Below are 68,022 nucleotides of genomic sequence, written 5' to 3' on the forward strand. Positions count from 1 at the left end.
GATTCCAGCTTCTTAAATGTGAATATTTTCTGGTTTCTTTACTCCTCTATGACAGTAAACTGAATATCTTTGGGTTGTGTACAAAACAAGACATTTGAGGATGTCATCTTGGGCTTTGGGAAACACTGATCCACATTTTTCACCATTTTCTGACATTTTATAGACCTGAGTCACAAATGTTGTACTAAACTAGATTTTTTGTTATTGTAGATGTATATGTTCACATATGTGCACGTCATACTTATATGGTGCAGTTCAGGTCAATAATTGATCCTCTATCCTCAAGTCAATCAAGTACCACCACTGATGTTGATCAAGTTGCATGAGGATAGGGTCTTTTAAGGGGAAAACCATAAGTTAAAATTAATTGATTTTTGTGTATAATGTTGGATTGGAGATCATAGTTTGCTCACCTTTTTACTTCCCACTACATCACTGGGTACTTCTGAAGTGAGTGACTGGCGTGCCAGTAAACAGGGGTATTATTCACTGACACATGATTCACAAAACTTCAAAGATGTTGTGGGCTGCGAAGCAACCGGACAGTCTTTCGTCATGCCATCTCAAATACTATCAAAATCTTTCTCCGCCTCTCGTAGTGACGAGAGGAAATGACTATGTGATTGCTGCCTTCAGGTACTGTCGTAAATTTTCAAATTACGAGTAGAGTGCACTCAAATGACCTCAGAAGTAAATATGACTCGGAAAGCTGTAATTTTCTATGATGCCCAGTCACCCAGCTGTGACATTTAGGAGGCGTGGAGACGGTGTGTGATGTGTACAACAGCTGTTGATTAGTAAGTTAATTTAAACATCATTAGGTGCCTGATGGTTATTTTCTCCTCTTCATTCAGCAGCTGAAGCACAAAATCACTAAGCGCCACTTGATTTATAAAATAAAACAGACACCAAAATTGCCAATCTATGATGTGTGGAATACGCGATTTTTTAAAGTTAATTAAAAGTAGATCAATTTAATATCAATTAACAGTGTTTCCAGTTGTGATTTGTCTCATACAGAATGTTTGAACCATTTTCTTCCTTTAAGAAGATGGATTACAGTATCACAAAAGTGACTGATTCACTGTGAAATTCAATCAATTACTTCCAGCACATTGTTGTTGTTTTTTTTGGACGACAAATGTTGCCCAAGCGAATACACCACGAGACGCACGTACGACGTACGACGGAGCTCGGAATTACAAGGAACACTTGAAGGCAGCATTAGCTCTAGTAGTCTCTTGAGCGGCGCGCACGAGCTCTTAGGACACAGACGGGATCAGACGCAACAGCTCTTCACTCACAGACCGTAAGGTAGGAAACATTATTATGGATAAAGAGTGTTTACAGTGTTATTGTCGTCCGATCATGACTGGCACCTTTAAGGACTGACGGCTGTTCGTGGTTTTATTACATTTAAAGCAAAACGTTTCGGCGAACTTTCTGATATAGACGGTTGTAAGGTTGTCTTTGAAGATATATATTTTTTTGACTTCGGATGTATGAAGCAGCTTTGTTAAATTTACGATTCCGTGGCTTATCTTGATGACCTAGCATCGTTACTGACGATAAAGCACATGCCGGTGTTGTGTTGCTGGACGCCCGCATGTCTCCTTTGTTGACGGGCATGTCGCGGAATTAAATTTAGCGCCAACTTCACGCATGGTCTGTCCGGGCTGTGGAGCATGTAGCCCGGGGATTAACGTTACACCCTTGGGGCATGCTGAGAAAATGGCAAAAAGTAGGCTGAAATGTCGCAAAAATGAGATGAGATCGATTCATTTTAGCTGGGGAACCTCCTCATCTCTTCAGTTTCTTTAGATCCCTTGATTGATTTCCACGTTTTCTGCCAAAACTACATCAAACCTTAGTCTTTAACTATGAATTAACACATAGGGTGCCCACATGTCCTGGGAAATGACTTAAATTATATTTTGCCCGTTAAAAGGTCTCAAATGCGGTTAAATGTAGCATTTTAAGTCTTTAATTCAGTTTCAGAAGCCTCAATAGTTGTGGTTTTCTGGGGTTTTTTTTCAATTGGAAATCAGCCCAGTCACACAGACTTTCGTCCATATATTTCATACCAACTGGCATTAACAGGGTCTTAAACTGAACTTGATAAAACCTGCAGACACCCTGATTACAGCCGTATCCCATGTGGCAGCTGATAAATGATGGGTCGCATGACTTGTCTGAGAGCGCGTGTGAGTGTCCGTGTTAACTGACTCGCTAGTTAATTAAATTTTGACCGGTAGCATGTGGGCGGACATCATGAGATAGATGCAAGCCTTTGAATAATAAGGTTGGCCTGATAACCGAGAATCCATTGAATGCAAGCATGCCAGCGATGATTCAAAAAGGACGCGCAGTTTTATCACGGACTCGCATTCCTGCTGTCTTGTGTTTTTTGGACAACAATTTGGATTAGAATCAGGAATCACAGTAGGGTAACAAGTTAAACCTGAGTTTATTTATGTAGGCCAAACCATAAATGGAAAGTCACTGCAATATTCATATACATTTAAAAAGATGAGATTTTTAACACGCCTTTGTGGCTTCTTTTGAACAACACATTTGTGTTATTTACCAACACAATAATGGCTATATATTTTAACACAAAATGTTATTAAAATGGCTTGTGTTGAAAAGTTACACAAATGTATGTTGTCCCAAGGAAGCCACACAGATGTGTTAAAAATGGCACATCCTTTTTGTGTAGCCGTGTAGGAACTTGTGCCTGTGGTACTCAGTAGTGAGTTTATTGTACTGAATAGTATTTTTTTTCTTTTATGGCACTATTTAAGGATTTTCTGTAGTATATATTTTTTTGCCCATAGTAGCAGATTCATATTTTGAGGTTTTAATGGGATATTTCTATGAGCATCCTAATAAAATATCTTATAGGATTATAGTTCTTCATCATGAGTGATCTTTCTAACTCTCGGGTGGGTGGTGTGTTTCCTGGCTTGCTCCATCATTTCACACGTGTCTGTCTGAGCTATTTGTGTCTCTGTTGACCCTCCACCAAGGAGAGGAGCGCACCAGAATGGCGGCTTTGTTTTCCGCTGAACAGCTGATGGACTGCAGCGACCGGTGGGTGCAAATGAGCATCTGCTTTATACAAGAGAGCGAAGGACTTAAGTTTCCCACCTGTTGCTTGGGTCGAGCGCATGAAGCTAACGTCAGCCAAATGATTACAGTCAGAGTTTAACCAGAGAAATCGGTTTATTAGCATCCTTTTTCTTGTTTGTTTTTAAAGTCTTTTAATTTGAACCCATCAGTGCTGTGAGTAAGTGGAGTAGTCATGGTGATAAGCAGGGTCGCAACTGCCAGTTCATCAGTCAGCAATTTATCCAAACCACTTGAACCAACTACAGGCAGGCAGCTGGAGATGGGCTTTGTTCCTGCTCTCTGAGTGGCGGGAAATGGTTTAGCGTGTACAGGGGAGCGTCAGGCTGAAGACAATGGATTTGGCAACCTTGTGTGCCCCCACCTTCTTTCAGCAAGAATGTGATATATTTATTTATTTTAAATCGTTTTCTTTGTTGCACCCCAGGTTTTCCTCAAGGATTTAGGTTATACAGCTCTCATTTGTTTGTAGTAGACTCCTATTTTCCTGTTTCTTTATTTTGTATTGCCCTCATCACATCCCAGTTTTGCGAAGCACGGCCACACACTGTTCCTGTCTGCTCATCGTTGTCTCCTGGGCTCTTCCCTGCACAGACCTGCAGCTGCCTGAAGTTAATTAAGTGATATAGGGACGAGCAACATATGGGGGCTGAGTAACAAGGGGAAGCAAGTAGGGACAGATTTCACCAGGTATAGTCAGATGTGTAAAAGTTCAGTTATCAAGGGAGCAGAGGAGGGAAGATGGCACAGTTTGGGAATGAAACTGCCCCCTGCTTCCATTCAGTCCTCCAGGCTGCCTGTGACTAAAGGATGAGACATGTGCAATGGGGTTAGCACCACACTGCTCCCTATTCACAGTGTGCAATATAAGAAGATAGCAGTTCTTTTTGGTGGGCAAATCTAGCTCTTAAAAAGAATCCTAAGGTTTTACTTTATTCCCTCTAGGTAACAACAGCACAGCTGGATCTGCTTTGGTTGGGGTTGTGGGGTTGGGGAGCAATTAGAGGCTGAGTGAATCAATGCGCTACACGCAGTTCTACGATTAAACAGTGAAAAAATTTTTTGTGGTGGTCAGTGCTGATATTGAGGCGGCCTGCCACAAAGTAAAGTATGTGTGTGGGAAACACTGGTCGCTGTTTCACTGCAGCCAGGAAACGAACTGTCTTCCAAAGTGCTGCGCAAATATTATCATTATCTAGAAAAGAACAATTATGTTGGCGAGAAGTTGCTTCCTTTGTGTGATAACGTGACTGTCATGGCAGTGAAGATATCATTCAAGGGGCAGCAGGGTGGTGTAGTGAGGAGCGAGACCGGCATTCAAACGGATTACCTGGGTTCAAGCCCTCATGTTGGCAAGCATCCGCCCTGCTGAAGTGCCCCTGAGCAAGACACTGAATCTCTACCTTCTCCAGTGCTGTTCTGTACCTCACCCTGTGTTTTGGCTTCATGGTGGAGTGGGACAAGCGAGAAGGGAATTTGTCCCACATTCATATTAGTATTATTAATGGGATGTAATTTCTTAGTAGTGAATTCTCTTGGGTGTGTTTGTTTGATTGGATTTCTACCCCCAGCTTTCCAGAGTGTAAAGTTCCAGTGCTGTAAAAGGTTTGTTTGGGTTAATCTCTCCTGTCTCCACGTTTCTTTGTCCATCGGATCATTAGGTTCCCTACAGTGTTACCTAGGCCTGCTGGGTCTGCTTGGATTGCTACTGAATGCTCAAATGCCTCTCTATCCATGTGGAAGTGATAAGGTGAATATGTATTTGGCCGTCTATCAACAACGCCACACTGCAGCCTATGTTCCGTGACTTGAGCCTTGGTTTGTATTGTCAAGTTTTTTTTAAACCTATTGGCTTGATTTACTTTTTTTTAGGATTTTAATATGGCCATAAGTGAAAGGCCTGTGGACAAATTGTATGAAGCGACGGTTACTGGCTGAGAGATTGGCTACCACGAAAACCAAGACTGTGGATGTGATGGGGAGTTATGAAACTTCAAGGCAACGTTTCATTAGCTGCCAGGGTGACTGGCTGTGATTACCGTCGGCTTCTATTAAAGGCGTACTCGTACTCACAAAAGGCGACCACAGGCGTGCAGTGCTGAAATGGGGATGACTCATCTAGATCAGTGGTTCTCAACTTTTTTGGCTCGTAACTCCTTAGAACAAAGCCAGGACTCTGTTGTTGCAGGCGTAGATGCATGATTGCTGCTGTTAATCTAAACAACAATGAAAATGCGGACATGGGGTGGATTGTATGTTAAGCTAACGTAGGAGTTTTGTAGGAGCTTCCCTTTTGTGCAGTTCAAGGCTAGTTGCATCTCCATTTGTCTCTGTCAACAGACTAATGGGATGAAGCCACATAAGGAGCTGGTATTGGTCCATTTGCCACGTGTGTGTGTGTGTGTGTTTGAGACCCCCTGCTGATAGCAGCTTTGTCACCCTACCAATGAACTGTCCTCTGATTGCAGGTCTGGCCGCTTTTGGAGCTTTTACAACTTGGCTAGCTATGACAGTTCAGCAGCTCCATGGCCACATTCCTTCACTGCTTTATATATTTTAGTGCTCATGAAACTGACAATAGCAGTTGAGTAATCCTGTTGCCCAGCATTTTCTCCTTTTTTATCATTCAAAACCAGAGACCATACATGATTGATTTTTATTGGGGAACCTTGGGAACCTAGGACTATATAGTTTTTTTTATCGTTTTCATGCTCTTGATTTCTCTAAATTTTCTAGCTTTGCTGGTTGATATAATGACATTTTTATAGAAGGTTATATCTGTGCTTTTTAAGATTAGGCTGTTCACACCCACGGGTTCCCCCATTGCTTGTGCCAGTCTATTCCTGGAGACTGGGGCGTTTTTTAAATTCTGATCTATTCTCCCCCTAGGTAGACTCAGGACCCGGTTAGTGACCTTATTGCTTGGAAGATGAGAAGGAGGAAGTGCAGTGTGAAATGGGAATCGGGATCGTAAAAGTCAATGTACCGCAATGCAACAGTAATGTATTCGTGGGACATTTTCACCAAGGACTGATAAGCAGGCTGCATTTTGTGTGTGTCTGTTATTCTCGGAAGGAGATGAAATGGGAAACCCGGTTGCCAGACACAGATGTGAAGGCCATATGAATGATTACTATGCAGTATATGCTTGTAAAGCGATATGTAGGCTATGTGCTTTAAGGAATGACGGCCATGTTGTGCTTCTGAAGATCGCATGTGTGATGGCAATCAGAGGGTCTAATTCTGAACCTACCCTGCTCTGTTGGCACTTGAACGCACTATGGTAAGACCTGTGTATCCAAGATCCAATCATCTGTGGATAAACAAAGCCTGACTGTCTGATGTCAATCTAAAGCATGGGGTCGTTAAACACTCTAGTATGTAATTCAATGATAAACTAGTTGGATTTGTGTAAGTAGAGGAAGGGTAGACAAAAATTAGTCGTTAGAGTGATCAAATTTAATTACATGTGGTGTACATCCTCGTGAATGATTTACGTATGTACTTGTTAAGTCTGTGTGTGTGTAAGTACGTTTGTATGTAATGCATCCTGCTGGCCCTAGCGTTATGTGTGTGTGTGTGTGTGTGTGTGGGCCCAGAGTGGAACATGACCTCACCTCAGTAAATCAGAGCTTTGACTTTCACGATGTGGAAAAAAACATTCTCTTGACTGTTGTTGTTTACACTGTGGTTTACACTGTTAAGTATAGGACTCCTATCCGGAAGAAACATGTGGTGTCCTCACATTGAAGGTGTGTTTGTTTGACCACTATTTGAGTGAATGAGGGTGTGTGCAATACTCTATTATCCAGTTTTTGCTGTATCATGTAACAGACAAAATGTCCTGAGTGGATGATAAAGTATTCCTCTTACCTAGACCTTATAACAAGCTTCATTTCAGATTTGATTCCATCCTTTATTTAACCAGCTAACATTTAGATGCAGTATCTTTTTCAAACACTCAAGTGTTATAAGTACAGTATTTACTTTTAGAACCGCTCAATACCCTTTTTTTGACAACCAAGTGCAAACACCATATTTGCAGAGTACTGATGTGAACTCTTTAATTGACTTTGGCAATGCTACATTCAATAGCATGTTAATTTTGAAGCAGTTTTGTCAACTACTACATTTCTAAACCTACCCATCTTCCCATTTTTAAATTGCATCTTCCTGTATTTGTGGAGGAATTAACCACTACAAATAATTTATAATCTCATCAAATAGCATTGTGCTGGAACTGGTTTTGCTACCTGTAGGCTTCACTGATACAGGTATTGGTTCATAGGGCTGTCAAAATTGGCCAAAAATGACGTTTGATTATTCCTTCTAAAAAAACACATAGGTTCGAACCATTCAAATATCTATTTTTGCGCATTAGGCCTATGTCCATAAGAGACCAATACAAACCAATACAACGAGAGACATAACTACTTGTATAGGTATATTTATTTCAACATAAACATGTCATTTAAAAGATCTACATACCTACACATTACAAAATAAACAAATAAAATAATATCCCATACCGTAAAACTTAATTTAAAGACCGTAGACCTCTCTCTCTCTCTCTCTCTCTCTCTCTCTCTCTCTCTCTCTCTCTCTCTCTCTCTCTCTCTCTCTCTCTCTCTCTCTCTTTCTCTCTCTCTGTGCTGTGGTTGGTGCTTTAGATTTGTTGAAATGGGATGCCGCCACTTTCAGCCTGCCCAGCCAGCCTTTCAATGGCTCTGACCCCGAGCCCTTTACGCACAGCCAAGTTGATGGTGTGTGCCACACATGGTATATTCACTGTTTCAAGTTGTCTCTCCACTGCATTGACGTAATTGGTAGCATTGTCCATTGTAATGGCAGTCACAGATTCCCTTTTTATGCCGTAGACGTCCAAGATGTCTTGAATGCATTTGCCTACATTCTCTGCATTGTGGCTTTCCCTAAGCTCTTTTGAGTACATAGTCGTGCATTTCCCAATCGTATGAAATCCAGTGGGCCGTTGCTGTGACATAGGATGCTGTTGCTAGGGAGGTCCACCCATCCGTGGTAAGAGCCACATCTTTGTCTTTGAGTAATTCCTTTATTTTGTCTGAGGTGCTGTTGTAGATTTCTACGATTCTATTGGTGATTGTTCCACGGCTAGGGACACGGTACCCTGGTTCCAATTCCTGACAGAACTCTCTGAAGCCCGTCCCATCAACTATACTGATCGGCCTCATGTCCTTGCATATGAACGAAGTAAAAGTTTTCTTCCTGCAAGCCTCTTGTCGTGCTGCAGATAGCGAGCTTGTGGCGGGCGGTGTAAAATATGAGTCGACGTGGCTGTTTGGGTGGAGTTCCGGACATCAGGCCATGCTCATTTGGGTGCATATTTTCGAGATGTGCCCTCAGGTTGCTAGTGGTGGAATGGTAGGCTAACTGTAGCTTACATAGCTTGCATACAACTTTATCTCGAGGTTCGACAATTTTGCCGTCTACTGACCAAAATCCGAAGTATTTTCAAACGGGGCTTTTTAGATTGCTCGGCATGCAAATCCCTCTCTCTGCGGCCGAGTTGGGTTGTGAACTCTCTGCCATCATTACCACACGGTTGTTGTTGAATTATTCGCTCGTTTTAGCTTGACCTACATTTCATTTTCAATGAAAGTGACGTTGTGTGACTCCTGTCCGTCATGCAGTGCATTCAGTGCAGCGGCCCAGGCCCAGGTAGTGCTGCTTTTTTTTTCACAATCAAATATTAATTTTCACAATCGAATGTCTGTTTTTTTTTTTTTACAATTCGATTATATAATCGAATGTAGAATATTCGTTGACAGCCCTATTGGTGCACCACTTTTTGATGCCTTTGAAACAGTGTTTCACCTGTGATGGTGGAAAAATTCTCTTATTTACTACATATTAAGGATGGGACAATAACCAGTATTACTAGCTATATATTGCGGTAAAAAAAAACAGTAATGCGATAACCACGGCTCTTGTTTGTCATCACTGATGTTTTGTTTTCTTCATCTTCCTGACTGAGTTAAAGTGGAGGCAGGCCAGTAGCACTTTGAGACACATTTGACTTTATTTATTTGAGATGCTATTTATTTTAGATGCTGTTATTTGGATTTGTATTTAGTTTGTTTAGAACTGTCCTATAAACTAAGCCAACATTTTGTAATGTTTTTTTTTTTTTTAAGAAAAAAGTCAAATGTCTTGTGATTGATATGATTAGTTTTTAAGTAGGCTAACTGAAGCATACTACAGTTTTTAAAGTTTTCATCTTTTTAATAATTATCGAGGTAATATCAATCAATCAGTCAATCAAACTTTATTTATATAGCGCCTTTCATACAGGTTAGTGCAGTTCAAAGTGCTTCACAGATGACTGACAAGTGGACAATTAGACAGAACACGTGTGGACCGTAAAAACAATTTGAGACAATGCAAAAATAAGAAAGAAAAATGATGACAATACAATAAAAATAGATTTAAAAGCAAAAATATATAATAATAATATTAATAAAATAACAGATTAAATAAAATTTGACAACATAAAAACAATAAAATAAGTGAATAAAATAAAGTTTATAAACCATTCTTAATCAAAAGCCAGGCTGAAGAGGTGGGTTTTAATTTTACGTTTAAAGATTTCAACACTTCTAGCTGCTCTCAGATTCACAGGCAGACTGTTCCAGCGGCTCGGAGCATAAAAGCTAAAAGCTGCCTCACCAAAAGTTTTAGTCCTGTACTTTGGAACAACTAACAGACTTGTGCCAGAGGACCTGAGGGGCCGAACTGGTTCATATACTGTAAGCATGTGAGACACACATGCCGGTGCAAGACCATGAAGTGCTTTAAAAACAAGTAAAAGAATTTTAAAATCAATACGGAAACTGACAGGCAACCAATGTAAGGACTTTAAAACAGGTGTAATGTGTTCTCTCCTTCTGGTCCTGGTCAGCAGGACCAGAAGGGCCGCAGAGTTCTGAATCAGCTGTAGCTGATTTATAACGTTTTTGACTAGACCAGATAGGAGAGCATTACAGTAGTCCAGCCTGCTCGATATAAAAGCGTGCATTAGTCTCTCTGTGTCACTCAGAGAGAGAAATGGTCATACTTAAGCAATATTTTTGAGATGATAAAAAGCAGATTTGGTGACAGACTCCACATGAGCCTTAAAGTTCAGCTCTGAGTCAAAGACCACACCAAGGTTTCTTGCTTGTTGGCTTGGGGTAAGTCCAAGGGAATTTAACTTTGTGACTCTCTCTCTGAGCTTTAGAACCTATGACTTCAGTTTTATCCTGGTTGAGCTGTAAAAAGTTTTGTGACATCCAGACATTGATATCTCAAATACATCTAAAAAGGGAATCAATTGGTCCCGTGTCATCAGGAGACACGGCCACATAAATTTGTGTGTCATCGGCATAACTATGGAAAGAGATGCCGTGTCTCCAGGGCCCAGTATTTCAAAACTTGTAATCTGGATCAGAATAATCCGGATAATGAAATCCTCCTTTTCTCAGTCATGGATCACGGTGATCCTGCTGACTTTATCTGAGTATTTCAAAACACAGGCAGGGTGGATCACTGTGATCCCTACCTGGCCGGATACGGATTTCCCAATCTCAAGTCTCCGCCTCCGGGATCTGAAACATGGCGGACTACTTCATGAAAGGAGTAGCACAGAGCCGACTTTCACGTCAAAAGTGTAAGTTAACCGTCGTCTATTGTGTAGCGGTTTTAATACCATACGAACGGCAACCAACACATCATGCAAGCCAACTATTTGAATTGTCACCTTATTAAAAGCAGGCCGTGGCGATCTCTAATTGAGACGCGGCCGTGCTAACGGGAGCTAACGCGGCTCCATTGACTTGTGTGTTAAGCAGCTAGCGGGCTATCATTAGCGGCTATCATTAGCGTCACGTCATTTGCAACACGGCAGATTTACAGTATAAGCAGGCTGCATTGTGTACAGACCTGCTCAGTGCTTAGAAAACACAACGCAACACAGTTTGAGTATTAACTACAAGGTTTGTTCAGAAGGTTCAGAATGCTACAGTAGCCTAATGCTGGTGATGAGGAAGCCTATGAGAGGCTCCTCAAAATGGAGACAGAAAGGGCAATCAAACAGACTGAACTGGCCAAAGAGCAAATTAAGCTGACGCTGCTTCAGCAAAAAGAGACAGAATTGAAAATCAAGCTGTTAGAGAAACAGCTTGACATTTGAAATAGCATGGTCCTGTTTTAGTTAGTGGTCACATTATTTGACATGTCTTTGTTGGAATAAAACTTTGTTTGGACCCTGCATCCCTTTGTCTTTCTCTGTTTTGGTACATGCAAGTTACAATGTTTGGTGAACTAGAATTTGAGAAATAATTGTAATTTTATTTACAGCAGTTTTACAGTGTGGTCAAAATTTTTACTATGCTTTAAATTTTTTGATATTACTTAAATTACTTGTTAGAAGTACAACACTAACACTTAAGTGTAACGAACATCTTGAGTAACAATATCTAGGAGAAGTATGAGCTGAGAGTTTGTCAGTCCAAGTCAAATCCACCTCTGAGGTGGGATTCAAATGATCCTGAAATTTTGGTATCAAGTTGATCCAGATATCTGACTTAACTTTTGAAATACCCAAATCAGCCTTTTATCTGGATTCAAGGGAGGATTGGATTACCAGAGCTGAAACCCTGATCTTCAGGATCAGGATTCTCCTGATCTGTGTTGAAATACCCAGTTTTCAGATCAGATCTAGATTTAATCCAATCCGACCAGGATAATCCTGTCAGATCACGTTTGAAATACTGGGCCCTGATGACATCACCGAGGGGTAACATGTATAGATTAAAAAGAAGTGGCCCTAAAATCGATCCTTTGGGAACCCCACTGGTTATTTTGGAGGTTTTAGAGAAGTTGTCATCAATTGCAACAAAGAACTCTCTGCCAGAAAGATAAGAGGAAAGCCAATTATAAACAGTTCCCAACAGTCCAGTGTGATCCCTAAGTCTATTTAAAAGAATTTTGTGATCAACTGTATCAAAAGCAGCGCTTGGATTGAGTAGTACCAACACTGAAGGTTTATTTGCATCTAGATGTATCCTGATGTCATTGACTACTTTTACTAGGGCTATCTCAGTGCTATGATTAGACTGAAAACCAGATTGAAACAATTCCAACTTATTGTTTGAGTTAGTAAAATTGTTTAATTGAATGTTCACCAGCTTTTCTAAAATTTGACTTAAAAACAGAAGATTGGAGGTGGTCTGTAGTTGCTGGGTATCGAGGGATCAAGGCTACTTTTTTTTAAAAGAGGCTTCACAAGTGCAGTCTTGAATGCTGTGGGGAATACGCCTCGTTGCATCGAGTCATTAAAAATTGCAAGGACCTCCTCAGATACTGAATTAAAAACATTTTTAAAAAAGGAGGTTGGGATTGGTTCAAGGGTGCATGTGGAGGACTTCAGTGTTGTTACCACTTCCCTAAGCATTTCAGCGTCAACCAGGCTAAAACTGTCCATCAGGGCTTCACACTGAATGCTGGATGATTCTTCAGCTGTTATGGCATTGTGTAGTTGACTGATACTAGACCTGATGTTGGCTGTCTTCTCTTTTAAGTAGTCCGGAAATTCATCATTTCATCATTCATACATTTAGAAGTGATAAGATGGTTGCTATGGTCTGTAACAGGGTTAATGAGGTGATTGATGGTGTTAAAAAGCACTCTGGGGTTGCTTATGTTAGAATTTATCAGGTTAGAAAAATAAAATTGCCTAGCAGTCCGAATTGCTTTATTATACATTTTTAATTTTTCTGATAAAATCTCTTTATGCACATGTAACTTAGTTTTGCGCCATCTGCGCTCTGCGATCCGACAGTCCCTCTTTAAATTAGTGGTTTCATAATTCTTCCATGTCATGCCCCTCTTTTTAATGGTTTTTCTGATTTTAAGTGGTGCAACAGCATCAAGGGCTGTAGCCAACTTATTGTTAAATGCATTAAGGCGACTGTCAATTGAAGAGGGAGTAGATATAATCTGGCAATATGTGCTGAGAAGTTTGAGGTCACTTAAGGAGTAAGACAATGTGTTTTTACCACTTGCTCCATAGAAGTTGGCAGTGTACAATAAGGGCATTTTCACACCTGCGCTTTTAGTCCGGTTAAATTGGACTCTGGTTAGTTTTCCCCCTTGGTGCGATTCGTTTGGGCAGGTGTGAACACAGTAATCACTCAGGTGCGGACCAAAACAACCACACCGAGACCCTTTAGAGGAGGTGGTCTCGGTCTGGTCCCAAACGAACTCTTGAGCGGTTCGTTTGTGGTGGGAACGTGATCCGACCTCGATCCGACCCAACTACCAGGTGTACTCAATTTACTCCGCAAGTTTGACCTAAATGGCTCCTGTAGCCAGGTATAGCAGGTATAGTCAGTATAGCATTTTCAAGACGTTTCCTCAAAGTGCATTCGGCATTCTGCTGGTACAGTTTTGCCTGGTATGTTGCCCAGATAATTACAACAGTTATGAGCAAATGCCAACTCTGCTGTTGCTCCATGTTGCATAGCAATATGCACTAGAACACAGGACCTTCTTCCTGTATTTACTTTCTTGTTCCCGCCCCAGACACATCTGACCAATAAGCAGAGTGAATGTTCTCATGTGGTTTGTAGTGATGCATTTTGGTTTGCTTGGATTTTTCTCTGTGTGAAAAGAAACCGAACCAAGGGGAAAACGCTACAAGTTTACAAACTCATCAACTGATTCGGACCAGAGCAAACAAACTATAGGTGTGAAAACGCCCTAAAAGACATTAAAAAATACACAGTGGCGGTCTGAGAGAGCCATGTCAACAACAGAAGAAACATTTATGTTCAGCCCATATGAAATTACCAGGTCCAAAGTGTGACCTAGGGTATGAGTTGGCTCATTAACATGTTTAAAATCCATACACTCTAGTAAATTTAAGAAGTCCTTCACTTTGTTATCTGTCTTGTTATCAACATGTATATTAAAATCACCAATTAAAATTGAACTATCATATTTAGCGTGAATGCATGTGAGAAACTAAGAAAACTCAACCAAAAAAGTAGAGAGACAGAGTTTTGGCGGTCTGTAGATTGTTACTGTCAACAATGGCGGCTGACAGATTAAGGTTAGCCTACTGCATTATACTCAAAAGAAGAAAACGCTCCAAGGTCAACGTTTCTACCCTTTAGAGTCTCAGTGAGTATTGCAGCTGTTCCCCCCACCTTTCCTACCTTCTCTACAGGATTGGGAGAACACATAATTTGCGGGACAGGCTTCTTTAAGTGTTGCTGGTGCATCCATGCCCAACCAGGTTTCAGTGAGAAATAGTCTAGTTCACTGTCAGCAATTTCAGGAGGTTGTGTTTTGATGTGTACAAGATTGTTCATGACAGTGCCGTTGGGTCTGTTTTTCAGACAAGGCAGGCGTGAATTTGGCCTAGTGGCAATTACATTTATACTAGAGTATACTTCACCGGGCTTAAAATGATAAAATTCATTAAAGTAATAAAAATTATTGAGGCAACACTGTGTCTCTCCGTTAAGGCAGCTGAGAGACAGCATCCATACTTGTAGGGGGTGTCGGAGCTTGAGAAGGCTGTGGGCAGAGGGGAAGTGACCACATCCGTGTCCACAGTGGCACAGGTGTTTTCAGTGATCAGTCATTTGCGTGGAGAAGCTGAGACACTGTGGAGAATATTTGCAGTTAACATCCGTGACTCCAGGCGGCTTGGGTGTAGTCCATCTTTTCTAAAATACGAGGAACGTTCCCAAAAGAGATTCAAATTGTCTCTGTAAAAGAGTCCATGTGTGGAGCAGCGTGAGTGGAGCCATGTGTGCAAGCTGAGAAGTCTAGAGCAGTGGTTCTCAACGGGGGGTCCGGGGACCACCAGGGGTCCTTGAGGGCGTTCCAGGGGGTCCCCAGAAAATTGATGAATTGTTAAACTTCATTATTTTGTCATTTTAGAATGACTATTTTGATCATAGTTTCACTGTTATCTCTCTACCTACAGTACAGGTAGTCATGGAATTCTGGACAAAATCATATTTAACAATAAAAATATTCTCAGATTTGGGTCCGAGAGACAAAATCTCATCAAATGGGGGTCCGTGGCCCTAATGTGGACTAAATTAGGGGTCCTTGATATGAAAAAGGTTGAGAACCACTGGTCTAGAGAACTGGCCAATCCCATGACCCAATTTAGGAATTGGACCGGAGATAAAGAAACTTTTCCCATGGTGGCCTTTCAGCATGTTAAAAAGAAGGCTAAAATCATGTTTCAGCAGTGGTATATCGAGATAATTTTGGTCAAGAAAATCGTGCTATGAAACTTTTATGTCAGCTCTGGTAATTTCCTGTGATGGCATTCCTGCCTAATGAAGGGCAGAGGAAATGTCTTGGTAAGAGCCCTGCTGCTACCAGGCCCCGGGAAGTGACCTGGAGTGCCTCGTCATATGACCGGCATCATACTACTGTGTGTGTCAGCCTGGGAATGAAGGCTGCGCTGTTGCAGAGGTATGCTGCTGAGACAAGAAAAATGTCCTCTTCCATTAGGATTAGCCCCGTGATCAAGATGGTATAGGCCAGTTTTTACGTAAAAGGTTGACTTCAGCAATGACTCTTTACCCCGAGACACCCTCACACACGCACACACACACAGTAAAGGCTAGGTCACACTAGACGATTTAACACAGGTTCTAGGTCTGACTGGACCATCCTGGTTGAGTTGATCTAGGAGAGCGCACTCCAGCCTAACAGTCACGCAGATTGTTCTGTAGTGTGAACGGTGTCAAGACTGGAAACTGTTCACACTACTGTATTTGTTTGGCCCGACAAGATTTTTTCAAACATGACTGATTTCGTCCCATGGGTCTGGTTGGGCTCGTAGTACAGAGTGACGCATCACTAAGACTGAAATCTGAGAGTGACATTGGCAACAGCTAATGGGAGTTTAGCTCAAGCGGGCAGAAAGAAATGCTTTTGGAAAACACTGTTTTTTGTGAGAGGAAGGGGTTTTCATTTTAGCCAATTAAAAAAACAATATTGCGATGAATAAAATGAGGTTTGCGTTCGATTGGCTACACCGGAACAGATAACAGGAGAGGAGTTGCCATGCTCGTTCTAAAGAAGTTATTCAAATAAAGTTGCACCAAATGGTCATTTGTAGGAGCAATAGTGCAGCCAAATTTAATTTCCAGGTCACATAATTTCAATTTTGGGCATATTAGCAGCCAAACTGGTTGCACTTTAGAGGCCTAACGTATGCAATTACAAACAGTCAAATCAGTGTTAACCTTGTAATGACCTATTTTGTAATTGTATTTACTGTGAGTTGTTCTGAACAACTGAGAAAATGTTTTTGCATGACAAAATCGGGTAGTGTGAGATTCCTCGTCTTCATGTGTGTGACACCCATCTTTTTTCCATAAGATGGTTTGAGCAGCCCTGTAATAAAGGACGACTAATGGAAGACAGTGGAGACGGATGGAGCACCGCTTCCCTCCGCATGTTTCCTTATTTACGCCCCCACTGGATAAAGTGAGCCAGAGAGAGAAATAGAGCCTCGGAGGAGATTTTCAACTAAATCTTTTTGAAATTTGCAGAGTAATATTACACCAAAATCAGCGTCTTTGTTGTCAGTAGTTGAAAGACGAAAGTGTTTCAGAAGCCGCATTCAGAAAAAAGGGGTTATACATGCATGTCTAACTTCCTGGGAGCTCTGGGTAGGAGATTGCCTCATCATGCAACACTGGAACAGTCTTGTAGTTTGGCCCTGGCTTTATTGGATGTGTTTCTACTGAGTGGTAGAACTTGTCGTGTGGAATAAAATTGAGAGGAAACGATCAATTACTGTCACCCTTTTGATTCTAAACCTTTTTCCTCTGCAGCGCTGATTCTTGGCGCTTGGTGCTGTTGAGAGGCAAACCAATTGAAGTGTCATTGACTGAGGACAAACTGGAGTTTTACAGCACACTACAGACTACAAAGTGTCCTGTGTGTGTGTGTGTGTATGGTGGGCACCACTTCAAAACCAGGCACCTCCTGCCAGCTGGCGCAGTCTGATGACACGTTTAGCAGAGTACTTAACAGGAATTTGGAACCTGGCTGAACCAATCAGCTTCTATCAGCCTCGTGACATGTGGCAGCATCTGTAATTCCATTGGCCATGATTTAAAATTTGGCTTTATTGGATTGTGCTGCTGGGATTGAGTGTGTCATGAGGGCCAGAGGGGGGAGAGGGAGAAGGCACACAAGTGTAAAATCCTATCTTGGATGTGTGTGTCGGTGTGCCTCAAAGGCCATTCCAGGTCTAGCCAAGCCATGGTCAAAGTAGCAAGTCTGTAGGAGGTCCAAGTCTATAGGAGGTCCAAGTCTATAGGAGGCCCAAGTCTATAGGAGGCGCTCTAAGCCCAGTCAGATACTGAGAGCTGGTGGAAAGTTGTTGCTTTTAATTGACCTTTGTTCTAATAAGTAGCCTACACAACCTCTCACAACTCTGCAACTGGTTTCCTTGAACTCTTGGGGTTTGGGCTCATTTTAAGTTCCTCTGCGTCAAACCCATGATGAGGGCACAACCAGTGGCTATTGTGTGACACACGTACAATCTCTTCTCTTCTCTTGTGAGACTATCAGATTTTTTGTCCCTCGTCACTCACACGCAATGCAGACCTTGTTTCTCAGTGGTCAAGTCAAGTTTATTTATATAGCCCTTTGTCACAAGCATGTCTCAGAGGACTTTACAGAGAATGTGTCTAGCTAGGTCTAACTAAACACAATCAATGGTTTATTATGTAGGTTGTTATGTAGGACAAACATCGCAAAAAACACAGGTAGGCAAGAGCAGATTTAGCAAGACAAACAATCTACCTATTCTACATAGCCTAACCGACAGAAACTGGACAGTGGTTTCTCACAGTCGGGCTACACCTCCTCAGTCGGGCCCCTGTTCAGTCCAGTGTAGTTTGTGTCCACGTTACCTTACAGATTAGTCTTATTTTCGAACCTAAAGCACAGAGCAGCGCAGATGAAATAAATTAGATGCTGCCAGGCTCATTTTACGGAACTGGAAGACTCCACACCGTCCACAGTGGACGGGGCGGTTGAGGCTTATGACTGAAACTGCCTCTTTTGAGGATACGATTGCCAGAGTGAATGATCTCCGAGGGAAATCTGGAAATGTGGCCTGGAATCACTTCCTCATATATGTTAAGGATGTAACATCTAAGAGTGTGGAGTTTTTCGTGGCTTGGGCTACATGCTCTATCATGCTCTTTTAAAGGAATGCACCAAGTTTTTGCAAGTTGAGGTAGACTTATAGCTGCTGTCTTGACTGGATGCTTTGTTTGACTACCACTTTTTGTATTATTGTTATTTTCATTTTATGTCTGTTTTTGTTTGTGCTAATGTTTCCATAGTTATCTTTGTCTGTTTTCTTGTTATTTCTTTGTGAAAAATGTATAAAAACTTAAAGAAAATTAGATGCTGCACTTTGGAAGGGCTGCCAACACTTTATTAAACTGCAGTGTCCATCTTATCTTTCGCTTACTGCTAGGGATGCACTGGCAGGTTTTCTGGGGCCAATTCCAATTGTCGATTAGCGTTTTATTATTTTAAGTGTGTGCTGATTGAAATGATGCATTTTATGGCGTACGTTTGACCGCTTTGCTGATCCGGCAATTGAAACTTGTTTATTTTAGGGATGGGACGATGTGCTTATCTCACGATACGATTCAATACACTATATGGGGTCACGATTCCATACAACCATGATACGATGTAATAAATAAAAGTTCAATGACAACAAAGTCTGACATCTTTCTAGTGATCGCAATGACTTTCTAGAATGTACACAACAATTTGAAAATGTCATTACAAAGTGCAAATAATATAATTATGATGAAGAGCTTGTGAAATTGTGATGGGCAAGCCGTCTTGTTTGTGATAATACAGCAGAATAAAATGTAGCTAATATTCCGATTTAATTTTTATGCCCAATATAGATATTGGTTTGTCACAGTTTTGTGTTGCTATATGTTGAATTTCAATATATAGTCCCGTTCATAGGTTATTTATGTACTTTTGATCGGGCAGTTGAAATCAGTGGCTGATCGGTTGGTGCATCCCTACTTATTGCTATTGGAAATTCACTGAATTGCTTACTGTCCATGTCCTGAGACAAACTAAACTTTGCCTTGTGTTGTTTGGCCTGACTGGATGCCAAATTGCTTAGTGTATATCTGTGTGTGTGTGTGTGTGTGGACAGCAAATGCCTTTATTTGTTTTTGAAGTAGGCAGTGTCTTGTGGAAAAGCTTCTCTGTTTGGAGAAGGTGTCACACAGATATCTGAGCGCATGTCTTCCATCAGAATGAAGGGAGGAGATGTTAAGAAAAGAGGAGAGAAAGAATGTCAAGGGTGTTCGATGAGTTGAGAGTGAAATATGAAATGGGAAAAGCAGGGATGGGAGAGGTGGAGGTTTGATACGGGAGAAAGTAGGACTAGAAAAGATGAGGAATGGAAATTGGAGGGAGAAAAAGAATAATGGAAAGAGTGAAGAGAAAGAGAGAGAGAATTTAACTAATTAACTATTTTATTAATAATAATCACAGAAAGTGCAAACCTCATACAAATCTCCATAATTACCTGAACAATTCTCTTGACAAATTTCAATACAATATAATGCACCATTGGTGAGATACAGTACGGGTCCAAATAGCATGGAAATTAATTTAATCAGTTAATTAATAATAGTTACAATAATCATAAACACATCAAAATCAATAGAGTTCTTCTGTCCATACCAAATTTGAAAAGATTCTTATAAAAACTATTCAAGTTATAGTGTTCATATGGAGGATCTGCGGTGGTGGTGGCAGTCTGGTTGAATCCATAAGTGATTTTGGGGATATTATTAGCATGGAGAGGAAAAGATAGGGGGGAAATGGGAAAGTTGGGTAGAGTGTGAAATAGGAACATAGAGAAGGACGCAAAGGCAAATGAGGAGAAAAAAGGATGTGAGAGTGATCTTGGAATAGGATGGTAAAAAAAAAAAAACCTTCTTCTCTCTTTGGCTCTACTTCTTTCCCTCTGTCTCACCAATCGTCACAGAAATGTTGTCGGGACACTGTGGCTCTGACCCTTGCTTGAAATGATAGCTATCTATGAATTGGAGCGTATTCAACTATTGCACTCATACTATAAGTAAGTAAGTGTAAGTAGAGAAGAGTAAGAGCGTCACATAAATGCCTGGAATGCAAACGTAATGTAAAAATGTGGAGCGAGGTTCGGATGGAGAAGAAAGAAGGGTGGAGAGGCAGGCAGAAAGGGAGGGATAGAGATGCAAAGAGGGGCGGTCCAGTGGACAGTGGACAGTTGGGTGGCAACCCACTAAACCTCTGTAAGGTATAAAATGAACCATTTGAGCTCCTGTTAGTATTCCACCTCACCAGAGGAAATAGGAATCTGTTGGCCCTAGCTGAACTCTGCTCTGAGTAAGTTTGCAAAAAATGGAAGTCTGCTTTTGTGCTTTTGTTTAGAAGTCATGATGATAGAGAAGGATTTAAATTTGTGTGTGTTTGATGCATTTAGGTTTTCAGTAGGCCTGTATTTAAGGGGACTGGTATGGTGTGAGGCAATGTGTTTTGCATGCTAGGGTTTTTGAAGGTTGCCTTGTGACTTTTTATAACTGTAGTGCAACTTTACCATTAAAATGGCAAGTTTTTTTTTTTTTTGAGGTTTGTGTGCTGCAATTTTTAACCACTCAGTTTTGATGACTCAGTAAGATGGAATATATTTACCACACAGATATTAGGAAGTTGAGTTGAGATTGCTGAGGCTTAAGATTTTATATTGGTGATGCTGGTAAGCCGCCTCTGAATTTGGAACTTAGTTTAAAACTGAATTGATTAGTTGTCTTGCTTTTTTATTTAAATTTATGTTACGCAACCTGTAACTTGTTTACAGTGTGAGTACAGTTTGACCTAAGACAATATCTAGAAAGAAGGAGATGGCCGATGTTAACATTCCTGTTAGTAAATGTTGTAAACACTGGACACATGTATTCCTTGTTTCTGATTTCAGACCTGGTGCCACCCTAATTAAACCCTGACTGAACACGTGCTTCTGACAGCAGGAACCATGACGGCCGTCAACGCACCTCGGGACAAGTAAGAAAAACTCTTTTAAAATCAAGGCGAATGTGATTCATGTCACTCACAACTGTAATTCTGTGATGAACTTGTTTTACCTGACCTACATGCCTGCTAGTGAGAGAGACATGACTTCAGTGTTTATGCTCTTTTCATTACTGGGACACAGTGAACTTGTGGTTCTCTTGAACTTTTGTCATCATTCAGCACTCACACAGTGATATGATTCTATTATTGGCTTTTTGCAGTCTTCAAGTCTAGTTCGGAGGTTTTAGTGTCTATTTGTTATTGTTTTTAGTCTCTGTTGAATGAGATTGGGATGAGACACAGTAAGTAGGGTCCTAGTTTTGTTTGTTGACATTAAGTTGAATGACTTCACTGATGTATTTTCATGTGAACTTCCTTGTGTCTCTTTTCTCAGATACTATGCAGTGTGGATAATTTTCTTCATCCTGGGCTTGGGAACCCTCTTGCCATGGAATTTCTTCATGACGGCAACGATTGTAAGTTCAAGTCACATTGTAAGCTGTTTGTAATCATTTCACAGTGATCATGTCTGTAGACAAATGCTGTTAGTCCCTGAAGCAGCAGAAAAATGTAACTGAAACTGAGGCCTTGTGGTTAGTGACTCTGTAACGTTTAAAGGTTAGACTCTGCTTGGAGGAGGTCACTTCATTTAGAGAGAGGGAGGATTGTTTGTTTACATTTCCTCCAAAAGCCACCTGGTTTTACTCAGGATGGCCGACCTGGCTCCAGCCAGGTGGATTTCCTTGGCAGCGGCAAAGCCTCTCTAATCCCTTGTCGTTCCTTTGGGCACTGAGGGGTTAACTTCTTAAAATGTGGAATTTCAGGGGCGCCCTGGTGGCTCACGGAGTAGGGTGCGTACCATAAGGCTCAGTCCTTCCCGCAGCGACCCGAGTTCGAATCCGGCCCGTGGTCCTTTGCTGCATGTCCTCCCCTCGCTTTCTCTCCCATACCTTCCTGTCTCTCTCTCACTATATCTCTCAAATAAAGCATAAAATGCCAAAAATAAATCTTTAAAAAAAAAAAAAAAAAAATGTGGAATTTCAGTTTCATTATCCAAGGTGAATCAACATAGAATGGCCCGTAGGGGGCATTAGGAGAACTTTTATTGTTGAAGCTCAGGTAGCTTTCTGTCTTTATTGTGCTTTTTTTCCCCATCATTTCCTCAAAACTGGTCAGCTAGATGCTCCAGAAAAGTATTTTTTTCAGGTTGCAAAACAGTATCTGGTTCTTATGCCTCTGCAAAATAGTTTAGCACCACATATGGATGTGTGATTCAAATTCATCATTACGTGATGTTTCACCGCAACAGTTACACAAAAAAAAAATACAAAAGCTGATAACAGTCATGATAAATATGCCTCCAACCTCTCTCCCCAGTACTTCACCAGTAGGCTGAAGGACACGGCCACTGAGGTCTCCTTCAATCAGACGGCTAACGGGACCTTGGCGGGCGGGGATACTCGGAACGTTCTGGAGTCAAAGTTCAACAACGTGATGACACTTTGCGCCATGGTGCCTCTGCTCATTTTCACCTGCCTCAACTCCTTCATACACCAGAGGTACATAGTCTCCACACAAACATGCATACATCCTCAGAAAGTGTTGGGGATAGCTTAGTCATGTAACAGAGTTAGGTAATAATATTACTTTAATGACTTAAAAATAACTAATCAGTGTTGCCGCTGCCACTATTGGGTCATGTTCGTAATTGTTGGAAGGCTGGTGTGCAGCTGATAATAGCCAATTTATGACCAAGGCACTGATGTGTTGATCATTTTAATGCAGAGTTTTTGTACCGTGCCTGTCCTCTAGTGGACTATTTTAAGATTGCAAGTTTAGTTTAAGATGGCAAGGTTTGTGACAAGTTGATTACTTTAACTCTCATGAAGTAAATATAAATAAATAAATAAACAAGAGAATACGAAGATGTGGGGAACTGATGGTATGATTTCTGAATATTGAAGTAAAAATTTTTCAGACAGTTACTTCATGCTGCAATTTGGTAATTTTCGCTAATGGGCTAAGTTGCCTAGTGTAGCTTCAGTATGCAGAAAGCGAAAAAAATAATCAATTAAATAATAACAATAAAGCCTGTTTCTGATTATGCCCCTGAGTACATGACCAAAATGTCTACTTTGCAATAGTCTTTGGAGTAGATTTGTAGACAGTGGCTCAAAATGTATACTATTCATAAATAGCTTTTGTAATAGAACCTATTGCTTTGCTTAGGGGTAATTCTTCAGCCCTTACCCCCCCCTCCCCCCCACCTCCTGCTCGCCCACTCTGCCCCCCTCCCTCCACCAGAACCCCTCAGTTGCCCCATATCACTCGTGTTATGTGTATGTATATCTGTATGCCTCCGGTATGTTTGCTTTAATTAGAGTTGGATAGAGAGAGATCTGGGGTGGACTCGGCTGCGGCTGACCCTTCTCCTGCACAAACACACCCAGGAATGCTATTCATCTTCTCTGCTTCTTCTCTGCTAGTTATTTCTTCAACTAGCACTTCTCTATCAGATGTGGCAGGGATGGTCACGAGTAGTTGAATACTTGATCGCCCAAAATGGATGTTGAAATTGACTTTTGACATCTGGATTTAATTTTTTTTTAAAGAATCCATCATGCACAAGAATTACTTAAGTTACTTATTAACTTCAGTTAATGGGTCCTGCCTAAAATACACTGGTCAGAGGTCTCTTTAATATAATTGTTTTGATCGGTGTGATGATTATATGATTTGATGGTGTGGGTGGAGCAGTTGGTTGGGTAGAAACTGATCGAGTTGTATCACAGATTCATTGAAACGCAGTAAATACCACAGTCTTTCTTATTGTTTCTGTTGATAGGGGATTGTATAGATTATATTTTCATACCTTGATCTGTTAATAAAGTGAATATTTAAATTCAAATTCTCTCCGTCTTGTTTTCTTTCTGTCTGTGTCTCTCAGGATTCCTCAGAAGCTGCGGATCTCAGGCAGCCTGACCGCCATCCTGGTGGTTTTCCTGCTGACGGCGGTGCTGGTGAAGGTGGACATGGACCCGCTGCCCTTCTTCACTCTCACTATGATCAAAATCATCTGCATCAACTGTGAGTTGAGATGCCTGTGTTTCTAATACATGAATAATAACAAAGTGATCCATTATTAATCCCTGTAGTGGAAAGTCTCTCTGAAGTCCGCTTTCCAGGGTCAGCGGCAGAGTCTCTGTGCGCTTTTCCTCCCTCTGTTCCTCTCTTCCTCTCCTCTTCAATCTACTCCTCTCTCTCCCTCACTTTTCACTGTTGCTTTTTTTTCCTCCTCTTTCTCCATCCTCATTCTAAAAGAGCAGATCCACTGGAGCTGGTAGGGACTCGGTGTCTTGCTCAAGGACACTTCAGTAAGGCAGATTCTTGCTGACATGTGGCTTGAACCAGAGTCGTCTCATTGGAAAAACTAACAAATAGGCCCCACTGCTACCAAATGCAGGCACATACGCACAGATGCTGATTTCTATCTTTGTTTTCCCTCACGATCTTCAATTTGTACTCGGTTCCATCAATTATTGAAGGAAGGGAACCTCTGCCTAATGAACACGTGTGTGTATGTACTCATGCACGTGCTTATCTACACGTCTTGTCCCTTTTTGATCAAAATTGTCTGTCCACTATGATGGGAAATTCCCTTGCATATGGATACACACACATAAAACACACACAAACACACACACACATGATTCCCTTGTACCATACTGAGCTTTAGAACACAGACTGCAATCTAACTGCGTTTGTTTGTTTATAGTGACTTGCAAAGCAGCAGGGATAAGCTCACCCCCCTCCTTACCCCTGTTGGGCCAGTCCTGACCCCCAGATCCTGATGAGGAACAGCCCATTTTGTTTGTTTTAGAGGGGAGGACGTCGTGACCCTGAAGCTTTGATATTGATATCGGCACATTCTTCCGTAGGGAGTTTGAGTGGATATGTATCACAAGATTTGTCAAGCTAAATTTTAAATTCCAAAGTTGCTACCCTTAACCCTAGTTTATATGGAAACGCCTAATTGGCGCTAAAATTAGTCAGCATCGTGTAGTTGGCATCACTCTTGAAGGAAAATGTTTGTTGAAGAAAGTAATGGTTAAATAATGGTTATATAAAACACTGCTTGCTCCCAGATGTTTGGGGAAAGACTTGCTGTCGTCCCTCCTTGTTTGTGACAGTTAAGTTTTTATTTGCCTCTGACTAGACCTCTGACTAGACCGCTGTTTTTCTGTTGTTGTGGGACAATGTGTTTCTAATTTGACATGGGATGTATCTATTTCTGTATTACAATGTACAGTGTCTTTAATTTAATTAGAAATGTACTAACGCCTACGTATCCTTGTCTTTTTTAAGCATTCGGTGCGGTTCTTCAAGGCAGTCTGTTTGGGCTGGCAGGGATGCTGCCCGCCTCCTACACCACTCCCATCATGAGCGGACAGGGGCTGGCTGGCACCTTCGCCGCTTTCTCCATGATCTGCACTCTGGCCAGTACGTCTCCACGCACAAAGCACACACACACACACACACACACACACACCTCTTCCATCGTAAACATGGCTGGATATACAGTATATATTCTTATTTTCTCCTCTCTGTCTGCAGCTGGATCGGCCCTGCAGGACAGTGCCTTTGGTTACTTCATCACAGCTTGTGTTGTTATTCTGCTGGCCATTATGTCCTACCTCACTCTGCCCAAGATGGTAAGGCATCATGCAGTTTTAAACCATATCCTGTCCTTTACAACCCATTACATCCCAAAGTCTACTGACCGTATCGTGCCCGTGAATAAGCCCTATTCCATTTCCCTCTCACACTCATCCTAAACCTACATATCAATGTTGTCAGGTGAAAACCTTGTATCTCCAAAATGTCTCCAACTTTTCAACTAAGAAAGCCTTGTTTTTAGCTTGACCATCATGTGTTTTTGAGTTTGTCTGATTTTGTTTTGAAAGAGTTTCATAAACCCAAGGGTTGTTAAGTTTGATAGAACTGAAGGAAAACGGCCTAGCTAATTCAGCAAACTCTTTTAAATCACTTCTTAAAACAGTTTTATAGACTTGCTTTTATGTAACTTTGGCAATCTTGTGTTTTTTGTAACACACACATATGTGCCTCATCTCCTTTTTATATGTTTTGCTATTATTGATTTTATTGCTTTTTATAAAGGGAATTTATATCATCTTGGGGAAATATCTCATCTTCCCCGTGTCTTTACCTCCCTACTGGCTAATCGGAATTTGCTCATGGTTGTTGTTGTTGCTGTTGTTGTCAACAGGAGTTTTTCCAATACTACATGGAGAGTAATGGATCCAGACCCTCCAGTGACGAGGAAAACAAGATGGACTTACTCAAAAAAGGTACACATGCAGGCAGTGCTGAACAATTATTCGGTTGTAATTGTGTATCGAGGTTCCAGTTTCTATTATTAATAATTGACTTCAGCAGTATTGAAGCATTTAATTTTGTTTCTTTTAGGACACATGCAGTAGTTTAAAATATAAATATTGCATATTCTTATCAGCATTGTGATATTATGAGATCAAAACAAAGTTACGTAGTAGCAGAGTGTAGTAAGCCATCTGGGTTATTTTTGGTAGCTGTGTAGTCTTTGTGTCTCCCTTACTGCCAATGGAGTGGTCACTTAAGTACACAGTACCCATGAAAGTCAAAACCACTGAGAAATGTCTGCGAAGTATTTGTGTGAGTGTGTTTTGAATGACGATGATTCGACTGTGGGCAGCGCAAGTGCATGGACATAATTAGTGGTGTGTGTGAGTGTGTAATGGGAATTCTGTGTTGCGTAAGAGCTGGAGTCTGTGCACGCACCCACACCGATGTGGGATAGATGGTCTTAACTCCATGTGTCATTTAGCCTGCATAATGATATCAAGGTGTTTGTGTTTTTCAGAAAGCCCAGCAGAGAAACAGCCGGTGGTGAGCCTCACAGAAGACGAGGCCAAGCCCACCGTGTCGGTGTTAAACATCTTTAAACAGGTAAACAAGTGGCTTTTCGCATTGTTAGCTAATTCTGCATATCATAACGTGCACCTATTTAATAATAAAAGCCGAAAAAAATTAGAAACGGTTTATTTTCTCGCATTTTTACATCAACTTCCCATTAGTTATACTTCCTGGACAATTTGACATATTTTTAGTGGTTGCTTCATGCCAGTGTATATAAAAATTCCAACCAATAATATCGTCGGCAAACCGTAAAATAAAACCCTCAGCTTCACATATTTCAAAGTGACATGAGTGGCAGCATGGTACGGCGGTGTGTTTATGGGTGTTCACCCCCAGAAATCCTGTTTCCTTTTCCTAAGACACTATGGCTGCATCCAGGTGGCTGGAATTTATTCATTTTGGAGAATTCTGAATTTGTTTACATTACATTATGTCATTTAATCAAATGGCTTTTTCGCATTGTTAGCTAATTCTGCATATCGTAACATGCACCTATTTAATAATAAATGCCAAAAAATGTAGAAATGGTTTATTTTCTGGCATTTGTGAGCTGTGTGACAGCTCAAGATTATGCACAACATATTTCACAGTGGATTGCTTCATCAACTCCACAGAGTATGCAATGGGCTTCATTGCGTTTCTCTTTCCATGTTTGTTATGGTCCAACCTGCCCACTTTTGAACAGTTGCTCCCTGCTTTATGTCCCATCCCAACATCCTGTTTCCACCGGAAATATGTCAGATTATGAAAGCAAGACACCATAAAAATTCTATTTCCTTGTGAATTAAAACACCGCCCTCAGTACCAGAGTGCACCAGAAATAGCTGTAGTAATGTATGACATCCAGTTTCTAAATTGCCCAAGCATCCCACCAATACTCCAATCTCCTCTTGTCCCACTATTCAGTATTTCAAGGGTCTTTCTCCCAAGTCAAAGATGACCAGCTCCTTTCACATTACCGCCACATTTGACAGTCGATGACAGAGATTGATCTAGTAAAATAGCATTAATTATGTTGGTCCTGTGCTCTCTGATCAGATCTGGGTGATGGCCCTGTCGGTGTGCTTCATCTTCACCGTCACCATTGGAACGTTCCCGGCCGTAACGGTCGAGGTCAAGTCGACGGTCGCAAACGGAGGAGCCTGGGGTGAGTCTCCGTTCTCACAGCTGTACAGTGCTGCACAGCCGGGCGAGATAGTTAGCCGGTAACTTCAGTAATCTTGCCTGATGAGCTTTACTGACCTGTCAGCGTTATTTTGGAAGAGTATGTGCCTTTTTTTCCTTCTTTAAATGGCTAACATCTTGTTTTGGAAGGAACCATTTTTGTTCTTTTTTAATGGATAGGAGGCTGGAAAGTCTCTTAGATTCTAATGTTAGAGATAGTTGGGTTGGATGCTCTGTGGGGAAAAGAGTCTTGAGGACCTGAGGAAAAAGAGAAAAAATTGGATTGCTTTTCTTTTCTGTTCTGTTTCCATAGACATAACATAATTGTATTGAGTTGGACTTTAATTGTTGCTTTCAACGGAGATCTACATAGTTGGAATTTCCCCCGCCAAGGACGAGGCTTAATAACCATGAAACCAGTCTGTAAAAATATTGAAATTAGTGTTTATTTACCTTTAATGAAATTATGTCCTTGAGCACAGGGGTCTTGTTGTTGTTGACAACAACTTGTTTGTTTACCTCCCACCACAGAGACCTACTTCATCCCCGTGTCGTGTTTCCTCCTCTTCAACCTGATGGACTGGGCTGGCAGGAGTCTGACGGCTGTCTGTATGTGGGTCAGTAGCAACACGATAACACTGGAATACAAATAACATGTTGTAGGAACAGGTGTGCAGTGGTTCAATTCAGGTTTGAGACCGAAGGAGTGTGCTCCCTCCTTGTACTCTGAACCAGATGAATGGGTTTAACAAGTTTGATCCCAAATCATCATACACTTCAGCTTGTGGTGTTGTTGTTTGGTGAAGAGCATTAAGTTCTCTGGTTTAAGAGTTGTGCTTTCGTGAAACTAAACCACAAATCCTGTCTTAACTGTCTAGATGTCTCAGTTATATTAGGGGAGTGTTTCCTTGGCTGGCGAAGATCCTACAATAATATCTGCAACCTTCAAATGTTTCTCCTCCTGCAAAATACCACTGTAGCGTATATCAAGATAGTAATGCCTAATAAATTTGATTAATGGAGTTGGCAGATAGTAGAAACTTTTAGCAATACCAGACACATGCAGGCCATCCTTTTCAAATTCACTTTTCAGTTGGAGTAGCTTGGCTAAATCATGTACAACTATGTACTTGATGTACACAAGTACACTGACCAAGACTTGAACATTGCGTCCTCGCCCAGCCGTATCAACAATTCAGCCCAATAACGGCACTTTTGTTTAAAAACGCCACTGTCTTTTAGAATCCATTTTAAAGCACCATATCAAAATATTTAGTGTGAATCCGCTGTTGATATATGGAGCTATGGACGGCCTACACTCTCCTGACAGTTTCATGAAAGCAGTTGGCTGCATTTAATGTTTAGATGGATGTGTCACTGGGGAGTCTTGAGTGGAATAGTGGAGACATCAATGGCTCAGACTTGGTGGGGAAAATACGGCAAAGAACTTTGATGTTCAGGTCTGAGGTTTGTTTTGGAGAAAGGCGTGCGTGTGTGTGTGAAGGCTGTGTGACTAAGTGACTGGTGAAGGAAGTGGTGTTGGAGGGGTGAGAAAGCAGTTGACTGTGATGACTTTGAAGCTCCCACTCCTTCTCCAACATGCACATCAAGATGGAACTATGGCAACTTGATAAAACTGAAGACCTTCCAAGTTTCTTAAAATATGAATTATTCACCATTACTCTAAGCTCCATTGTACCTTGTAGCACCAAGCCAATTCTCATGATTGCGTTTCTGGCCAATTTCCATTCGGCAACAAGCCTTAATGTTATTTTAGCTTCAGACGGGTGAGTCAGGTCCCGGTTGGCCTCGGTGTGACTCCACATCAGGGCCAGTACTCACAAAGCTTCCCAGATTAAGATGTCCGTCTAGACTAGAGATAGGACGACTTGGCATTTCTGATCTACAAAATGCACAGTTCTTCATAGTTGCTAAGATGGACTTAGCAGTCTCAGTCAGAGGTCTCGGTAATAGACTTGCATTTAAAGAACTCTCATAGCCCCACTTCACTCCCACTTACTTTACCAAACTGCTGTGACTGCTGCTCCTTGGCATCATTTTAAATTCAAGTAACTGAGTGCAGCAGGCAGCTTTTTTCTGTCTTTTCTACTAAGATGCTAATCATCATACCATTGGTCCTCCGTATTGTTCGTCTGTCAAGCGTTATATTCTTTGTTGAATATATAAATTCAGCCCACTCAAAACTGTCGAGAAAATAACCATTCTCTAGGTTCAGGGAATGTTTCATAAACCCCAGATCCTTTCTCATTTCCTCATTGCCATTCAATCCAGTGGAAATAATCAAATTGGATCGAGTGATTGAATTCTATGGATCGGAGGCCATTCAGCTGGGAAAGACTGGCTGAATGAAAATGTTTAGCTTCCCCCTGTACAAAGCGGGTACAGTTTATTCACCTCGCCTGCCCCCCACTGGAATGTGAGAAGCTGGAGAGGATTATGGGGGTAATTGAGTTTGGAGAGTTTGGAGTTGAGAACATCGGACCTGCTTCTATGGAGCATCTCAGTGATGGTGATACAGGGTCAGTGGTCAGCTGCTCCTTGTCCATGTGAGCTTATTTAGCATCATCAGGCTGATCAAGACCTTTACTGTTCCACTGAGATGCTTTGTGAACACAAGTCCAGGTCCTTAGGTCAGTCAGGCGGCTCTTCCCTGTTCCTGTTCCTCCAGCACTGGGTTTGCTAGAGCAATCGCAGCTTAAAGCTACCGTTTAGAAGATTTTAAACATGGAATTATCTCTACACAGTTATACTGAATCCAGAGGTGGCTCATCGTAGAACATCATAGAACTGCTTTGCCCTGCTACTCTTTCATAATCAAAGATGTCTAGGTTTGACACCCAAAATACAGTTTAAAGCTCGTAACTCTCTCCAGAGAAAATACAGTTTAAAGCTCGTAACTCTCTCCAGAGAAAATAAAACTTAAATTTATGTATTCTTTAGAGAACATGTATTGTTATAAAACTACAAAATGGAATACAGATATTACTATTATTCATGCATCATTTAGACACAAGATGAAGCAATAGCTAGCAACAATGTGCTTTGATATGCTCTGACAAAGGTTTAGTTACTTTTACAGTGATAAAACACCATTATTAAGCTAAAAAAAGGGGAAACATGCAAATTTGTGTAAGGTAAAAAAAAACCCACCAACTGTGGAAGGCCAGAGGGCCAAATGTCATTATGTTTTTTCTGAAATAAAGTAATGGGTAAATGTAAAGAAAAGAAATCCAAACATTGGACTTGAAAGAAAAGAAAGCATCTCACTTTAGAACAGAACAGAAATTAATGAAAATGACTAGGAAAGATAACTTAATAACTGATTCTGTTGGTGGTGATTTGCAAACTAAGTTCATGTTGTGCTTTTTCAGTCAGGTCAACAATGCTTTGAAAATCACTGTTTAGAAATCACTCCTATTTTTATAAGTGGAACAAAATCTGTTCAAACAAAAAATATTTGTTGGCTTGAGTAGTTCCTACAGGCTTCTTAATACTGTTAAGAAATGCTTATTCAGGCTATGAACACTGGTAGGAAACCCGCTCCGTGACTGTTGCTGTGGTTGATCTTGCTTTGTTCTCTCTCTCTCTCCCTCCCAGCCGGGTAAGGACAGTGTGTGGCTGCCCGTCCTGGTGGGTCTGCGGGTCGTCTTCATCCCTCTGTTCATCCTGTGTAACGTCCAGCCTCGTCACTACCTCCCTGTGCTGTTCGCCCACGACGTTTGGTACATCATCTTCATGATCCTCTTCTCCTTCTCCAACGGATACCTGGCCAGCCTCTGCATGTGCTTCGGACCCAAGTAAGGACTAAACATAAAGATCTCGCCCTCATAGGAAAATGTACATGCTAAGTTAGTCTTTATGCTAGTCAGTAAGTGTTAGAATTTTGCAGATGAACTGTGGAAGCATGAATTTATGAATGTGAAACAGTACAATGAATGAGTTATCGTTTTGCAGCCAGTAACCTTTTTGTGATGTATTTTTTAATGATGCTGTGCTTTATCACAAACATTGTGTTGCGTTGTAAACTGTCCTGATGAGTTTTGTCCCTCTGGTGTCTCCGTACAGGAAGGTGGCGCAGCACGAGGCGGAGACGGCGGGGGCCATCATGGCCTTCTTCCTGTCCCTCGGCCTGGCGCTGGGTGCGGCGCTCTCGTTCGCCTTCCGGGCCATGATCTAAAACCCCCAGTAGAACTACGATCTAGACTAGAACCTAGAGACCCTGCCCACCAATACTCTACCTTTTTTTAAATTGCCCGTAAGGGAGAACCCTTGAACAACTTGGACTAGCAGAGCTCCTTTCCCCAGCAAACACAAAGTGGAGAACATGAGTGAAACTGACCCGCGGCTTCATTGTAACGCGTCGAATCCAGACCAGAGAACCCAAACTCAGTCTTCCAGAAACGTACAGTAGAAACATGGCACCAGTATAAGCTGAAACATGTTAATATTTTATTTTCCCTCAAAAGACAGCACAGTAAATGAACTTGTGCTTGCCTCTCCCATTTAAGGAGAGCTGCAGAATTGTTTTTTTTTTTTTCAATGCCAGATTGTTGTCTGTTCAAACAGGTCGTTCTTCAGAGAGAAATTGATTACGAGCAGCACTCAAACAAGTGAATCGAAACCAAAGTAGGCCTCAAAATGCAGTACAGATGTGGCAGTAAATATTAGTTGCAGTGGATTTAGAGCACTTGCTATGTAGAATATGGTGGAAATACTTGGAGGTACTTGTGAGTTTGAACTTTTCCAGATGCCATGAAACCTTTTCAGCCATCTCAAACCTGCTGTATCTTCTGTACCAGGCGTTTCCTGGAGCCTCATTTATAGAATGTTCTTTTGCACAAAATTATAAAAAATATCTTGGGTTGCATTGATTTTTTTTATTTTTTATATTTCCAGTACTTGTATGAAATGTATCAAAAGTTAAAACTGAGTTCTATCATTATCCAAGTTATGAATGTTATGAATTTCTTTTTTTTGTAATCACTTTCTTTAAAATCAATATGGTGGTGTGTAGGATAAAGTCAAAGAACATTTTTTGTAAATGAGGCCCTTGGATACAGAGTTGGCGTAATGCTTGCTGGTCCACATTAACTGGTAAACTAGTAGTAAACTCTACTTCTGTGATGCTTTTTTTTTATGGCGGGGGAAAAACTGCGAACAAGGCTTCATGTTTGTACATCAAACGTGAAACATCAGCAGCATTGACCTGCTGCAATTCTTAAATGCGATAAAGCCAAATACATAAAGAAAAAAATGGAAAAATGAACTTTGAAGGGAGGCTGCGACCCATTAAATATGACTGTTGCTCTATTTCAATAGTCATAGAATGCATCCCTCCTTGCTACTTTCTGTCTTACCTTGACTCCTATCAGATCAGCGATTTCTCAAAGAATGTAAGGAAGGCTGGATCAGCTGGATTGGGCCTAAATCCTGAAGATGAGGCCTACTCATTGTCTTAGTTAGTGTTGTTGTTCGGTTTGTTGTTCCAGTAGTTTTTAGATGAAGTTTTAGCAGTGTGGGTAACGCCAGGGTGCGCTTGGTTTATCTGGAAGTGTCCTTCCTGTGTTAGTTTCCTTTTGACTTGGTTCATTGAATGTCTGAGGTAATTCAATCAAAAGTTTTTCAAGGAAAGAAAAAGGTCACATTTTCTTATTGCAGTCCACATGTGAGGTTTCTCCCTGTTATAGTGTCTTCCTGACAGACCCACAAGCGATTGTTAGTATCCTGTATTTTAAACGCGGCAAAACGAAAAAATATATGCAGCTATTAATGACGTGAAGTGTGCCAGTGATTGAACTGTGAGTCGAAGAGAGGATTTAGAGACGTTCAGATCTCCTTCTCTTATTTGCTCTCTTGAATCTGTGCCATTTCTCATTGAACATGTTCTTTTGGAAAAAAAATGTTTTGTGTCAGTTTTTCAATTCGTTTTTAATTAGTTTTTATCTGGTTTGGTACAAGATCTGCCATTCATCACTTGGCTCCTCCTGAATCAGTTTTGGTTGTTTTTTATGAATGGGAAAAAAAATGCCACATGCCTGTCAGTGTTATATTTTTATTTTTTTGCATTTGAATGCTTTTTTTAAGTCTCCTTTTGTTGTATACACTATTATTCGTAATACCAGCTGTATACACTATTATTCGTAATACCAGCTGTATACATCCTAACAGCCTATTTGTTTGAAAGCACAACTTTGGTCTGTTTTTCCATCCTGTGTGTGTATAGAGTGGTATGGAAGTATCGCACGGACCATCAAGATGTTACTTATATTGCAACCTGAAACAGTCCTGTGATAAGAAAATAAACTCAGTGTATTTGTAAGAGTCTGACTCCCCCTGTTGGTAATTTGTGGCAACGCAGTGCTCAACATTTTAGTGGCTGGTATCCTCACTGAAAGGTTGGAAATTATTCACATCAAGTCTGGAAATTAAGTGTTTTGAAAGCTCATATAAATAGTCGGATCTAGAGCAGTCATTCTCACCCGTTTTCATATCTAATTTAGTACACATTAGTGCCACGGACTCCCCCCCCCCTGAAATTTTGTGTCTCAGGTCAGAAGATAGGTAGGTAGGATTGTCCATAATTTCATCACGATCTGTATTGTAGGTAGAGAGATAACATGAAACTGTCAAAACAGTCATTCTTCTACATTCTACACAATTGTGTTAGCGTCTTGTAAATTAAATACTGGTGGAGTTAACAATTCATCAATTTGCTGGGGACCCCCTAGAACCTAGAGGGTTTCAAGGGAAATGCCTTGATAAACTTTCCACAGAGCTTTCAGGTGCAGTTGCCCTGCCAAGTCACAAGGAGTAACACTCAAACTCAGCCCCTCTATGCTACTTTATTCACAGTCGAAATGTATTAACTGGCAGTGTTCCTAGGCTGATAACAGCTGATGTTTCCCCTGCGCTGCCTCTGCATGTGACTGAATGAAATTAACTGTCCGGAAGGACACGTGAGACTGCCTCTGTGTCGTTTAGAGAAAAATGCAACCTTCCCCCTTACTTGGCATCATCTCTGTGACCTTCACTAAACAAGGCCACTGCTGACATAGAAATTCTCCACTCTGCTCAGAGAAAGCACTTTTTTGCTGTTAACTTATGCACCGAAATGTGAAAGGATTCACCATTGTGAAATAGAAATCCCAAACTTGCCAAGTTTAAAATTTAATTGATCCCAAATGGACCAATCAGATGTAATAAATAGCTGCTTTTGGTTCAGACTAAGTGAGGTGATTGGGAGAGAAAGCCTATTCCTTGTCATAAGAAAGACAAAAAGGAGCCAAATTAATTGTATGGATGATTTATTCTTAAAGGTAAACATTTTATTCAAAAATAAATTACCAGAAATATTTTTAAAAGGCAGACAAAAAGACAATACCTCCAACCCGCTCGTCACATTCAAGAAAGCTTTTCCAAATGGAGTCCAAGTATCTGGGCCATGTGTTTCTTTAACTTTCAACCTCATGAAATTTAAGAACTAATGCAAATCCTAAGCAACAACTTAACATTCTTTAACAAACCACAGATTGAGTTTTAAGTTGATCAAAGGAAAAACAAAAACAGCCACTATCAAGATTCACTATAAAATGTATACAAAGTTTATTTAAATATTCGACATACATGCCCATTTTGTAATACACGTACATAGAAAAATGAGACTGTACAAGACTGGAGCTTGAGGCGAGAAAGTTGTGGATGGAATTGGTACAATAGAGCTAAATAGACAACTCATATTGCAGTTAGTGTAGTGTTGAGCTGAAAACAAATGGGCACGTTTCTTTAGTCTCTCTAAAAAGCCAGCACAAGTCAGGACAATTTAGGAGGGGGTTCCTACTGACCTGTGAAGCTTTAACATGTTTTATTAAATTGCTTTTGGGAAACCCAGCTGTGAGTGACAATGTTACTAGATGCTTTTTGTCCTCTTTCCTCACTTCCTCATACAGATGCATTAGGGGATAAGGAGTTCTGTGTATTGAGGCGCCGGTGAGGAGTGAGAACTTGGAAGGTGTTAACTCAAAGGCTACAGACCCTACAGCTCTGATTTAGACATAAATAATAGCTTCATCCCACACAAAGATTTCCTTTGTGGGAAAGAAATAGTCCATTGCTAGAATCATGTCTTGTCAGCAAAACGGGCTGTAGGACTAGGATTTGAGATTAATATCCCTAAAAGAACCTAGGAGGCCTACAGACTCAGACAGGATGCTCTCAGCTTTTAGTGAAAACCCCCACTGAGTTACAACACCTCTAAGCTGGGGTTCCCAAAAGCAAGTAGTAAGTGCTGAAGATGCTTTGGGAAACCCAGAGCTCGAGTGGCTTTAATGAAAGGCAGTTGAACAGAAAACGGTACCAAATGACAATCCTCCCTGGCTACCTGATGACAGAAGCCTGGGCTCTAAAAGGTCCTAGCTAGCTTAATGCTACAACACAGTAGCTCTTAACACCATGCAAAGGGCCAAACACCGGCAGGTCCACTACTAAACACTAAGGCCAGATAAAACACGTCAGTTCTCCTAAAACAAAAACAGAACAAAAAATCAGCTGAGAGGCTCAAGGCTTCCTACGGCCCTTCTCAGGTTTTACAATCACAAAATATTAAAAAGGGGGAGACAGAGGTCTTGTCTGAAACCAATCCAAAGCCCAGAGTTAGATTATACAAGTCCGCTCTGGTCTACACTCCTTCCACACTTGGTCTGAAAACACTGAATGAATGGGGGCAGATAGATGTCAATTCCTTGTAGTATGTCAGAAGAAGAAAATCTGGGTTCGCCATCTTGCCTTCACCCATCCATTCAGTTCAGATCTGGGAGAGGAGACCCATCCGCCCACCATGACAGGTCAGTCAGGCAGTCAAATGGGTTGCTGTCCATTTACTCTCAATTCAATAAATTCAGGAAAATAGATTCTCAACATGTTAAAAACTGAACAACATGACACAATCATCCCAAGATTAGCTTTTCTAAATCGATTAGTCACTTGTGCTTACATGAAACCTTATTGAATAGGAAAGTAAATTAAGCCCAGCTCCGAACTGTCTGGCCTGTAAGAGGTCATTTTTAGACAAGACAAAATCGTTTAAATGCACAGAAAGTGTTTGTTTGCATCCATATTAAAACAGCTGCCCACAGCTGCGTCAGTTATCCCTGAATTACTGCTTGAATCCTAAAGCGAGTGCAGTCAGCTTGTCACACTGAGTAGTGTACAGTTTTGATGTGAAGGTGTGAGCGCGTGTCTGCATACAGTACGTGTTACGATACGACAGCTGGGCTCTGCAGATGCATCTATCACAACATGGCACACTGGAGAAGACGGCGATCCTTCAGGTCCTATTTTGGTAAGAGGCAACGCTGGCTTCTCTGCTCCGTCCTCTGGAGAACTTGCAGTTTGTCCTCTGAGGCACTGGGGGGCGATGGAGAGCAGAGCAGACAGCGAGCCTACAGGTCCACTACAGCAATCAGAGAAAGGAGGGGAGGCGGCGCTACGATGGGCATTTGGGAAAGAAAGAGGGTCAACTTTGGTTTTGAACAGTTTCACAGTTCACTTAACACATGGAGCGAGTAGGTGAGAGGGTGACGGACATGAGGGAGGAGGAAGAAGATGGGGAGGAGGAGGGTCAGTTTGTCTTTAACTTGGCGTGCTGCGAGCCCTGTTCTGTCAAGCTGGCTTTGAGAGAGTTTACCACCGTCTGTCTGACGTTGTCTTCCATATAATGTTCACTTAGTGGCTTCAACACCTGCAGGAGAGGAGAGGAGGAGGAGGGGAGGTGATTGGAGGGGAGAGGTGGAGAGAGGAGAGGTGGAGTAGAGGAGAGGTGGTGAAAGGAGTGGGAGGGAATAAAAGGGATTTTGTGTGAGAACCAATCAAATTAATTGATCTAAACACATACTATAAAGGGACAAAGAAACTGAAAGAAAGTAGGTTAGGGAGGAAAAAGTGTAAGGTAAAAAAAAGGAACAAAAAGAGGATATACTTTCCGACATGCTGACTACAGAAGCTCATTCCAACCTTTTCAAACAAAACTGGAAACAAATATCACAACACAAAAACTGAAACAATCTCAACTAAAATGCCTTGCATCCCGGTAACCGAAAAGACCCAGGAAATCGCATCCATCCATGACACACCGATTAGAATAAGATGTTTAAAAACCGTTCAGTTAAGCTCCATGTCCTGGAGATCCTGAGATGGGCCTGGCCTGCCTGGGTTCATATGCATTCAGTGAAGTGCAGAGGGTGTCTGCCGATCTGCGCCCTCCACACAGAGGGACTTGTGGGTAAAAGTATTCAGAACAGCACCATTGGACTGAAAACAGATAATAAAGAAGCCAGCATACTGCAGAAGATTCAACATGAGAAATAAGTGTAACAGCTAGCCAGTGAACCAGTCAGTCAGCCAGCCAGCTAGCTAGCCAGCAGCTAGTTAGCCTTCTTGTAGTTGTTGTTGAGACGGGACAGCGCCCCGAGTCCGAGTGTTGCTCCTGGTGGGAATGAAGGGAGGAGAGAGGCAGGCCAGGCCAGGCGACTCCTGACAGGCTCCAATAGCTTGGAAAACACCTGAGAGGACAGCAGGGAGGAGTGGGAGAGTTAAACAGACCGACTGGGGGGAAAGACAACATAGTATAGGAGGAAAGAAAGATGGGGGGAAAAAAAGAACAGGAAGGATTTGGGAGAAATATGAGTAAGGAAAGAGGAGGGATGAAAGAAAAGGAGAGAATGGGAAAAGAGGCTGAGAGATAACCATACAAATGAAAAAGGATAGAGGGGAGAGATCGGTAGCTTGAGGAGAGAGAAGGATAGGAAATGCAAACAGGCAGGATGGACTGTACAGCAGGCAGGGAGGGAGGGGATCAGTGAAACGGGTGCCAACACCTCTCACCTTTCTGAGAGTCCTCTGTTAAGCGGGGGAGGGAAGGGGGGAGGAAGGGAGACAAAGTAGAGGGAAGAAGGGATAAGAGAGAAGCAGGGTGGAGGGAGAAGTCAGAGGAGACATATGGTGCGTTGGTAGTGAATCCTAAGCATTCGTAAGATTCAAAAGCAAAACAAAAAGAAGAGATATAGTCAGCTCTCTACATGTCACCAGCTGATTGAAGGGATGAAGAGGGATAAAGGCAAAAGAAGGTAGGTGCTGACTGGGTTGTGGTGGGAAAGGAACGCTGGAAGGTTGAGTGTTGATTAGGTGATGACAGGAACTGAAAGAATGGTTGTTTAGGCTTGGTGTGATGGATGATGGGATGTGAAGGCTGGGCAAAGAAGATAATCATCATAAGGACAACAAAATGTACTAGAGAGAGCGCTATAAAAAGAGAACATCTAAACATCTAGAGAGGCTGAAAAGGAACTTGGGTAAAATTAAACTAGTAGAGAAAACTAGAGTAGGGCTGCAACTAACGATTATTTTCATTGTCGATTAATCTGTCGATTATTTTCTTGAATAATCGATTAGTTGTTTGGTCTATAAAATGTCAGAAAATGGTGAAAAATGTCGATCAGTGTTTCCCAAAGCCCAAGATGACGTCCTCAAATGTCTTGTTTTGTCCACAACCCAAAGATATTCAGTTTACTGTCATAGAGGCGTAAAGAAACCAGAAAATATTCACATTTAAGAAGCTAGAATCAGAGAATTTTGACTTATTTTTCTTAAAAAAACATTACTCAAACCGATTAATCAATTATCTACGGAAGCCGAGAACGGCCATGCTTACAATTATTTTTTTAATGCCGTTATCTCGAGATCACGAGTTAATTATCTCGTTATCTCGAGAAAACGAGTTTTGTTATCTCGAGATAATCAACCCGTTATCACGACAAAACAAAATGTCGTTTCCTCCTATTACTTATAATGTTTATCAGAGATCAGGAGTGCCATGCCAGCATGCATAGGGCGTCTTGACAACTGTAGCAACTGATTTTTAAGCTGGAAATGTAACTGTAGCAAACAAAACTACACATTTATGCTTCCTGTTCAGTTATGAATCCTCCCCGACAGTCATGACAGTGATCTTGAAGGCTGAAATCAGGTGTGATCAAATGAACCAGACACTCTTTCGAGTTCTCCATATTATCCCGTGATCTCGAGAAAACAAAAGTCGTTTTCTCATGATAAATTATCTCGTTATCTCAAGAAAACGACTTTTGTTTTCTCGAGGTAACGAGATAATTAACTCGTTATCTCGAGAAAACAAGCTTTGTTATCTCGAGATAACGAGATAATTAATTTGTGATCTCGACATAATGGCATTAAAAAAAATAATTGCAAGCACGGCCGTTCTCGGCTTCCGTAATTATCAAAATAGTTGGTGATTAATTTAATAGTTGACAACTAATCGATTAATCGTTGCAACTCTAGAGTAGAGAAACCAATGACAGGACAACAGTCGACAACACACACAAACAAACTATATTCTTGTATCCTTTTGGGGAACAAAACTGCAATTTCAAAAATGTCAGTCACTAGCCATTCACTTTAACCCTTACCTTAACCTTTGACCTCACCCTAAGCCCAACCATTCTCCAACTTTCAAAAGCATAACGCTGTTGTCGTGTTTTCACTTCAATTGAAGGATTACATACATTCCTCTATGGGTTGAGAGAATTCTCTGACCTCTTGGGCTTATGAAACCCTTTAAAAACCCATTGGATAAAAATCAACAACACATTGTCATTAAGCTAAAAACAAGGCTGTTCCTCTTAGTTCCTAAAGAGTTGACAATTTGGAGATACAAGGTTTTCATTCGATAGTGGCGATAACTAACTCAAATCTCAATTCCTAAATATCCAACATTATCTTAACTCCTACAATAACCCCAACCATTAAAGATAACCCCTTTTTCTCTCCCTCTTTCTCACACACACACACACACACCCACACCCCTCCCCTTCTCATGCCGATTACCCACCTGTTCCCAGAGGGTTTCAGCCACCAGGTCTATCAGCGTTCCCACTTCGCGGAACTCTCCAGAATACTTCACATACGCCCAGGCGCAGAGCGAGAGCAGGGCCAGGCCCATCACCGCGTTAGCCAGCGCTGCGAAGGCGCTCAGCCCCAAGAAGCCCGTCACCCCGGACACCACGTAGGTGACAAACATGACGGCGAAGAGCGTGGCGGGCGTGCGCGCCGCATAGAAGATGTTTTTGCCGTCGTTGTGCTTGGAGAAGTTGGCGTAGGCCTCGTTCAGCTGGGCCTCTAGCTGGTTCTGGTAGCGCTGGCAGAACTCCTCGCCGCCCATCTTCTTCACCGAGCGGAAGTGGCGCACCGAGCAATCGCGGAACTCCTCATGGCAGCGCTCCAGGTCGGCCGGGGCGATGTATGGCTTGTCCCCTCCGCAGATCTGAGAGGGAAACGGGGATCAGGATTAGATGTGTGTTAGATGAAGACAAAGGGTTAAAGAAGGGGATTCTTAACTTTTTAAATACCAAGGACATTTACATTAGGCCCTGTTCTGAGAAGACTTTGTTAGTTATCATCTAGAGCTGAACTACATGTCTGTCTGTAGGCCTACTGTTGTTGGAAAGACAGTGGAGACAGTGAACCAGATCATCAAGCAAAGGCATCCTTAAACATTCTGTCACTCTGCTGCCTGCTAACTTCTAATAAATGACATAATACTGAAATGAAACCATCCCACATTTTGCTTGGCACCCTCTGGTATCTCCTTAAGGTCCCTGGACTTTGCGTACCACTGGGCTAGCTTACTGATTGTGTGTTGGAAAAGCAAAAGCATGTCCTTACCAACTCCATGTTCTTGCTGTACATGTCTTTGGCTCCTGCCACAGCAGTCAGATTGTTGGCTTCTGCTGTCGCCTGGCAAACAGGAAGGGACCATGAGATACAAGATAACTGTTTATGTTTATGACCAGCAGAGCAATTGGAGATGAAAATCAAACCCTAAAAAGTAACTATGATCAAGACTTATTAAAATCCTTTCCAAGACAGCAACTAACCTGCAGCATGGACTTCGGGTGAGGCAGCTCCTCCCCTTGGTAAATCTTTATGTAGGCCTGTGGGACAGTAGAATAATACAGATTAGAACCCTATTGGAAACCAACATCATTGGTTATATATTCTATCTATAATCATGACTACGGTTTTCAAATTTTTTCACAGGGTATCAACGATTCATTTTTATCTTCCTGGGACCTGACTTTTGAGTCCCAACCCAAACATTGAAAACCAGTGGACTTTTGGTAAAATGCTGTGGGACCTTGAAGTATTCCAGGAGATCTCTGCAGGTGACTTTGTTGCCTCCAATCTCCTTCTCCACCAGTCTCTCCGGAGCCAGGAGGAGAGGCACCAGCTCTGCCAGCTCTCGCTTGAACTCATTGTCGATGTCTGCAACAAACACACACCAATAATCAGTTTTACTTTATAATCATTTTACTTTTGTGCTGCACAGCTAGAAAATTGTCCCCGCAGCTAGAAAAAAATGTGAATAAGCAAGTTATTATCTGCCTTAATTGCTCAAACCCTCCATCCAATCCAAATAAGAATCATTCTTAAACTGCAACACCAACTAGTATTGATCCTGAAATTGGTCCAGGAGCAAGCTTAGAAGCAAAAACCCCACATCTACAAAATTTTACAAGAAACATTGCCAATAACAAACTCAATATGTAGTTGTTTATTTTTTTTCAAAATATGTGTGTCTGTGTGTGTGTTTGTCTGCGTTCTCACCTTTGAGCCTGCCGTCAAAGTAGGGGTTGGTGGCCACCTTGAGCCCGGGGTGAGGCAGGAGGAAGCAGCCGATGTTGGAGAAGCAGGAGTGGATGTGCTTCCTCACATTCTGCAGCTCCTCATGTTGGTTCTGTTTCACCTGGTATCAGAACGCAATAATATTACAGTTAAAAAGCATGTGTGTCTAGCTCCTCATGTAAATCCTGTTTCAGCGAAAAAGATATTATCATGACTGATGTGTGAATACGTGTATGGACACGTGTGTCATGTGCCTGAGCAAATTTGACCACACCTGAAAAGACAGAATGATTTTTCTGTGTGTGTGCCTTTTTCTGCTTTTCTGCACCCAGGTGTGGTGTGTTTGTAGCAAATAATTCTGCAGGTCACACACATTGTTCCTGTCAATGCGCAGAAATACATTTAGTCGGACATTAAAGTTAAAAAACATTTCCACTGGGAGAAACATTTCCATCAGACTGCACCGCCACAAAACAAATGTGCATTTTCCACTTTATTTCAAAATGTCCCTTACCTGCAGTCTTCTCTCTAGGAAGGTGTTGCCTCCTTCCAGGCCGTAGTTGTGTTCGTAAGGATAACTCCAGTCCCGAATCAGGAACATCAGGGACTAGAAAACGCAACCAGCAGCAGAGAGACATGAGACAAATATTTGATTAGGGCGGTATAATTATAGCTAACATAATAATCCTGATTTGCCAGATAGCGATCACGATTATTAACGACAAACAGTAATCTCTATGATCTGAGGAACAATATTAATTCATTTTTACTCTTTGCCTCTAATTATCAACATCTTGGTTTCAACTACAGTGGAAATTCTAATGAAAATGGTGTTTTTCAATTTTACTTGTATGCCAATATTCTCCAGGTATTAATTATACAAATTAAAAAATGTGACATCCGATTTTACACAATTAACTGTACAGCCCTATATCAAATAATTTGGATTTTTAAGATACATTCATGCCAATGGAAGGACACCATGAGTATGTCCTACAGACAGGTGCCCATATATGCATGCATGTTAACGGACACCCCCCCCCGACAGTCACTAGAAGCAGTACCTGGAAAGGTTTCAGGTAGATCTCTTCCATAGCCAGCCGACCATATTCTGTGAAGAGCTACACACAGGAGACAAAATCAGAAAACGCAAACAGAGATATTGGAAACACATTTTGGCGGTAGAGTCTCCCCAGATGAGAGGAAGTGATGCTGACCTGCAGATGCTGGAGGTCATCCTCCTGTATGTTCTGGGAGAGATTGTACACCTGAAAAACAAAAAAAATACACAACATGAGACACAAAGAAATATTGACATTTTACATATTGTTTTAATAAAAAGCAGAGGCAGAATTTCCACCCAGAAAGCACATGCTTTTAGCCGCACCTGTACAGAGCTGGTCATTGTGCTGAGGGCGAACACAGTGGCACAGTCCTTTATGGTGGATTGGCTGTCAAACGCCCCCTGGGTGTCAACTAGCAATACTGCAACCTGGTGGGCAAAGATTCAATTAACACAAAACGCAACTGGTCAGTTGTATGTGTGTGTGTGTGTGTGTGTGTTGAGTGTTTGCTTGATATTTGTAAATGTTTGCATATGACCATGATTATTACACAACTGATTAGTCCACTGGTGGCACCTACCTTGGTGCCATCGGGCTTGTCGACCACGAAGACTTCGTTCCAGACCTGGATGCCTGTGGTCTCCCTCTCACAGCCTCCTCTCCAGGTGAACCCTGTGAGCGGCTCATCGTCTCCTCCCATCCATGTCTCACCCTGTTACAGCGGGAAGGAGAGAGGGGGGGAGGGGGGAGATGGGGCAAGGTGAGAGGATAGGGAGGAGGATGAAAATTAAAGGGAAGAGAGGAAGAAAAGATTGGTAGGGACAGAAAGGGGGAGAGATAGGGGTGGGGTGAGAGGGAGAGGTAGAGTGTAAAGGGCAGAAGGGGAGGAGATTATGCCGAGGAGGTGGAGAAAAGGTGGGGTGAGAGTAAGAGGGAGGGACAGAGTGAAATCAGGGAATGGGTCAAGTGAGTGATTAAAGAGCACAGCTGGAATAAAGTTATGGCTTGAGCATTTGACCCATTTTTACATTTCACCAATAGCTTTGTCGGGGATTTGTGGCGAAACAATTTATTTGTTTTTAGTAATATTTTAATTTGGAATGCATTTCCCAATCTAGTCCACAGTAGGGCACTGTAGCATAACACTCAGCACCAGCTATCCTATCATCACAATGCGTAACTGTTTCATTATACATTAACAGGTGTAGACAGATCATCCAGGACATTGAAATGTGGCTGCCAAAGTAACAAGACCACTAAGTGGTAACTGCAATTTGTCACCGAAAGGCAGGCATAACACTGAGTATTAGGCACAAAAAACATTAACAGATCTAACATAAACAGATTTAATATCTATCCTTCATTAATGCTGTCTTTTAACCAATCATTTTATGCCTCTCCCACGCTCCTAAGCAATCTGTTCACTTCAGTTGAGGACACAAAAGAGTGCAGGTGAAAACAAGACACTGTCACACTGGCAGTATTTTCCACTGATGAGCGAGATCATCCACTGACCGCAGTTTGGAAATGTTTAAACAAGCCTCAAAAGCAAATCATTGATTTGCAAGGCAAATAATGCATGAGAACTGATTCCTGGAGACTGAAACAGGGCAGTGCATCTCTGCTGCACAACCAACCTTCATTTTTGACTTGAAGTTATGATAGATCAAGATAACACTGTCACATTTTGACATGAGGTTGGGGATGGGGTGACAAAAATTTTGATCTTGTCTAATAACCAATATTCATAGCCCACTAAACACCAAGAAAAAAAAAGAGACATACTTGTGAAAGCTGTACAACCCTTCTATTAAAATGTAACATTAACTGTTGCATAAAATACAGGCTAAAGAAAGAGGCACGGGAAAACAATAGCATCAGTGTTAGTGTTTGGGAGAAATGTGGACACATGCACAGGTCTTGTCTGACTTGAATGAATGCCCATGTTCATGCTCGCAAACAGCTGTGAGACACGGGTCATAAACACTCCTCAGGCTTATCTGCTCAGTGTTTTTGTGTGTGTGTGTATGAGAGAGAAGGACAGTGAGTGTATGACCGTAAGGTGATACTGGCTGCTTCTGTGTGTCCAGCTGCTGCTAGAAGGTCTGAAGATACTTTTACTTGTGTGGGTGAGCTACAAGTCACACAGCTGCTGGATGGATGTGCACAAGGACGGATGTGTGTGTGTGTGTGTGTGTTTCAAAACTGTGTGGGTATGTAATGCACCGTTTTCACTGAGGCTAACCATAATTAACGATTTAATTTCAAAGACTGACAACAACACAGGCAAATTAGATGTATTAGACCAAAACGACTAGTCCTGCATTTGCAAAGTCCTACCATTCATTACGATCTAAAACAAATCAAAATCAACACTGTTTCAAGATCAGCACTCCTATTCTGAAACACTTGATAAATAATAGCCCTGGTCTCCAAAGGCAGCAACTAAGCCCAGTCCTGTCTTATGTATCTAGCTGTACCTTTCTGTACTAATTTTTGTTAGCGTTTAGTCACCTGTTGGTGCAAGTATACCAGTATGAGATCTAACAGGACGCACTTGCCTTTGCATGTTGAGTAAAAGTACAGTCATCTCACCTACTGTAATTATTCATCTAGCCTTCTTGTTGGGTTTACACAATCTCAACTGGTTGTGCATGTTACACAATATTAAGCCCCACGTGAAGGATGTACTGTTGTATGTTTACTTAGTACTAGTAAACATAACACACCAAGTGCACTGATACCATTTTTTTCAGACCAAGTACAAGTAAGAGTCATTTATTTTGAGTACTCACCGATACCAAGCACCAATACGAGAACTATTCATACCAACCATGCAACCTCTTCAACAAGACAAAATCCAATAACAGGATCACTGCACAAGCCACCTTTTTAAAACCAATTTGATGGATTTATTACCCACTGACATGTTGGTATTTTAAAACAGTTGAAACGTTAACGCCTCAGGCTCCAGCCGGCGGAGGAGCATGCGCAACCAACAGTGTCAGATCTATAGGCACTGACTCACTTCACCGGTGCCGAGTACTTACATTTTAGCCTGGTATCAGACACAATACCGATACCTATACCAATACCAGTATCAGTGCACTCCTAGTTTTCAGCCTTGACTGGATACTGTTTTGTCTTGATTCTTCTGGATGTGAACTGAATTTTGAGTCACCCAACCATTTTACTGGTTGTGTATGTAAAGCAAAATAAATCCTCACAGGAAGATGAGCCCACGTGTGTGTTTAGACCTAGTATGTAAATCACACCTCGGTTGGCTGCCGCTCTGCTGTGACTAACCATCTCACCTGGCTGTGCATGTAGCGGAGCATGAAGTCCAACAGGAAGGACTTGCCCTTGCGGAAGGCCCCAGCCACAGACACCACCACCACATTCAGGTCCTTGACATGATCCTGTAGCAGGATCTCCTCCAGCGCTGCTGCGTCCAGCTCAAAGCTGTGTTCATCCTCGTGGGCCAGGACAATTTGGACGGGCTTGGCCTTGTCTTCTTTGACCGCCGCCTGAAGACAAGAGTTTTTAATCAATCAGGGCTTTCCCTGGCTTTGAGAGAGGCTGGTGATAACACTGCTAATGAGGCGGGTTTCATGCAGGAGACAGGGAATTGAAGAATGAAAGATTAAGATTACACAACAAATTTAAGGGGGAAAATAAGGCAAGTGAACCACATTTGGGAGCCTGAGGCTTACACAAGGAAAATATACAAAATCACTGAATATTTGAAATTTTCCCTGAGAATATAAATGCCCTGTCAATACACAGGACAGAGAACGGGCAGGGGAAGGTTAAGAGGGCCAGAGACGTTTTAAGAGTTTTAATCTGAAAAAAAGGTATAAATGCCTGCTCTTTTCTCTGCCCCCACAAGTGTACTTTATTAGGTGCTCAGGAGGAGCATCTCTAGAAGAGCCTGCCTCTGTGTGTGTGTGTTCTTTCGTTTGTTCGTGTGTAACACTTTTTGCCATGCACAGCGCTTAGGGGAATTACAGTACAAACATTTAACTGCTAGTACATCTATTTAATCTAGACTGAGCCCTAGCTTTTCCCCTTAATGATCGCTAAATGACTAGAAGGGATTTTTTCAGAAAATGGCAGTATGTAAAATGATCCCTAAATGACTAGAAGGGATTTTTTTCAGAAAAGGGCAGTATATAAAATCAAAATCCATAAATAAATCAATAAAAACTAATAGTAAAAAAAACCTGTCCTCCTTACGTATTCTTCAATATGGTCTTGGTCCTAAGCCAACCTTGAGGCCTGAACTTCCTTTAGATCAAAGTAAGTATGCAGTGTACAGAGAGTGGTGAAAGCAGAGAGGGAATCCGTGACTCTCAGTTTCGGACACATCAGATCTCAGTTACATACAGGATACATGCCTGTGAATAGACGAGAACACAGCAAGAAACACGAATAACACGTTACCTCTTCCTCCTGGAGCTCTTCATCTGGTGAGGGGGTGAGGCTGGCATCTGTGCCCGAATTCGAGGACTGGGTCCTGGGAAGGGGTGTCTGGCTGGCCACCTCTTCGTCCTCCAGGTCTTCGGGCCTGGCTAAGGGAGGCCTCTGCTTATGCCGGAAAATGGGGACATCTTCCACCCCACTCAAGCCTTTAGATGAGAGAGAGTATAGAAAGTGAGAGAGATAAGATTACAATGGTTAGGTAAGAATATACTGCATGGTATAGTGCTGACAATGGACATAAAGAGCGAAGGAAGGAGAAAGACAGAGGGAGAGCCGGTTCAAAAGCAAAGAGCTATGTGGAAAGACAAAACCACTGTCACTTTTCTAAAGGTTTGTTTTCCTTATAGTGAATGTGTTTACTTGAGTTTACTTGAGTAAATGTTCCACTGTACCGAAAATGAGCTACCGTGCAGCAATGTGAATGTAGGATGCCCTATATGGGTCAAATTGTAGATGGGAATGATTCCAACATTCTGTGCTAGGCTACATGTTGTTGCCCACTCCGAACTACCCAACTAGGTCAGGCTCGGAAATAGCCCTGCACTGAAATCACAAAGGGTTAGAGAAAAGGACAGGAGGAAAGGATGTTAAGAGGATAGCGTTTCACATCTTTCTTCTCAGCCGTGTTGACATTTCTGCGAAAGTCTTCCCCTTGAGTCTAAAGAGCGTGTTCCCTCTCTAAAGCTGCATGATCAACACTTAAGAAGTATCATGGTGCCAAATTTGTGGTACAAATGAAAGTAGTCTAAAATCAAAAGGCGCTGTACCAAAAATTATAGTCCATACAGGTCAGTAGCTTATGTTGGTAGCAATATATGAAGCAAAAATATCCAAATTTTCAAGAATGAAAAACAAACCTGTAAAATAACTTTTTAGTGTTGTGGAATGTGCCATTTGCCAGTTGTTTCTATATCCAGAACTGCTCCAACTATCCATGAAGTAGTTTTCAGTCCTCTATGGTGTTTTATCGACATTGAGCTACGTGGAAAAAGGCTGCTTTGTCTAGAATGGTATCATGGGTTAAAACTCATGTGTATCGTGACAACCCTAGTTCATTCCTTTCCAGTCAGGGGGGAATCATTTTCACACCTCTTTTCCAGGTATGGGAACCACTGATGCAGGGATAAAGATGCCACTCCCTAATGTACTATACTCATAATAAAAACAACAATCCCTCAGCCATATACTTGACACAGAGTCCACTGAACAGGTAGGACAACAAGTATTAAGCATTGCTCATCCAGTTGACTCTTGAAGTGATTAGCCACTCAACCTTATAAGGTTGTGGTGCCACAGTGGGTGTCACCAACCAAGATCAAACCACACTTTCACCAAATGAACAGCACCCATCCCTTCCCATTAAGCTGCCATATGACAAAGAGAGACAATGTACATGTCTGCCATTTTCAAGGTGGGGCTGCCTCTTCATCTCATGTTGTGTGGCTCTAATTCACTAGAGAATAAAACTGGAAGGTGAACAGAAAGCCCAAAAGTTTAGCCATTACCCATCTGAAGAAAGAGGAAGAGGTTGGGGCCAAAAGTGCACCTGACTATAATTATTTTTTCATCAGTTTTTCTTAAGCTGTGGGTTGGAAGCAAAAAGAGTAGCCAGTCCTGTTATCAAGATTTTAATGAGCCCCTGTTGTGCATGGTCAATTCTTTGGTCCACAGACGGACCTTTGTGAAGATATCCAACAGTAAGAAAGCCAAAACAGGGTCCGCTAAATTTTGCTGTAATGTCTTCCTGTGTGCCAGTTCCAACAGCTTTTGAGGAAATAAATCCTGAACACATATCAGGAGGGAATACAACAAACACCAACTGTCATGAACATGCTTCCAGCAATAGCTCAGCATGGGACACAGCTAGGTTGGATGGGGCTACAAAATGATTATTTACCCTCCAGTAGCCACACAAATGCTGTTCATCACTTGAAAATGAAGCTAGGCAATGTAGGTTATGTGTCTTTTTTTGTTTAAACACAGCAATATCCTGGCTGTGTATCTACTAGTTTAGACATCTGAACCCACCGTCTCCAACTCTGTGTGTGTTTAAATGAGAGAGGGGGCTAACAGAAGGTGAAAGGGAACACAGAAGCCGTCAAAACAAACTCCCACAGAGCTGTGCCTTAACCATTGGATGCTGATGCCCCTGAAATGGTGAAGATATACCTTCATCTCTCAGTCTATGGCAGGACAAATTCTCATTATGGAGCTAGGAAGACAGACATAGCCTATAAACTTGTTTATTACAAACTAATCCTCCATGCATGGCCCCAGGTAGCGCTAGGCTATATATTAGTTCTACTTGCCTGCTCAGCACACAAATTAGGTTTCTCACACTGAGTTGGCAAACAAGACAGGAAGAGATCAAAGCTCTTCCAAATGCTTACCAGAGGTTTCTCCAAGACTGTATTTCAAGATGGCGTGGGAGCTCCTTTGATGATATAAGAAACTCTTGTTTGAATGGACAACAATAAATGGAATAGTGCAATAAACTGGCAGTGCTGCAAATTGCCAAGGTGGAGCAGCAACGCTGTGCTAGTTTTTGGGGAGACCACTGCATGCATGGGCCAGTTACACTAGTCTGCTCTGCACACAAATTAGTCCTGCACATCTCCTCAGTCTGTGGCAGTGCAGGTTCCCATCATGTCCAGAGCAGCTCTCAGCATGATGAAGTGGCACTGCAGCCACAGTGGGGATCCACACAAAGAAACTATTCTGCTGGGACAGCAAGGACTCCGTATTGCAGCAGTGTGTGTGGGTGTGCGTGTGTGAGATACAATAAGCATGCAAGGAGGCTAGTATGCTAGATGCTGCTTGATTATAAAGAGGCAAATGCACTATCCCAGTCCTCAGCTTGCAGAAAATGGGGACAGAACTAGAATTAGCTAAGTTATTTCTTATCTTATGGAAGCACCGAGCAGATGTTAACTGGCCTACATGTTGTCCCCCCTGATGCACGCATGTGCACCCCAACACACACACACACACTCTACAACGGGATCACCAGGGGATGAGTTTATAGAGCACATCACACACACTGCACTCCTATCTGTACAGTGTACCGAGTCTTGCATCCCTCCAGTTATGACTATCTTTAACTATGCATGGCAAGAATAGAGAGTGTCTAAGCTAGCTAACCTACATCTCAGCACTGCTTCCACTCCCAAAACAGCTCTCCCCTCCCCAGACTCATGCACTATATCTGAGGAAGACCTTGATAAGGTCCTGGTCCTTAACCAGCTGTCTAAATATGGGAGGTTGCATAGTTTTAAGGGGCATTTTTCCTGGCTTTTCAAAAGGCTTAGTTGGCAACATCACAGGGTTGGGTTTGTGTGGGAATGGAGCACACAGTAACCTTTAGGAGTAATGATGAGGTTACTCGAATCCATTTAGAAGTTTTATGCAAGGAATAGGCTAGATACAACATGAACTTCATTACAAATATTCTGCAAGTAAGGTATGTTATATTTTTCATCTTGTGGGTTGTGATATTTCACATTTTCAATTGTGTCAAATAAAACAATGGCGGCCTTAGACAGGGTTCTCACACTAACGTGACCATCAAAGGATTTTTCAATGACTGCCAAGGTTGTTTAGTGTTTAGTGAAAATCAAGGACTGGAAAGTGGCATGTTTTAAGATATGACTTTGGTCAACATTAGACATAATACAGGCCTAATTGTTTTTTCTCATGATCTTGTCAAGTCAAAAAAAATCATGGTGAAATCATTTTAATCCTTCTGCTATATCAACACAAATCTCCATCATGGTTTTTCCTGAGGATGCCAAGAGTTGGGTGCTATACTTTAATCAATATTCAAGCACTTTCAAGGCCATCCATTTATTTTCAAGGCTTTTCAAGGCCCGTGGGAACCCTGCTTAGATTTTACTAAGCAGGGAAAACCCTGACAATTCATGAAAAATCCTCTCTCTCATCAAAACTCCCCTCCACTGTTGCAATGCCGATGATCAGTGCCAAGGAGGGTTTCAACACCCTCTCCCAGCCTCCTGGCATGCAGGCTATGCATTTTAAATGACTGGGAAAAAAATCATTTGGATGTCTAATTAAGAGCAAATGGTAGGGATATGTGACTAGGCTACTTCTTCTACCCATGCTATGTCAGACAAGACTGCAGAGACACAGTTTCTGAAAGAGAATGAGGAATCCGCTGTAGCCTATTGAGATGCAGGCACACTGACTTGCATGCACACCAACACCAACGGACAACTTGACTTGGCCTCTCTGGACCCAAGTCAAGCAGGGCAAACGTTCAGTTGCAGCAAGCAGAGAAATCCAAGTCTGCGTTCCAAGGACAAAGTGCAGATTAAGGACAGCCGTACTGAGTGTATCTTACTGTAGCTATTGCCACAGAGGCAGCTGGTCTGTATGAAAGCAGACATAAGTTAAGGGTTATCATGATAAGGGAATCTTGATTAGATCTGTGATGAGGCCCGTGACTTCTAGGCACCTGATAGAGAGTATTTACAATTTCCTTACCACTGCTAAGAGTTACAAAATAGCCCAGCAGTTTTCAAAGTAACAGGCTACATAATATTTAATTTGCTCTTTTAGCATAATAAAAATATTCTATTGAGATATAGAATATCTCAGCCTTCATTTTCCCCACTTGCCACCCCAGGTAGCACAACATACTGCATCCTTGGATAAAATTTTGTCAGGAGGGGTCCCTGAACCAAAATGCATCTATTTGGTGGTCTCTAATATGAAAACCTTAGCCCTGTTATTAAAAAAACCCCACAATCTTGAGACCCTTGGCTAAGGCCATATTGCTTGCTGTTACTCTGAAAAGCTACCTAACACAATTCAGCCATAACCATTAACCATATTCGTTAATCTATCTATGAAACGTCCAACATTAACGTTATAGCCAAAACAAAACACTAAAATTGCACAGTGAGTGAGCTGGGAGCACAGGTTGGACCAAATAATGACATCTGGCAATGTGCTATCTGTCTAAATTTATTTTATTGTAAGACTGCAATGTAGCTCAGCCAACGTGCACCTGACTGCAAGAAAAATAAGCATCAGGTGGCCATGTGGTCTTTGCAGCATCAGTCAAGGAGACACAAATGTGTGCCTTCATGAGCTATGGCTTGGGTTTACTTGTGTACAAAACAAACAACAGTCCACGTCTTTCCATTTTGTCTTGCCATGACATGGCGTTAACTCACTTGTCTCATTTTCTGCCAATGAAATACACAAAGGTTCATATTGACTCCTTTAGTTGTATCCGGAGAACAAAATTAGCCTCGAAATTAGCTTCAAGTGGTTAAGTCTCCTGGCAAATGGAACGGACTAATAATAGTGTATTTAAAAATAACCGAGTCATTAGTGGGTTGAGAGGGTTTAGCTACGTGTTGAGTTAAGACTAATGAGAGGCTCATAATTTCAATAAAACCCGTTACAGGAAACTGGTTGAGCTGACTGCTCCAAAGTTCAGAAGCGAGGCGCTTGAATCCCATACGGCTCGTTGTGCTACGTTACCCCGCAAGGTAGGGCAGACGGGACACAACGGGCGGTCCGGTGTTACTCTGCGGGCCAGGTGAAAGTGACGGCCGGGCTGGGACTGATTAGCTGGTTAGCTTTTGACCGCTAACGAGCGTAGCCATAAAATACAGCCTTCACTCAACCAACAGCCGTGCCGCAGGGTCCCCAACTAAAAACATTGGTTCCTGGCTAACGGAAAAGCGACTTTGTCACTGACAAAAGAAAGGTGACAACAAAACACCGTAAATTCGTTTTTACCGCTGCCCCGAACTCATATTCGTCCCACTGTAATACATTTGTCACAAACAACAGAGTTACCTTCGTCAGCGACGCGGCTTTTGCAGTTTGGTTCGAAGTGATTTCTGTTCCTCAACCCGCTCACCTCCGCCATCTTGGTCTACTAAAATCGAACGTGGCTGACGTCAAAGAACCTTTTTTTCTCCTCTTGCCTTCCCGACAAGTTCACGCTGCCCGAGCGAGTCGAGCCTGCTGCTGGGTCAAGTACACCGGAATGCAAAATATTTTTTTTTTATACTGTAGAATCAAATCATATATACGCTTTTCCCTTGGCAAAAACAACTAGAGCATGTAGACTTTTGAGCATATGGATAATTTTACAACTCTTACATCTGTTTGGGAACTTAGTTTGTATCCTCGGCAGCGGGCTCACAGTCTTTAACATGCGTGATAAGCAGGTGATAAACCTACCTATCCTCAGTAAACCTACCCCTTTATTGCGGAGTTTATCCACCTTTTTTTAATAGAGATAAATATTAATGGCGTAAATTTAAGGTATTTATCATAGTATAGTTAAACTGCTTTAAGATACAACCTAATTATAATGATAATGCTTTTCTGAAAATATAATTGATTTTTTAGACTGGTGGTTAGGGTGCCTTTAGATCAGTGATTCTCAACCTTTTTCATATCAAGGACCCCTAATATTGTCCACATCAGGGCAACGGACCCCATTTGATAAGATTTTGTCTCTTGGACCCACATCTGAGAATATTCTTATTGTTATGATACTGATATGATTTTCTCCAGAGTGTCTGTTGTAGGTAGAGAGATAACAGAGAAACTATGATCAAAACAGTGAATCTTCTACATTCTCTAACTGTGTTAACTTCTTGTAAATTAAATAATGCTGAAGTTTAACACTTCATCAATTTGCTGGGGACCCCCTGGAACCCCCTCAAGGACCCCTGGTGGTCCCCGGACCCCAAGTTAAGAACCACTGCTTTAGATCATCACCTGGAGGTCATAGTTTACCCACCTTGCTATTTACCACTATATCACTGGGGAAGAGGATGACTGACAGTCTTATAATATGGTGTCACATACATTTGTAGCCTACACAGAAAGCTGCGACTTTCATTGTGTGACTTCAGCATCACCATCTTTCCCTGTCATTATTATTACTACCACTGTTTCTATCATTATCACATGTTATTCATTATATTTATCTTCAAAGTCATCATCACCCCATCCACTAAAATCATCATCATCATCATCATCATCATCATCATTATCGTCGTCATCTGTATCGTCTCAGACAGCATAAGCTATCCTCCCAAGAATGTGAGATGAGAATGTCGGAGGAAATTGGATTCATTTCCTCAATATGTCTGGACTGTCTGTACACTCACTTTGCTGTATTTTGTCTATTGTGGGTATTGGAGTTCTGTTCAATTCTATTCTATTCTATAGATGTATTTTCTATTCATCCACCTAGAAAGGAATTTAGCTGACATAAGCAACATAAGCATTCATTTAAAATCTATCATTAAGATTTGCATAGTTGCTTTTTCTAGTCTCTTAAATGGGGGGATCACAATGAAAAGTCAGAATTAGGTCTTCTATGATTAACCATATTAATCAGCTGTGTGTATGAACCTCTTTAAAAACTACAGAAATACTTAATAATAAAACTAATAATAAAAAAGCTTTATTGGCTTCTTCTAAGTAGCTGTGACTTTCTGAGATACCTGAAGTTTTTGTTTTGATGAGAGCAACTTCTGCTTTAATGAGGAACGGCCCACTCTGCTGTAAAGCTAGCACGTGTCTCCTATCTGTGGCCAGATATCTGTAACACAGAGATATGTTGTTCTTCACCTACTAACTTTATGGTTTTTTATCTGCTCTCATTGGACCTGACAGCATGATGATGCCTGCTAAACAAAAAGTCATAAACCTCTTCACCTCTGAGGGTCAGCTCACTTCTGCTGTTTACCCAGCTGCTCTCATCCAGCATCCAGTACCGCTGTTGTGGAAAGACTATCTGCCGACAGAAATACACAAATAGGAGGGCAGTTTTTCTTGAAGCCTTGTAATCCTGTGTTATATTACCCTTGGCTGGGGAGAAGTGGGCTTAAAACCGTGGTGCAATATACATCAATAGACTACTTAGAGCTAAATATTTCCTGGTGTTGTTCCTCTGCTTTAGTGTAAAGATATGCTTGTGTAATCTTATTTCCAGTTAAATGATGAGAGGCAAATGCAACAGAGCGAGACCAAGCAGAAAGTGAACCACCTCTCTTGGTATCACTTTTAGGCCAAGAGGTTTTAAACATTTTTATACTCTGGAGGTTTAGAGCTCTGCCCTGCTTACAGGCTTAATATAGCATATTTATGTGGCTTATTTTACAGTGTTGCTACTTGTCACATGGAGACTCACCAGAAACAAGCCTGTGCCACATTTTTGACCCAACTCACAGCTTAAAGTATCAGGAGGACTTAACCTGTTTTTATTATTTGTTTTCAACAAATATGCTTTAGTTGGTCGCCTCAGTCGGGCCTGTTTGCCTTTGCTGTAGCAGTGAAATGTGTTTGCATTAGCAGTTACCTAATCCTAATGTTCATTCAAGGTGGGCTGCCTAAAAGAGCTGTCGTTTGGAGAAAATCATCTGACTTGACCTGGACACACAAACACAAGCACACACACAAAGAGAGAGTGAGAGAGAGAGAGAGAGAGAGAGTGAGAGAGAGAGAGAGAGAGAGAGAGAGAGAGAGAGATCCTGTAAGGGAACACAAACAGAGAGAGAGGCCCGGCAAATAGAGGAGGGATTCAGAGCCGGCCCTAAATGACCCCGCATAAAGGCCAATCAGATTTACTGCACCGAGTTGACGAACCATGATTGGGTGTCTGGGAGTCGCTGGATCAACACCCTCTCTCACTCACACACACTGCGGGACATCCCCACATATCCAGGGGATCCTGCTCCATCCTGGGATTAGATGTGACATTTAGGACTCTCTGAAGGACTCTCCTGTCTTTTTCATGCCACTCGCCATTCAGGCGAGAGTTCAGAGTCATATACTCATAATGCTTCGAGTCAAGATATCCTGCATCTACCAAGTGAAAGTTTGGACTGTGGACTGTCCAGTTAAGTACTCCAGAGTAGGGGTTTCCCTTTATTTCTTTTTTTAGCATGGGACATGTTTTGTTTTCCAGGTAAAGCTGAATATCGGTACAGTACCAATCAGATGAAGTCCTCCATTTAACAACATTGGTAAGACTTTATGCTAGAGACAGACTTCTGTTATTTTTGCACAGGGTAATTTGCAGGCAATTTAACATTGTTTGAAAGCCTTTCAGAAACATCATGACTTACCAGCAAAGGGCATGCTGGGAATATGAGGCAATAGGATCAGGGCCCAGATGTCCAGTTTGAGGGGGGATAAAGAGGTACTGCATGGCAAACCTGATACAGCAATGTGAGCTAACAGCATTTTACCTGCCCACCAGCCCCCTTAAAGTTTAACAAATGGCCAAGTGAGTAGGATCATAAAAGATCAGATCCAAACTCCTCCACTGTGTTTGCTCTCCAGGATCCAGGAACATACTGAGCTCTACTCCTCCCTCCCCCTCTCTCAATACACTATAGGAAAAGGGGAACAGAGACATTGAGAAGGAAGGGGTTGTAAGAGTGACAGGAGAGATAATTGTTTTTTAGAGATTGAGAGAGAGAGAGAGTGAGAGAGAGAGAGAGTGAGAGAGAGAGAGAGAGAGAGAGAGAGAGAGATCTGGTACAGTATCTCTGTGTTAATCTGTGTCAGTGCTCTTCTATTCTTAGCCTGTCTCAGCGGCCAGTAGAAATATGAGAGACACACGTGGGCACAGCGACAGGCCCCGATAAATTTAGAGAGGGTCACAACAGTGACAGAACCCCCAATCCAGGGGGTCTACACTTCAGTGTGTGTGTGTGTGTGTGTGTGTGTGTGTTTGGATGTGCAGTGCATGTCTCTTTGCATCACCATAACCTGCTGAGAGGAACAGCACTGAAGTGAATCCAACTGTGGAAGAAGTGGACACCTTGAGGAACTATTTCCTTGCCTTGCGTCTATTTAATGCCTTTTTTTCCCTTGCCATCATCACTCACGTTATTACTTGAATGCCTGTGCCACTTCTTGCCCTAATGTCACAACCACAACTGAGTTTCAATATTTGACACTGAACAGATAAATAGTACAGATTTGGGTAGATGGCTCCCTCTAGTGCCATCAATGTAAAACTACATTTATTGTCTGCATCGTGCGTAGAGGCAAGTTTTCGCCTGTAAAGTAGGCCTAAGTACACGATTGCTTTTCTGCAAACAAATGCAGTGACATATAGCGACATCAGAAAAAAAATATTGTTGCAATAAAAGCTTTATTTAACAAACAAGCAAACAATAGTCTAATTACATCCGATCTAATCTAATCTCATCTAATTTAAATTGAGAGACATCACCATTTCTCGTGTGATTAAAGTTCTTCTCTGTGGGTAGTGACAGTCTTTAGCCTACTCATTTTCAACAAAAATCAGCAGGTGCCTCAATTGAAAAATCAGCAGCCTTTTTTTTTTTTTTAAATCCTTGATTCCCTAAATTAATAAATAGGCCTAATCTATAGAGTATTATTATATTATCGGAAGTATTTTTCTGCAGACAATCAACAGCAACTCATATGTCCTGCTGATTATGACGGAATGTAGGCTATATATAGAAGTGGTTGAGCGCCGCCACCCCCAGTTTAAAAAAAGAAAAAAGAAAAAAAAAGACGGTTAGGCTGCGTTCACACACACATTTATTGAAATGTGTCCAAATATTCTGACGATGGTAGACCAGGAAATCTAATAATGTAAGTTGATTCTTATGGCCAAACCAAGTTACAGCAGTTAAACTAAAAGATATTAATCATAGGCTACTAAACATGTAACAATACTCAAAAGCTAAGTGATAGAATGCTACTTTGACCCCTTTGGTTGCAAAAGCAGATGAGCCTCCAGCGCAGACCATCCCACCAGATAGGTGCAGAGCAAAGCCACCAGCAAGACAATATGAACATCAGTTAAGAAGACAACGCCAAAACGCCCTCATTTACAGCCTCCATCTGATTTCCTGAACTCATCAATATATAAGTCTATATACTGTAAATATATGTATGTTTGTTTGTTTTTGTTTTTTTGGACATTTCTTCAAAGCAAACTACTCAGTAGGCTATTTCACAGAGATTAGAGAAAATCTGAAGAAAACAGAAGTCTTTTTTTTTTTTTTTTTTTAATATAGCCTACTGTATAGGCTACTGTAAGTAAATATGCATCTTCTGCTATAGGATTCAGTCAAAACTTCTACACATGAGGCCAAATTGGTAATGTGTATCAATAAAGTACGGTATGTTCAAGCCACTGCAGATTATGGGAAGAGACAGAAAACCCTTTCATAGATGATAAATAAACTGGATTATTGAGGGTTTGTACTGACTTTCCAATGCAAACCACATGGTGGCAGCAAAGGCCAGGTTGAGTTTTGTACAGCCAGTCAGTCTGAAATGAGAAGCAGAGCAGAGTTGCTCAAAGCTACTTGATGGGTGAAGATATTTCAGTTCCGTAAATTTTTCAGTATCCAACCATTTGACAAAAGTGGCATATTTACATTGATATTTCTGTGTTCTGTCTCTTTTTGTGTTTTGTCTTCATCAGGCCTAATTTATCTTGTTGAGATATTTTCTTTTGCTTTGTTTTGAGAGAGTTTCACTAGACGAAGAAATAACAGGACATTGTAATGAACTGTAATGACTAATTGTACAACAGGCAGCACGTCAGATCGTGTTGATAAATCCAGACTAATGAGGAATGAAATGCTATATGTTGTGTTTTTATGTCATACTCTTGTTTGAAGGATTGCTGTAGGCCCTGCAGAGAGATTACAACTATTCATTTCTCAAAATAATTATAATCTGTTATATGACATGATGAATCTGACATGAATATTATGCCAATATCATTATGCATAAATGTCCTGAACACATTTAGAAACTTAAATATGCTTTATTTAATTTCTGTTTTTAAAAGTCTATCTACCTAATGTGTATGCATGAGAGAGAAAGAGAGATTGAGAAACAGAGACAATAACAGACAGTGAGACAGAGAGAAAGACCAAGAATCCTTTGGGCTAATAAACTTCGCCCATTATACTCTTGTTCTTCTTCTGCAGATATTAAAATACAGCTTCGTTCAGAACAGGACACAGAAAGCCTTTGATCCCAACACCTCACTATTCATGTGTTTCCTCCACTCACCAATAGGTTTATTGTCCCCCTCTCTCCAACTCTCATACAGTTTGGTTGAGGGGCTGCATCAACAGCATTGTTGCTGCGTTGTCATGGTGTCTGATTGTTGTGTATCATGTCACGCGCCCCATCACAGCCAGACGTCCCTCTGAGCCTGCAACCGATCCCATGGTCGCCATGACATTTACCCTGGCAACCAGAAGAGGCGGGAGTCAGGAGAAATTGGTCGTGTTGTGTCACCTCACATCCTAGTCCTCGTACAGCCAACCAGCTAACAGAAACAACATTTAAACCCAGGTCTGCCAAGTGAAACCACCAAACATTAACCGGGCCAAAGTTGAACTCCTCCAGTCCAAGCTAGTATTTAGGCTGCTGGTGGTAAAAACATTTAGCCAGAAGGGCCCAAGTGAAGGGAACTATGCAAGGAAGATGAGAAACTTTCACCAAGCTATGTTAATCTGTAGGTAGTAGATAAGTGTGATTTAAAAGTTCTTTATGACTCTGAAAAACTGTTTTCTCAGTGCTGAGAACTGCTCACTGGGCAATTTTTTTCCATGAAAATGTACCTGCAGGGGCTCCTGGCCACACTGAGCTCTACTGACTGGAAACACAACCAGGTTTCATACAGGACACATCATTCAGTGCATATTTATCTCTCTGAATCATGCTGTCATGTAAATTTTACTTAATCTTCATTTACCTGGGCAGGTCAGGTACCTGTTTACTTGTAATAACCCCCTTTTATCCCAGTAGGGCATGCTCTTCATATTTGATCACTGAAATGCCTCAGCAGGGGCATTTTGATACTCTTCTCACACACACTCTCAGTTTAGTTTAGTTCAGTTTCTGTTTTTTTGTCCACTTCAGTTTGGTTCAGCAGTGTGGAAATGCTACTACTGTACGCAGCTTCATTGGTTTCAGTTTAGTTTGTTTGTGTGGAAGTCCTTCAGATCTTTGTGGCTGATTTTTCAGGGTTCTACTTCGTGGAAAAGTATTATTTTTTTGTTTATTCATGATTACATCCTAAGATGATTTGACCAAATTTAATGAAATAATGAAAATAATATTCTTAATATCCTTACTTTGATAGGCAGAGATTTTTGTCTGACTTTAAATGAAAAGCAAGAAAATTACAAGAGACTGATCATTTGGACATCAAGATAAATTTTTCATGAATGACTTTGCCTTGGATTTTGTCACAAGTACAATATTTGTGCAAGAGATTACCGTTGTAAAAAATAACAACCCAGGCCTCTCTGGGACTCTGGAGCCTCCGGGGCTCCGAGCCCTCAGGGGCGAGAGGCTGAAAGGGAAAGCCAGAGAGGAGACTCCAGGCCAGGCTAGCTCGCCGGCCGGCAGGGGGGCTCATCACTCTCTCCACACTTCTGCTGTCAGGGCTTTTGTTCCAGCAACATTACTCACTTACAAGGCCCTGCCTCCCTAGGTAACTATACTGCTGAGTTGGTGTTCAGAGAGAGCGACAGAGAGAGAGAGAGAGAGAGAGAGAGAGAGAGAGAGAGAGAGAGAGGGCCTGTTGACTATAGTCTTTGTTCACACCAGAACAATAAGGCTACCTTGCTCTTATCCTCATCCCTTTATCTTTTCCCTTTATGTTAGCCAACTAGATGTGACAGTTTAAAGGTACAATTCACCAGAACAAAACAAAACAAATTTATTATGTCTCAGTATGAGATCTATCTCATACATTTCCCAAACCTGGAACTGCAAGTTTGGCACAAATTCACTTGTTTGAAGAGTTATTTAGAGTTCATAAGTCCCATGATTTATCCCTTTAAGTGATATTCCATGCAGTGTTACTGTAAATACAGCTCATTTGCATCATGAAAATTGAAATACCCAAAAAGCACTGCCTTGAGCCTTTTGTAATAATACACAGTAGTTTCCAAGCTAAGAAGTTTTGGTGAATAGGGTGTATTCTAGAAATGCAAATTAAAAATTACAGAGACATTATGGGTAAATATCTAATGAAAACGGTGTCAAAAATCTTGAAGATTCAGTCGATTACTGGGACAAAAATACATTGGTATAATGGTTAATGTGGAGATCTCAGTCCTTAATGTGGCCATAATGAAATAAGATAATGACCTGTTTAGGTGAAGGTGGTGGCAGCATCAGAATAGGTTAGAATAAGTAAAAAAAAAAAAAAATCCATTTATTCTTATTTTTGTCCGAAATTTGAATAATTTTGAGAAATATCATTTTGTCTAGCATCATTTTGTGGCAGTGTGAGTAGAAAAGTTTCTGTTCAGTTGTTCTCATCTCCCATTCTGGTGAAAAGATGCTGCATAATAACAGGGTGCAGATTCGATTTCATTTGTCTACCATAACAACACAGCTACTCTTGTGTAGTTCAATCCCTCAGAGACCAAATATGGATTTTAATGACTTTCTGTCTTCTGCCTTCCTTCACACCTTTCCATTTACTTCCAGTGACTATTCAAATTTACATTTGAGAGAAGCTTACCCCCTGGTGTCATGGCATATAGGAAACACAATTCAATAAACAAAGAGGGAACATGTTGAACATTCCTGCAGGTATCACGCTGTGTTTTTTAAATGTTGTTTTTTTTTAGCTGAATGTTTTAGTTTTTACCTGGCAATTATCTATGCCTTAATTCTCATCGAGCAAATTTGCAATACACCAAGCAAATATGATTGTTTACCACGTTTGGCTGTTGCAAGATTGTTATCAAACATTTCCAAACAATTTTCTCTTTTCTTCAAAAACAAAAACTTTTGCTTTCCCATTAGGAGAAAGTACAACTTAAAAGTTGTTCATTTATTCACATTCACAGCTCTGCTCAAGGCAATCCTAGGATTACTATATAGTTACTGTATATGGGCTCACATCATTATTGCCGTGACCTAATTAGTTTTTTCTCCTCTTCGACGTGTCACTTGACAGTTACCTGAAGGGAGGACATTAGCAAGGCCAGCAGAGTGTGTATGTGTATGTATGTGTGCTGTAGCTTTAGGTATAATGTCCTGTTATCTTAAACATATTTGTGAGATGAAGGGACAAATATTTACACTTCTATTACATGTTGAAGGATGTGCTGGACTTAAATGTTTGAGTTATTATTGATTATTAGTCAAATATTTGGATCAGCTGGAGCGATGTCCTTTTTTCACGGTGTGTGTTGGGTATTTGAACGCATCACGCACTGAGGACCTGTTGACCGAATGGTGTGTGTACACACTGAGAAGCTGCATAGAGAGAGAACAAGAGAGGAGAACCATGTGTGTATCTGTATGCCTGTGGGTATGTACATATTTGTGTACATGTTTGTGTGCATGTCTGTGTGGATGTGTGTGTGTGTGTGTGTGTGTGTGTGTGTGTGTGTTGGTACTGTGCAAAGATTTCTCTGTGGGTATGTGTGCAGACTTGCGTTATGCTTGCATATGTTTGTTTACGCATGTATGTTTGTGTTTGTGTGTGTGTGTGTGTGTGAGAGAGAGAGAAAGAGAGAGAGCTGCCTGGTAGCTTGTGGCTCCACCGCTCTCTCTCTCTGGCTCTGAGTGGTGCAGCTTTGTGAGCCATCAAAGGCCTAAGCAAAGAGACATGGGCCTTAATTGTTGTGCTTTATCAGGGGGATAAAGGCGGGATGGGCATCAATTTAGAACGCCTTTATTAGACTACAAAGAGTGACAGACTGAGGGAGAGATAATTGGCAGAGAGGGGAAAGGAGGACGGGATGAAAGAGGAGAAGATGGAGAAACAAGAAGGAGAGGAGACGCGGATGGAAGTGTGTTTGATCAGGTAGTTACGGAGCAGAAAGGAACAGTAGACTCAGAGGCAGGTGACACCAAACTGAACCAGACCAACTCACTCCTCTGGTTGAAGTTACCCAGCTTGTGCTGCAGGGCAGAATTAACTCAACAATTAAACAACTGAACATGAGAGGAGTTTTTCTTTTATTCCAAACAAATATAAATGGTTGCATCCCCTATAATGTTACTATTTCAAAGGCAAAGGTCTTAAAATATAACAAAATATCTGAAATGATATTTAACATTTTATTTGACTTTAATGCCTGTCATAATTTTGAGGTAGGTATCACACATTTGTAAAAATGGAATCCTCCTATTGTTTTTATTACTGCCTTGATTTATTCAGTCGTCCTGGGTGATGGGGGATTTTTTTTTTTCTGTGTAAAAAGTTCAAATATTCAGTATTTGTGAAGGAATTGTTGAAATGAAATGGTCGCCAGATGTAGGCTCAGATATTTGTCAAAGGAATATTACATTTAAATGTCTCTCTCCAACATTTTGAAGGATTTCCTGAATTTAAATGTTTGCAGAGCTAAGAGTCAGATATTTGTCGGGGAATTATATTGTATTTTAAAGCATCGTGTACTGTCGGGATACAGTTGCTGCTCAGCTTTCCTGTATCCCACAGCTTGTTAATGTGACTGGATAATGTTGGCCTCCTTCTATTACATCTGAACTAATGTGTTTGTCTGATTATACTGTGGCAATACGAGGACTGTAAAACAAAAGCTTAGCTTCATTTCCAATCTGTCCGCTGCACAACACAAACAAGCTACTAATTTTGTCATTTAGATTTGACGCATTTTAACAAGTGTAATAGGTGAGCTGGGACCACTGATGAAATTGGTATAACATCTGAAATACCATTCTATTCTATTCTATTCTATTCTATTCTATTCTATTCTATTCTATTCTATTCTAATTAAGTAGCACAAGTTCACAGCCCCTAATTATACTCTCATTCCCATAAATCAGACATCTTGGGCAAAGTCGTCTAACATCTGAAAAAATCATTCTATTCTATTCTATTCTATTCTATTCTATTCTATTCTATTCTATTCTAATTTAGTAGCACAGGTTTCACAGCTCCTAAGTATACTGTCATTCCCACAAATCGGACACACTCTTAGCTCCTGAGTTCACACACACTGGCTCTGCAACCTTCGGCTCTTGAGCCCAGAAGAAGAAAGCCGCTGTCCCTCTCCTCTCCATCGCTGACATGAATATATGAGTGTTTTTATGTGCGCAGTGAAAAGGCTTCGCTGAGTTAAGTGGCCTTGTTGTATTCTGCTCGGGCCCTAATGTCTTCCAGGGGGTGTCGGGGGGGGGGGTGTTAGTGGGGTATTGGGGGGAGGGGGAGGGGGGTGGATGAAGGAGAGGCCTGCAGCACCATGCCTAATCAGCCTTTCTCGCCAGGGTCAAGACTTTCTGTCTGGGTCCGCGGTGCTCCCTGCCACCGAGGACTCGCCCATTCAGGCACACAATGTCCCTGTCAGTCCCGACAACACTTCCTGCCTCTGCTGGCTCCAGCCCTCGCAGGGATACACAATATTTCACAGCTCCCAACAATGGCCTGTCTGCCTGCACCCACCATATGGTTACTATGGGCCGCAATATTGACACACATCACTAATTATTCAAAGAGCCGGGAGAGTGAGTGAGGGAGAGGGAGAGAGAGAGAGAGAGAGAGAGAGAGAGAGAGAGAGAGAGAGAGAGCGGGGGAAAAGGCGTCTGCTGCTCAGTTCTCTCTGCGGAGACACTGAGGTTGTGGTTGCGGTAATGTAAGAAAGACTGTAGAATATCTAAGATTACATCCTCCCTTATAAAAGTGCACACACACACACACACACACACACACACACACACACACAAACACAATCATATATGTGTTACATTATAATATGACATTTATACATTTATGTGTATAAATATATAATAATGTGTATTTGTGCGAACACACACGCATACACAGACATTGCACGCTTATATATACATACAAATTCCTGTTGTTGGGTGAAAACCTTGTACCTGCAAAACTTGTTTTTAACTTGATGACCATGCATTTTTTTTTTTTTTTTAGTTTTTTTATCTGATTGATTTAGAAAAGAATTCAAAAACCCAAGGGTTGTAGAATTTTCTCAACCCACAGAGGAGAATGTAATCTTTCAACTGAAATTAAAATATGAAAATCACTCAACCAGCAACAATATATACCTATATAGATTGTATTGTGGCTGGTTACAGTTATGGCTCCAAGCTTCTTTTGCCAGGTCCCACGTGGACGATGACTTTAACAGAAAGATAAATTGATAAATAGCTATACAGGAAAATTATAAAAATTGAGAACAAAACGTTACTGTATTTATTTGCTTTAACACAGAGAAAAATCCCTTAAATTGGGGATATTTTGGTTTGAAGTGAGTTAAGGATGTGATCCATATTGGCTTTGCTTTGTGCGAACAGAAGGACATCTGGGCTTCAGTCTATAGGCATCCAGCTCACCTCTGTCCAGCATATGTCTGTCCTTATTCCCACAGGAGCTTCCTTATGGCACGGCACACAGTATGACACCATCACATGAAACAGTCTTTGGCCGCTGCCTGTTGCATATAAAAAGAAAGTAGATGGAAAATCAGCAGAGGATTTAGTTAGTTCATGCGGATATGTAAACTGTGATGGTCGGTGTAATTGACTTTTCTGACACTGAAATGACAGTGGTCATTTGAGAAAAAATGACATCACAGAAAAAAAGCTCCCACTGGTTTGGTGGGTTCCATATGAAAGTATGAATTATAGTGTATAGTGTGATGAAGTATAAAAAATATTGTGATTAAGACATGGGTCATGCAAACAGAGTATTAATGGTAAATGTTGTTGTTTTGATTAAGTAAGACACATGGAGTATTGCAATATAAGTTGCATTATTGGAGGGTTGTACGGTCATGTCAACACCATATTCTGATTAAGTTTGTGCATTGTAGTTTTCACAACATGTGATACTTGAAATACCTTCAGTGGTTACATTTTATAGCTTCTATATTTGTTGACATCCAGCCTTCATGCCATAAATCTCAGCACTGGATAAACTGTGGGAAAGTTACACAGGAACAAGATAAATACAGCAGAGCAATACAACTGCAGTTTATGACAGGAGGGAAATCATTCATGACAGTTCAATCAATAACTGCACTATGCAAGATTGAAAAAATGGTATTAACTCAGGATTTCCTTCTGCTATGCGATGTATTATCATACTCAAAGTAACTAAAAGACATAATCCATAAAGGAAGACCTAAATGGAAACATAGTCAGTGTTTTAATCTGGCTTTTGTTTTTAGTTTATCTTATCTTGGTAGACAAATGTGGACTGTTGGAGTGGAGACATTATCTGAAAGTCTTTCCAAACAATAAATCCCTTGGGAAAAATAAACTGAAATGTTTGAATCACCCGTCTTACACGCTGTTT

General features: G+C 41.4%; 2 protein-coding genes across 7 annotated transcripts; one reads left to right on the forward strand and one right to left on the reverse strand.

The window, feature by feature from the left end:
- Positions 1–1,271: 1,271 nt before the first annotated feature.
- LOC139639922 (equilibrative nucleoside transporter 1-like) lies at positions 1,272–34,775 on the forward strand. The gene is made up of 13 exons (XM_071514076.1): positions 1,272–1,314; positions 21,209–21,294; positions 21,698–21,779; positions 22,681–22,862; positions 24,251–24,390; positions 25,669–25,803; positions 25,918–26,015; positions 26,591–26,672; positions 27,224–27,309; positions 28,318–28,426; positions 28,975–29,060; positions 32,062–32,261; positions 32,530–34,775. Exons 2-13 carry the CDS (start codon positions 21,266–21,268, stop codon positions 32,639–32,641), a joined length of 1,341 nt encoding a protein of 446 aa, XP_071370177.1. The 5' UTR covers positions 1,272–1,314; positions 21,209–21,265; the 3' UTR covers positions 32,642–34,775.
- A 984-nt stretch (positions 34,776–35,759) lies between these two features.
- Positions 35,760–54,668, reverse strand: LOC139639924 (atlastin-2-like). 6 transcript variants are annotated; one of them, XM_071514081.1, is made up of 15 exons: positions 54,531–54,668; positions 48,663–48,847; positions 47,534–47,746; positions 45,832–45,840; positions 44,800–44,925; positions 44,543–44,647; positions 44,373–44,423; positions 44,220–44,276; positions 43,670–43,762; positions 43,138–43,276; positions 42,668–42,795; positions 42,408–42,464; positions 42,196–42,267; positions 41,363–41,794; positions 35,760–38,200 (listed from the first exon to the last, which is right to left on the reverse strand). In XM_071514081.1, the coding sequence occupies exons 1-15, from the start codon at positions 54,601–54,603 to the stop codon at positions 38,081–38,083; spliced, it is 1,860 nt and encodes a 619-aa protein (XP_071370182.1). In that variant the 5' UTR covers positions 54,604–54,668; the 3' UTR covers positions 35,760–38,080. The 6 variants fall into 6 exon arrangements, 4 of the variants coding, with proteins under 4 accessions (XP_071370182.1, XP_071370180.1, XP_071370181.1 ...); XR_011694890.1 differs by lacking the exon at positions 45,832–45,840 and adding an exon at positions 38,617–39,020 and having other exon boundaries at positions 38,063–38,200; positions 44,800–44,931; XR_011694889.1 differs by lacking the exon at positions 45,832–45,840 and adding an exon at positions 38,438–39,020 and having other exon boundaries at positions 38,155–38,200; positions 44,800–44,931.
- Between the last annotated feature and the right edge of the window lie 13,354 nt (positions 54,669–68,022).

This window comes from Centroberyx affinis, unplaced genomic scaffold (genome assembly GCF_046629955.1).
Source record: "Centroberyx affinis isolate AG114_WGS23_722 - 3 ecotype Tasmania unplaced genomic scaffold, CSIRO-AGI_Caff_v1 ptg007942l_1, whole genome shotgun sequence".
NCBI classification, from domain to species: Eukaryota; Metazoa; Chordata; class Actinopteri; order Beryciformes; family Berycidae; genus Centroberyx; species Centroberyx affinis.

What these genes read in the sequence shown, in the direction of transcription:
- LOC139639922 (XM_071514076.1), top strand. Translation starts at nt 21,266, where the DNA reads ATGACGGCCGTCAACGCACCTCGGGACAA. An exon ending in CATGATCTGCACTCTGGCCA is followed by an intron (nt 25,804 to 25,917) that starts GTACGTCTCCAC and finishes CTCTGTCTGCAG; the next exon opens with CTGGATCGGCCCTGCAGGAC. An exon ending in TGACGGCTGTCTGTATGTGG is followed by an intron (nt 29,061 to 32,061) that starts GTCAGTAGCAAC and finishes TCTCCCTCCCAG; the next exon opens with CCGGGTAAGGACAGTGTGTG.
- LOC139639924 (XM_071514080.1), bottom strand. Translation starts at nt 54,603, where the DNA reads ATGGCGGAGGTGAGCGGGTTGAGGAACAGAAATCACTTCGAACCAAAC. An exon ending in TCCGCTACATGCACAGCCAG is followed by an intron (nt 44,932 to 47,533) that starts GTGAGATGGTTA and finishes CCGCTGTAACAG; the next exon opens with GGTGAGACATGGATGGGAGG. An exon ending in ACCCGAAGTCCATGCTGCAG is followed by an intron (nt 42,268 to 42,407) that starts GTTAGTTGCTGT and finishes CCTGTTTGCCAG; the next exon opens with GCGACAGCAGAAGCCAACAA.